The sequence below is a fragment of the Dromiciops gliroides genome, chromosome 4 (assembly GCF_019393635.1).
Source record: "Dromiciops gliroides isolate mDroGli1 chromosome 4, mDroGli1.pri, whole genome shotgun sequence".
In the NCBI taxonomy this organism is placed as follows: domain Eukaryota; kingdom Metazoa; phylum Chordata; class Mammalia; order Microbiotheria; family Microbiotheriidae; genus Dromiciops; species Dromiciops gliroides.
The window spans coordinates 62,856,449-62,928,537 of record NC_057864.1 but is presented as its reverse complement, the minus strand read 5'-3'; the positions used below and the strand labels follow the sequence as shown (position 1 = coordinate 62,928,537).

Genomic DNA, 72,089 nt, shown 5'->3' with positions numbered 1-72,089 from the left:
CAAAAAAAAAAACCCACCCAAATGAAATATTTGTAGAAGTGCTTAGCATAGTACCTAGCATGGTAGTACTTAGAAAATGCTTATTCTTGTCTTCACTTTGCTGCCTTATCTTAATGCGTCAGGATGTAGACGACATTTTATTCATTCAACAATTAGAAATAGATTAAGTATGTACTATGTGATAAGTGCTGGGAATATAAAGAGAAACCAGGAAAAACAGAGAGGGGTATTATAGGTAGCCAATACAGAGATAGAACAGGCTGGAAGTAGAGAGGGAATTGTGTGGCTGGGTCTTTCAACAGTATGTTGTTTTCAGGCAAGGGCCCACCAATCATTCTTTTTGTTTTTTGGGGGCAGGGCAATGAGGGCTATGTGACTTGCCCAGGGTCACACAGCTAATAAGGATCAAGTGTCTGAGGCCAAATTTGAACTCAGGTCCTCCTGAATCCAGGACCAGTTCTTTATCTACTGTGCCACCTAGCTGGCCCTCATTCTTTTTGGTTTTGTTACAATATTCAGTAATTTCTGGATATACATCCCTTCTCTCTCCATTAAAACTCTCTCTTTAACAAATATTTATTGAACATCTTATGTGTAGAGCAATGTGTGATACTTTGGGGGATACAGAAAAGGATAAAACAGTTTCTAACTTTCTTTGAGCTTATATCTGGGTGAGAAAGAAAAGAACGTGAAATGAAAACTAGTAAGGGAAGGTAGTTAAAGGGACTCAAAACGGGAGGGCTCTATATAACCTCATGTGGGGTGTCTGTACCTTTCAACTCCTGGGCAATATGTATTGGGATTGTGGGTTGCTCTCCTTTAGGCATAGTGAAGGGTGGAGTAGGAGAGATAAGGTTAGTTGCCTAATCATCCTGGGTTAACATGGAAGTAAGTAGGCAGTGACCTAGATAATGGTTCAGTGGAAATATGTGGTTGGAGCACCCAAGGTCTACCATTAATGAGTAAGTTTAATATTGTCAAATAGATAAATCAATTTTGTTTAGAAGACTTGGCTCAGATCACCAGCAAGTGTCTTGTGTAGTATTATCTATGAGTGGGATCATTCGTGTACGTTGGACAGTACACCATGCTTGTTGACCATCTACTCACTGCTGGCTAAAATATTTTTAGATGCACTTTTGATGACCTGTACATTCTGCAATTCCTCTTTCCTCTTGTAAATAAATGCCCCGGGGAAAACCAGACACCATCTAGAGTATGTGATAAAGGCTAAAGGAAGTAATGAGGTGTTGAATTCCAAAGCCAGAGCATCCAGGTATAGTAATGGTGGGGGAGGACTTTTTACCCATGTTGATAAATCACAGTTCTAGACCAAAACCAAAACAACCTGGTGAAACAGACTTTGAAAATCAGGAGAAATGCCTGCTTTTATGGTGTAGGCATCAGTTTCCTCATTTGTAAAATGAATGGATTAGACATGAGAATCATGAGGGTCCTGTCCAGATTTAAATTTATGATTCTGAGTAGCAAAGAGGCAGATTTCTGCTTCATGTAATGAAAAAATCTTTCTAACAATTAGAGCTAACCCAAACTGGAATATTTTCTGCTTTGGAAAGGTTGTGAGTTTCCCCTGACTAGGGGATTTCAATCAAAGACTGGATGACTAATTATCAGGAATGTTGTAAAGGGGGTTTCATTATCAGGTCCAAGTTGAACCACAAGGTACCTTCCATTTCTGAGAGTCTGTGGTTCTATGATGTGGGGGCCAGATGGGAAATCGTGCCCTGTATCTGATTTCTTTAGGTCTTTCAGTCAGGGCAATGGCCTCTGTTTGTGTCACACAATAGCATTAAGGTACATTCTCAAACCCATTTTCATTGCAGTCTACTTTGTCTAGTTATTGAATTTCTGTTCATCTCCTTTGACTAGCACTTCTGTATTGTGTTTGTCTTGGCAGTCTTCTGGATTCCTTGACAAAGGATTGTGCTGGAGCCAACTCTAACTGAATTTTGAGAGTTTTTTGCTAAATGTTCTGTGGCAGCATTTACATGTCAGAAATCAGCCATTGCTACTAATCAGAGTTTAACTTATTGTTTTATTGATTGTGTGGACTTACGAAAGTATTAATAATACAGATTTAAATTTAAAAGTGCACATGGATTTTTCCTGGAGATGATGGCTATTAAACAATTTATCAGCATACCCATGTATTGCTCTATAAACATGGCTTTAGCTCAGTATGAATAAAGCAAGTTTGCTTGTTGTTCTTGTTCAGTTGTTTTCAGTCATTCTTCATGACCCAATTCCAGGCTTTCTTGGAAAAGATACTGGTTTGCCATTACCTTTTCCAGATCATTTGATAGATGAAGAAATGAAGGCAAACAGGGTTAAGTGACTTGCCCAGGGCCACACAACTGATAGGTGTCCAAGGCCAGATTTGAACTCAAGAAGATGAGTCTTCCTGACTTTCAGGCCAGGCACTCTATGACACCACCTAGCTGCTGCTGCTGCTTTATATAACTCTTTATATAACTCTTCATGGTATGCAGTATGTTGTATATTCATTATCTCATTTGAGCCTCACAGCATCCATGCTTTGACCTATCCAGGGCATTCCTCAGGGCATGTCAAATACCAGTCATTAGATGGATTTAATTAGTTTAGTTCCAAAGCTTAAAGGTTTGAGGAGCTGACCAAAGAGGGTGCAACAACACCATTGTTTGTGAACTTGAGGCTAGGAAAATCTGACTCCAAATTCTGACTTAGATTCTTACTAGTTGCATGATCCTGGGCAGGTAACAATGGTTTTTAGCCTCAATTTCCTGAGATGTAAAATGGATATAATAATATCACTTACTGCATGGGATTGTTGTGAGGATCAAATGAGATAATATCTGTAAAATGCTTTGCAAAACCTTAAAGCACTTTATAAATGCTAGGAATTCTTCTTCTTTCTTCTTTCTTCTTCTTCTTTCTTCCTTCTTCTTTTTCTTCTTCTTCTTCTTCTTCTTCTTCTTCTTCTTCTTTGCTGGACAATGAGGGTTAAGTGACTTGCCCAGGGTCACACATCTAGTAAGTGTCAAGTGTCTGAGGCCAGATTTGAACTCAGGTCCCCCTGAATCCAGGACTGGTGCTTTATCCACTTCACCACCTAGCTGCCACTTGAATATATCTGTTAATCAATAAACACTAAGCATCTACTCTATGCCATGCTGTGGATACAAAGAAAGGTAAAAGACAGTCTTTGCTCTTGAGAAACTCATTCTAATGGAGGAGATAACATGCAAATAATTATGTACAAATAAGAAAAATATGGGATAAATTGGAGAAAATCAGTGGAGGGAAGGGAGTAGAATTAAGGGGAATCTGGAAAGGCTTCCTGTAGAAGGTAGGATTTTAGCTAGGACAGAAGGAAGGAAGGCATGTAGCTGGTGTATGGGTGATGTCCCATTTAAGAACTAAGGAGAAGGGACAGCTAGATGACGCAGTGGATAAAGCACCGGCCCTGGATTCAGGAGTACCTGAGTTCAAATCCGGCTTCAGACACTTAACACTTAACTAGCTGTGTGATGCTGGGCAAGTCACTTAACCCCAATTGCCTCACCAATAAAATAAAAAAAAAGAACTAAGGAGCTAAGGGATTAAAAGTCACAATGAGGATGAAGAAGGAAGTTCAGGTTGTAAGGCAGAGAGAGAGAAACAGAATGATGATAGTGATCTGAGTTCATAAAGATGGAAATGGGGACGTTTATGAGTTATGAACAAATCAAGAGTGTGAACATCTCTATGTGTGGCTGAAATGGGGTGAAGGATAGGTCATGGCAAATGAGCAAGTTTAGATAAGGGTGGGAAGGCAGGTAAAGGTGCTTGTGTGTTCTCATCACCCCCTATAAGGGAAGGAGAAAACAAGGCACTAAATTCATTGAAGAAAGTAGAATTTCCCAGAGTTTGGTAGACTATAGCCACCAGGATTTTGACTGAGTAGTAGATAGAGAATGAATGAATCTCCCCCACCTTGACCAGTGAGTCAGAAAATATGTGAAAGTACAGCCTTTACTAGAAAAGGTTGTGCCGGGGAGGTTGTGTCATCAGGAAGGAACTGGATCTCAGCGAGAGCCAGAAGATGAAAGAAGTGGGAAAGGAGAATATTTAATATGAAAGCAACCTTTGTTACCTATGGAGCAAGCATTTCAGAGAGCACAGTGGAGAGGTGGGTAGCTTTGAGCATGACACTGGCTTGTCTGTGGAGATTGGTTGAGAGAGATAGGAATAAGGGAAGGAGCAGTGGGGGATGTAGAACAGATTTGAATGACAGCCTAAGAGATGGGAAGAATTTGGCAGGATGGGAGTTTTTGCTAATCATTGATGAATGAATTCAAGTTGTTTATCAGCATCACTAGGAGCTTGGTGTCTTCTCTGGGTATTAGGCAGCTTAGCCATGGGGACCACAGGGAGTAGCTGATGGATTGATGCTCCCATCATTCTTTTTTTTTTTTTTTTTTTTGGCCAGGGCAATAAGGGTTAAGTGACTTGCCCAACGTCACACAGCTAGTAAGTGTCAAGTGTCTGAGGCTGGATTTGAACTCAGGTCCTCCTGAATCCAGGGCCAGTGCTTTATCTACTGTGTCACCTAGTTGCCCCCTCCCTTTATTCTTAACCTTACATTTTGCTGTCCTGATACCTCTGGCCTGTAGTTCTACAATTCCTTAGCTATTTACTCATCTTTGGTGTATTTTTGCCTCCCATTTTGCCCAGTCCTGCCATGCTTTTTATGCTTGGTTAGCACATTACAAGTAGCTTTCTCTGTCAAGGCAGGGTGCAATCAACTCCTCAAAAGCTATGATTCTCTTCTGGGATAACACAATGAAAATTTGTTATGTAACTTTCGGGAGTCAGTCAGCCATAAAGAGAGAATAAGTAATATGAAGTCCTGGGCTAACAAACCAGCATAGATAAGTAGAAAAGTAGTGAAAATTACTTACAGTTGAGCCTGGACTTGATCATCAAGTATTATGTAAAGAGCACTTGACCTTATGTCAAAGATTCCTGGACTTTAAAGTGCTGGGTCATAGTTCTGGCTTTGCCTCTTATGATACACATGTCTTTTGGCACCTCTTTTAACCTCAGTTAAGTGGGCAAGTTCCTCTGAGACTTTCAATCATCAGCCACAAAATGGGGAGGCCAATCTTGTAAGAGAAATATTTTGTCAACTGTGAAGTTTTGGATAAATGTGAACTGCTGTAAATAGGCAGGGCCATGGATTATTTTCATCTGAGGTTCACTGAGCACAGGAGCTCATTCTATTCTCTCACGGCTGAACTATTCCTCTTTTGAACTCAGTTTTGTAACTAAAACTTTGATTTGGCTTGGAAGTTTATCCCTTAAGAATTTGAGTAGATGGAAACTGACATATATGCACTGTGTGACTGCTGGGCAAGTGACAACTTCTCAGTGCCCCTGGCAACTCCCCAAGACTACAGGGGAGCTCTGAGCTGCATTTTGGGGGGGGTTCCTCCCATACTGGGAGTTCTCTATAAGAACAAAATCAGGTTTAGAATAACCTCTCATACAAAAAAAAATCAAGTTTGACTTTTCTGAATGATAGGTTTAGAGTTGGACCTTAGAAAGCTAGCTTTCTTGTATTTGTAATCTTTCTTGCCTGGTACATAATACGTGAATAAAAAACCATTCATTCTATTATTATCTTTCATAACTCTATAATTCATTTGTTCATTCATTCATTCATTCATTCTAGTTATTCAGAAGTTCTTAAACCTGTGTGTGTGTGTGTGTGTGTGTGTGTGTGTGTGAAATGGACTCCATTATCAGTCTGAAGACAATGAACCCCTTTTCAGAATAATTTTTTAAATGCTTAAAATAGGGAAAGAGAAGGGAATAAGCACTGAAATGCTTCCTATATGCCAGGAACTGTACTAAGCACTTTGTAAGTATTATCTCATTTGATCCTCAGTATAACCCTGGAAGGTTAAGTAATATTATAATTGCCATGTTATAGTTGAGGACACTGAAGCAGGTAGAGGTTAAGTGACATGCCCAGGGTCACACAGCTAGTAAGTGTCTGAGGTCAAATTTGAATTCAGCTCTTCTTGATTTCAGGCCCAGCACACTACCCTGTAGTATACTTAGCAGGATACTTACAGGAGTATACTCAGCTGCTGCCAATACATAGGATTTCATATAAAACCAATTAGATAGCTGCTAAATTATTGTTTAAAAAAGTTCACAGATCCCAGGCTAAGCACTACTGAGTCCAATGTCCTTATTTTACACATGAGGAAACTGAATAAATTATACAAGGAGTAAATGGGAGCAACATTTGAACCCCCTTGCTCTGAAAATAAAGTTGATATTTTTTCCACTGTACCTGAATGGTTCTCCATAAGTCTTTCATTAATAAATTCATCTTTTATTAACTAATTCATTTTTTTTCCAACATGATTACAATACCACTCCATGATGATCAATCCTAAGTAAACAGTTGAGTTTTTGTTGAAAATGTACTGTTTACTATACAGGGTGCAAAAGTGTGCTCTCCATGTGAGGAAAATGGTGAGTCTGGGATTCATGAACCCTGAAAAAGGTCCACCAAGCTCTCAGTCTGTCTTCTTGTTTGTCCTTCATTCTCAAGGAGGATCATTGACTTGCTCATGAATTGGATTTAAGTGAGACAGTTTTCAGCCTCACTCTCTTCTGCAGTGTGAGAATCAGGGTGACACCCCCTGCTGAGAAAGACATTGTGAGAACCAGGGCTATGCCCCCCTGAAAAGAAAGCATGTGACTAGTGCCTGTAAGTCATATCAATCAATGCTACCAGCCTATTAGCTTGGAGCCCTGCTTCCTGTTCCACAGGTGGCTTCTGGGAGAAGCCCCTGAGGATTATTTTTTTCATTCCAGGACTTCAGGTTGGTGGCAGAGAGAGAGGAAAGGAGATGGGCTTTTCTTGCTTTACTGTACTTCATGTGTTGTCTTTACTCTTTAATAAATGCTTAAAAGCCTAAACTCTTGCTGAATTTATCAGTAAATCTTAGTTTCCCCCAAAAAAACGGGGTGGGGGGGCAGGTAAGGACACACATTAGATTTTAAACATCATACCAGAATCATCAAGTCCAGTGGCAAGACAAAAGTTAAGATGACTGGGGATGGCCCGAATTGCAATGGATGATCTTGGCCTTTCTAAATGAAAGTCTTTCCCAGGCCCCAGTTTCCCTGGCAAAGGAAGAAACCAATTAAAAGACTCATTAGACTGTGATATCGTGATGAAGCCAGGCCTTTCCTATCAGTATTTTAAAAGCCTTAGGTTAGGGGCTGTGTATGTGCTATAAATGTCAGTCAGTCCTTGGACCATCTACATAGAGCTGGAAGAGAGCTCAGAGGTATATGATCTCACACACACACACACACACACACACACACACACACACACACACACACACACACACATACACAGAAACCCATGCACACGTACTGACTTTGCAGTAAAAAGAAAGAATTCCAACTATTTTTCCACAGTAGAGAAAAAATAACAAGCAAATTCATGAAGCAAAGGTCTGTTGGTATGTTTTTAGTGAAAGATATTAGTACAACAACGTGTTAACACTACTCCTTATAAGCACAGTATCTTCCTTTGAAGACTTAAGATATATTGAACTTGGACACATTAAAGGCTGCCAAATATCCTGCCTTAAAATTCATTTTGTTTACATGTGTTATAAAATACATGGGTGTGTCTCTCGAATCAGGAGATAATCGCAAAGAGGTGCCCCTGGATTGTATTTCTTTCCTTGTTTTTAGTTTAGGAGAATATGCTTCTGGAGGAATACAGGTAGCATCCATGAGACCTGGGGGCTATCGGTGTGCCTTACTGTATATACTGGGCTTATAGGTGGCTTGTTCCACTTAGATACCCTCTTCCCACTTCTCTAATTCCCAGACGCTTGTGGGGTGTTATAATTAGTTCTTTATTTTTAAGGAAGTTCTTAACCTGGGGCTCATGGACCTGCAAGGGGTCCATGGATAGATTTCAACATACCTGTGAACTTGGATGGAAGAAAAAACAACTTTATTTGAACAGATTTGGCTTCCTTTTTAAGCCCATGTATTTTATTTTATGTATTTAGAAACATTAGCCTGAGAAAGGGGCCAGAGGTGTCACCAGAGTTCCCAAGGGCTTCATGCCATAAAAAAGGTTAAGATCCCCTCCCCCAGAGGGATGACAGGTTTACCAATAATTGTAAAGGCACAGGCAGATATAGCTCACTAAGTACATTTTCTTTCCTTATCCTATAAACACCAACAACTCTCCAATTCATCATTTCCCTTCTTCCTCAACAAAATTAATTTAGTAAGGCAGTTAGCAATGAATTTGGCTCCTTTTAATGTCGGTGAGTATTTAGCTTTCTGAATGGTTCTTCCCAAATCATTCATTTACTCACAAAACAACACAATGGATTGTTGTCCTTCATTCTTGAGGAGAACCGAAATGACATCACTAAGTTGGGGTCAAGGTACGGTGTGTCCAGTTGTGGCTGATCAGACCAATATGAGCTCAGAAGGCTCCATCCTAGATCAGGCGCAAATAATCTGTGTTAACATGTGGAGTAAGGATGTCTAAATTTGCACGTCTCACATTTCCTTTGGGCTACTACAATTCTGCTTTGTTCATAGATCTCAGCGTCTTCTTTGATGTGGGCATGCCATGCTGGGCAGCTCTGTGCTAGTGTCTCCCACGTCTCACAATCGATTCCAAAATTCTTCAGAGAGACCTTGAAAGTGTCCTTTTATTGCTTCTTCTGACCTCTGTGTGAGTGCTTCCCTTGTGTGAATTCTCTTTTAGGCAAACCTAAAATTGGCATTCGTACAACCGCAACTTAAAAAGACTGAACACCTAGTATATGCAAAGCACTATGCTATGAATGGTTGGGGACAGAAAATGAGTACAATCTAGTCTACAACCTCACAGATCCCAGAGTTTAGCATTGGAGCATGTGGTGATAAGCATCATAAGGGATGTAGGTACACAGAGTGTTAGGGGGAGTTCAGAGAAAGGCAAGATTAATTCTAGCTTCTAAGACTCTTTGTGAAGGAGGTTGAATTCCAGATGAATTTTGAAGACTGAGTAGGCTTTCAACAGGTGGAGAAGAGAAAAGGCATTCTAAGAAATGGAAACAGCATGTGTGCAGATGCCTTGGCAGGAAGGCTTTTGGTGTGTGATTGTGGACAGTCGTCTTTGAATGGAGTTCCAGTCGTGCATGATGAGCAATAGTGGGAGATAAGGTTCAAGAGGTAGACTGAGGTCAGATTGTTGATTCCAGTCAATGCTTCAATGCCATCTGAGCCTTTAGTGTCGTTTGGTGCCAAATGTCTGAGTATTCAAGAATCTAGATTTCATCTCTGGGCAATGAAGTTTTAAAGAGAGAGGAGTGACATGAGCAGAACAAGAACTTTAGGGAAATAACTGAGGCAACAGGGTGCTCCTTTGGGTTCTCATAGCATGTTATTGACATTTCTCTTAGGCAATTTTACAATTTACTTTGTGTGACCTTTTTTACTTGACATATTATTACTAGCCCATAAGCTCGTTGAGAGCAAGGGTTATATCCTATTTTACCTTTTTGAAAAAAAAAATCCTTCAATTTTCACTAAGCAGACACTTGATGTTTTGAATTGAGGAAAAAAAAGAGCGAGTTATGTTTCTTATGGGTTTTATAGTTCCAAAAAATTTAGAGAAACATTATATACTTTAGCTTTTTCAATTGTATATTAAAATAAACTGATATTCTCCACATCCATCATTTCAGGCATGACTCTTATGTAATGTTGTTCTCCTTAATGATGTTGCTTTATGACATTTTGATAAATTATAACTAACCTCCACCCTACTGCCACAGGACCCAGTTTTATTATCATTGAGCAGATTGCCAAAGAAATAAGTTAAATGGTTGGTGACAATGTTTGGATAACTCTATATAACCAACCCTCCACCTTTCTCCTAACTCTATTCCTACACCACTAAATATCTACTGGAGGGCCCTATCTACATTGTCCATTGGCATCTCAAATGAATCTTGTCCAAAGTGGAGCTCATCATATTCCCCCTAAATCTTCCTTTCTTCCAATTCTGTTTGATTGAATCAATGTTTATTCAGTGCCTACTTTGTGCAAAGCTGTGCTAGTCACTATATGAAGATAAAAAATGAACAGGTAATGTCTTCAGGGAGTGTGCTAGAGGGGTATCAAATAAATACACCAATGAATACAGTATAAAGAAAAGTGAGATGAGAGAGAGCACCATTTCTTTGGAGGGTCTCACCATTTCCTGAGTCAGGTGTATACCCTAGGAGACACCTTAGTCTCTTCCTCACACAATTCCTCATTCTCCACATCCAGTCAGTTACCAAGTCTTGTTCGTTTATTTTTTCAATATATTTCACATCCACACCTTTCTCTCCACCTATATGACATCAGCCTCTCATGTATTATTATAATAATTAATCTCTAATTGGTCTAATTAGTCTCCCCATTTTCAGTTCCTTCTATCATCAATCCATCCTCCATACAGCTGCCAAAATAATCTTCATATGGAATAGATCTGAGCATGTCATTCCCCTGCCTCAAAAAACAACAACAACAAACAACAAACTATAATGGCTTTCTATTGCTTCAAGCATAAACTTCTCATTATGGTATTTGAAACCTTCCACTAACTGGCTCCCACCTACCTTTCCAGTCTTAGTTTATATTCCTCCTTTCCACATATTCTCTGTTCCTGGTATAAATTGGACTACTAGCTACTCTTTGAACTGGGTGTTGTATCTCCTACCTCCATAGAATCTGTCCATCCCACTTGGAATGTATTCCTTCCTGTGCTCCTCAGTTGAGACTCTTTAATCCTTATTCACCATCAAGGCTTCATTTAGGTACTTCCTCTTTGGTAGCACCTGAACTAATACTCTGTCCCTTCTCAAAGTAGTTTGTGTTCTTATACTTACTTTACTGAGGACACTTTGTAGGCCCCATCACCACCACTTCCACAAGAATAAAAGGCCCTTTGAGAGTTAGGGTCTATTTTCTTTCATTTTTGTCTTTACATCCCTAATTCCAGGGCAGTACACACTGTCATAGAAGTGTACAGATACTTGTTGAATTGAATTGACCTTCCATTTTCTAACACTCTTTTACAAGCAGTAACATTACTTGGGGTATATCTATACTCCTGGAGGCTTGTGAAGAGATTAGTTGCTCTCCAAACAGCTAAATTCAGAGCAAGCCCAGCCAGAAATCCAACACTATTTTTTCTAATCTGCTGGGTTGATTTGTGGGTTATATTCATGGGGATTCACTTTTTATTTATTCAGAAAATGGGGCTTATTGAAAATCAATTCAGTAAGAATGCTTAGGGGGTAGCTAGATGGCGCAGTGGATAGAGCACCGGCCCTGGAGTCAGGAGTACCTGAGTTCAAATCCGGCCTCAGACACTTGACACTTACTAGCTGTGTGACCCTGGGCAAGTCACATAACCCCAATTGCCTCACTACTAAAAAAAAAAAAAAGAATGCTTAGGAGAAGGTATGCTGAATAGCATAATTCCACGGTCCATCAAAACACTCCCAAGCAGCTGTTAGAAAGCTGAAGACCTCAGCTCTGTGTTTCCCATCATTTAACACTTCCCCTCTTTTCCCCTGAGAAAATGTGCTGGATTTGGAATTGGTAGATTTGGGTTTGATTGTGGACCGTGATTTCTTCTGTAAAATGAGAAGGTTGGATTAGATGGCCTCAAAGTTCCTTAATGATAAACCCATGATTCTGTGATCCTGACCACACTGGACTACTCATGCCATTGGTCTAGTTGACAGTACTACAGAGAAGGCTATTTCCTGGGGCACATATATTCATTACTCTTGCCAAACATAGGCTCCCATCAAACTAAATAAAAAGGAAAGAGAGACAAGAGATAGGGTTCATTACATTTCTTATGAATCTACTTTTTGCTAGTCTCTGCTTGATCTCTTTTAGGCCATTGGCATATCTGCTAAATCTATCAGAAAGGAATCAAAGGAAAAGAAGGCTGGGAAGCTGAGTGTGAGCTCTTGGTCCTAGGTACTTAATATACGTTCATTGATTAATTGACTAATTGAAGTAGGGGTGAGTGATACTTGTGACTGCTACCTCATCAGTATCTTCTCAGCCTGAATGAGTGCTGGTGTACTGCAAAATGTTTTGATTATTCTTTTCAGGGGTGGGGGTATTGACCTTTGAGTATTCTCCCAGCCCTGGAAGTGATTGGCTATTAATGATATGCTAGCAGAACAGATAGAAGGAGTACAAAGGAGAGTATTTTAAGCAAATGAAAAAAGGGCTGTGGTCTCTGGGCACCGCTGACTATCCTTGTTCTGGTTGGCTTCACCGTCCGGTCCCACTGGGTCAAGATGGCATTTCTGGCCCCATCCCACTTCCCGGGCCCAGTCAGACGAAACTGGTAAGGGCTGCAGGGGCCAAAGTAAACTTCCACTGCCAATTTGGGGTCTGTTAGAAAAAGCCACAATACATTGGGCTTTGTTCCTATAAACGAGGCGAGTTCATCCATATATGTAATGTAATCAGTCTGTAAAGTCTGACTCTGGCCAAACCTTGAAAGAGAAAAGAACATTGGAATAGACTTTGAGATAGTATTCAGAAGTACAACCTACCATCTATTAACTAGGTGAGACTGCTAGGTGGGGCATTGGACAGAGCACTGAGCCTGGAGTTAAGAAGATCTGAGTTCAAATCCAGCCTTAGATGCTATCTGTGTGACCCTGAGTGTCTTTTTTTTTTTTTCTGGGCAATGGGGGTTAAGTGACTTGCCCAGGGTCACACAGCTAGTAAGTGTCAAGTGTCTGAGGTCAGTTTGAACTCAGGTCCTTCTGAATCCAGGGCTGGTGCTTTATCCACTGTGCCACCTAGTGCCCCCCTCTGGGTAAGGCTTTTGACCACAGTCTGCCTCAGTTTCCTAGGCTATAAATAGAGGTCAAAATAGCATTGTTCTCACAGGGTTGTTATGAGGATCAAATGAGATAATATTTGTAAAGTACTTACTGCAGTGCCTGGTACCATAGTAAATACCTAATAAATGTTTATTCCCTTCTCTTCCCCTACCATCACTGTTCTTGGGGTTGAGAAACTAAGAAAAGGTTTATGCTCAGGACAGTGATTGATTAAGACACCGAATCAAAGAGATAACATAGATAATTAAAATCCACAAATAATCTCAACACCCCCAACCTCTTCTCCAGAGGAGTTAATACATAATTCTTTCTCTCCATCTCCTAAAGCATGGTCTAGTGAATAGAGTGTTGGCTTTGGACTCAGGAGGACCTAGGTTCAAATCTCATTTCTGATATTCACGTGTAAGTCATCACATCTTTCTAAGCCCTGGTTTTCTTATCTATGAACTATGGGTAATAATTTGCTGTTCAGACATTTCAGTCATGTTTGACTCTTGGTGACCCCATTTGGGGTTCTCTTGGCAGAGATACTGGAGTGATTTTCCATTTCCTTCTCCAGATAATTTTATAGATAAGGAAACTGAAACACAGAGTTGAGTGACACTCAAGGTTACCCAGCTAGCAAGTGTCTGAGGCCAGATTTGAACTCAGGAGGATGAGTGTTCCTGACTTTCAGGCCTGGTATTCTAGCCACTCTAGCCACCTACCTGGCTAACCCAAGGATAATAGTAGCTGTCCTATTTACCTTAAGGGGTTGTTGTGAGACTTAAATGATACAATTAGTGTAAAGGCACTTTAATTAAGCAATCAATTTCGAATCTATCATGTGCCAGGCTTACACAAATACCATATACATATATTATTGCTATTGCCTGAATTCACAGAATCTGAGTTGGAAGGGTCTTCACAGGTCACTTTGTACTCTGTCTTTACATTTATATCCTAGACTGCATTCTTCCCCCCCCACCCCACCCCGCACACCTTTGTTTAAGAGCCTTCCCTGGCTCCTCATTATCTCCTGAGTTAGATCCCAGCTCCACCCGTGGGCATTACAGGCTCTCAGCTATCTGGTTCTGAGCTTCCTTTCTGGTTTATTCCATTTGCGCTACTTTTCTACAAGGACCTGATGCTCCAGTCAAACCAGACCACTTGTGTTCCTCACCTCATAGCCTTGGGAGGAAAACTGTTTGTAAACATAGGGAATTATATCAAGGCATGTTGTTTGTTGTTGTTGTTGTTAGTGCTCTTATTCTCCAGTTAAGTCCCATCCTTTCCTGCCTCCCGCATCTCTGCTCATGCCATCGCTCACACTTGGCATGCATTACCCTTGCCCTCTTTGTAGATATCCCGTCCTCCCTCTAAAAGCAAGCTCAGGTGTCACTTCCTCCGTGAAGCCTTTTCTGCTTCCCTCTTTTCCGCTTCCCTCTTTTCCCTCCTCTCAAGCGCTCTTCTCCTCACCAGATCTCCCAATGCACTCGCTTTGCATCTCACCTATGGCCTGATCCCATCCCCAGTGTCACCCTAGCATAGAATCACTCATAAAAATGACTTGGGACTTAGAAGACAAGTTTGAATCCTGGCTTAGGTATTTCCCCCTGTATTAATCATGGCTAAGTGACTTCTTCACCTCTCAAGCCTCAGTTTGGACATCTGTAATACTTGAACCTCACAGGGGCTGTTGTAAGTGCTTTTTGGGGAAAAAGTATATTAATAAAAGCATTTTGATACTTAGAAATTGCCTCAACATTTCCCTTCGTGTAGAAAGCATACTTATAAATAATTTATGCTAGAAACTTGTGTGTGAACAGCCTTTGCCCAAGGAACCCTGAATTCATGGTTACACTATGAAATAGTCACTTTAGGACCTGGAATTGATGTCAGCAGCCTGATATGTTGTGTATGTCAAAATTGGACTTGGCTTGGCTCAGCCTCTGAAACTGGGGGACTTTGGTTACTTCATTTCTCTGGGATCTATTTCCCACATTTGAGAAGCAATTTCTTCACTGATTGGCCTCAGTTTCTTTCTCTGTAAAAATGGTTATAATAATAGCACCTACCTCACAGGGTTATTATGAGGCTCAAGTGAGATAATGAGCTTTGTAAAGGGGCAGCTAGATGGTGCATAGTGCATACTGTGCTGGGCCTGGGGTTAGGAAGACTTGAGTTCAAATCTGGCCTCAGACACTTACTAGCTGTTTCATCCTAGGCAAGTCACTCAGCTTCCTCATAGGTAAAATGGGGATGATAATAACAGCCCCCTACCTTCTAGGGTTTTTGTGAGGATCAAATGAAAATTTGTCAGGTGTTTGGCACAGTGCCTAGCATACAGTAGGCACTAATATTAGCTTTTATTTTTATTAATAGATCTTTAAAAAGCACCATAATTGGAGCTGGAAGGCCAATGTTCTAATTCCAGCTACATTAATTACTAACAGTGGGAATATGGGTAAGCTATGTTACTATCTGAACCCAATTTTCCTCACCTTTAAAATAGAACCAACAATACTGGTACTTCCTCAGAAAATTAATCATAGGATCATAGATTGGAACCTAGAAGGGACCTCAAGAGGAGATCTAAACCAGCCCCTCATTTTGCAGATGAGGAAACTGGAACCCTGAGAGAGTGTGACTTGCCCAAGGTCACTCAGCTAGTACACAGAGCTCAGCTGGGATCTGAACCTATTTGCTAGGACTTGAAGCCCAGTGTTCTGTTCTCTGTTCTATCTCTCTCCCTCATGAGGGAGGGAGGTGTTTTGTAAACTGCAAAGAGTATTTATAAAATGAGTGATTTGCATCAGCTGATCTTTAATATCATTCCCAACTCTACAATTTGGTGATTTTTTTACTTCCTCCAGGAAAAAGTCCTGGTATTAAAATTCCTTCAAAATCTAAACCCAATTTATTTTTTAAAGTTTATTTCTCCTTTTTATTGACTCAGGATTCCTTTGGTGGAAGGGTTAGTCAGTAGAATGAACTGTGCCAAAGGAGAGCACCAGAAAGATCAAAGAAGAGAATAAAATCAGCAGCATCTGACTCCAGTTTAGATGGGCTCTAGAATCTAGAATCTAGCCTCTTGCATTTGAGTAATTAGGTGGCACTGTGGAGTCGGGAGTTCAAATCATAGCTTACTAGCTATGTGACCCTTACCAAGTCACTTAACTGCTATCAGCCTTAGTTTCTTCATCTGTAAAATACGGATAATGATAGTTCCTATTTTATTGGTGATTATAAGGCTCAAATGAGATGCCATATAAAATGCTTTGCAGACCTTATAGCACTGTATAAATGCTAGCAATTAAGGTCATTGCCCCGAATAATCTGCAGCTGATTTTTTCGGGTTATCAATTATTTGTTGTTGCTTGCTTTTTAAACTTAACCAGGCATGTCCTAACCCAAGATACCAGCTCCCAAATTTTATTTTCTTCACTTTCCTACTAACTCAGCTTGGCTTTTGCTGTTGACAAATTCAGGAAGTGCATCTTGATGATCAGTAGGTGACACCTGGTAATGTGATGGTAAAACGAGTGATCCTAGTTTGTCCCAACCTTTGGTGAGTGGCTGGTATGGAAGAGTACTAGCTTTGGAGTCAGAAAATCTGGATTCAAGTGCCAACTCCTCAATTTGCCAGCTGTGTGACTATGGGCAAGGCCTTTCCTTCACCTCTGAGTCAGGCCCTCTCTTCTTCAGGGCACTCATTTCCTGTCCCACTAAAGGTCTGAAAGAGTCCAGGTACTTCCTAAGGTGCTTAAGACCCACCTCTAGCCTTGCTTACTCATTCAGGTATGATCTATTACTTAATTATTTTTTCAAAACCTTTTTAAAAACATCACTTTGGAAGGTCACTCCCTTTTCAGGAGCATCGACATGAAAAAAAATCATTTAAATGTGGAGCATCATGTCACAAAACCAGTTCCTAGTGATCCCTATGTAAATATGAGTTATTCCTATCAATATGTAGATCTGCAGGGCTATATGGTGCAAGGTAGCAAGATGGAAAATATTCTTGGTTTGGACTCAGATGACCTATTTTGAATCTTGGCTCTGCTATTTACTAGCCAAGTAATAGCAGACAAGTCACTCAACATCTCTAGCTCTGTTTTCTCATCTGTGAAATGAGGGCATTAGGCTAGGTAGCCTCGAAGGGCCCTTCCAATTCTATATCTCTTATTCTATGATCAAGGACAGAGAATCTTCCCGTAGAGAATACCCTATGGAAATGAATCAGCTGTCACTCCCCATAATGCCCGGGTGTATATTACTGTGTTCTTGTGCATAGACAAAGGATAAGTTCAGGAATTATTTCCTAAATCTATGCATTTACCTACCGTTTGAGCTTTTTTCCCATTTTCTCATCAATGTCATCCATCATGGCACTGAAAGGAGGCAGAGTGCAAGAACCTAGATGGAAACAGAGAAAGAAATGTCCATAAATGGTATCCCCCCAAATGAGAACTAGATAAGGTTAAACCTGTGGTCTTTCTTCCCCAGCACTTAGACTGTGGCCTATTAAATCTATGGATAAGGCCTGCCCTACCCTGTCCTACCCTGGTGGTGAAAGCAAGTGTCAGTCAACAGAAATATGTTTGTTTTTGAAACAATATCTGAAAATCATTATTATAATTGTCTGTGTACATTCACCCTTGCTAGCTGCAACCCCTGGATGTACCACAGTCAGACTTGCCATAACAACTGTGTTTCACAAGCTATTTGTGGTCAAAAACTGTATGCCATCTCCCCCCTTCCATCAATACTGTGTGTCCCCAAAAACTTAGGACTGCTTTGGCTCTACTTTGAGAAAATCTATAATCTCAAATCAGCAACTCACAGAACAGATGAATTATAGGCAATCAAACACATGACAAAGGATCCTTCATGTTCCCAAACTGTTCATTGCAGAATTTTTTCAAATAGTGATTCCTTTGGTGCATTGAGAAATTATCTGATTTTCACACAGCTTTTCAGGAACATATCAATTATAATTCTATGATTATATATGTATATTTAATGCATACATATATTTTACAACTTTGGTCTGGAAGTATGATTTCTCCCTCGTAAAGGACCCTCTCTGTAGAAATTTCTTTTGCTAATGCAGCTCAGAAACTTGGCTGTAACTTATCTGCAATTGTAAAGACTGAAGCACCAAGAGGGTGACTTGCCCACGGTCACATAGCATATACAAAAATATGTATTATGGATGTGTGTATATGTGTATATGTATATATGCATATGCACATGTGTACTCCATCCTACTATATCTGTCTATATATTAATACACACATATGTATATAGACACATAATATCAAGATATTTATGGATATGTATGTATTTATATATAAATAAACTTTTTGAGAAAAAGAATAAACCCATGACACACTAAATTAAATCATTATTAACATTATCTCCATCAATATCTTGTCTAGAAATCATCTCTCTCTTTACCTATTTATCATCTATCTATCATCTATCTATCTATATATTTATCTATCTATCTATAATCTATCCATCATCTATCTATCTATCTATCTATCTATCTATCTATCTATCTATCTATCCATCCATCATCTATCTATCTAATCTATCTATCATCTGTCTGTCTCAGAAGCAGGATCTGAACCTTGCCATTTCTGAGTCATTTCAGTTACCATATCACACTCTAGACATCTTCCTTATCTTTCTCATCCTTCTTCCATTGGAACTTGGCCCCTCTCCCTGAGATCCTGGGCTCTGATAGGTGAGACTTTGCCTAATCTTGCCTAGAACCAGATCTCCACCTCACTCCAGGGCCATTTCTGAACCCTGCTGTAAAACATGTGTACTTCACACTACTTTTTAGTTTCCCCTTATGTGCTATCTTTCCCCTTGAGAATATAAGTTACTTGGAAACAGGACTGATTTGCTTGCTTGTTTTTGTATACCCGGCTCTTCTCAAAGTGCCTGGAACACAGTAAACAATAAATGCGTTAGCATTCATTCATTATTTACCCCTCTCTCTCTTTACTTATGTTAAATTATTATGGACTCTACAGAGATAAGAAACTGAAGGGTTAAATAAAGAAATGAACAGAAGGCAAGTCACTCTGTGGCCTCAGTTTCTTCATGTCTAAGACTAAGGAGATGACTACATATGATATCTGAGAGCAAGGGCATGGTGGAGAGGTTTGTACAGGCTCTTGGCAGCCAATTCAACATTTTCAGTGTGGGCATTTACACCTCAGAAATTGGCAAACATTACAAATCAGGGTTTGGTTATTGATTTGTTGATTGTCTAGACTTAAGAAAATAATAAAGAAGATGTTAATAATGAAGATTTAACTTAAAAGTGTTGCATGGGGGCAGCTAGGTGGCACAGTGGATCGAATACTGGCCCTGAATTCAGGAGGACCTGAGTTCAAATCCGGCCTCAGACACTTAACACTTACTAGCTGTGTGACCCTGGGCAAGTCACTTAACCCCAATTGCCCAGCAAAAAAAAAAAAGTATAACATAGGTTTATTTTTTGGGGGTGGGAAGCTTGTTAAACATTTACCAGGGGGGCAGCTAGGTGGCACAGTGGGTAAAGCACCAGCCCTGGATTTAGGAGGACCCGAGTTCAAATCTGACCTCAGACACTTGACACTTACTAGCCGTGTGACCCTGGGCAAGTCACTTAACCCTCATTGCTCCACAAAAAAACAACAAAAACAAAACAAAACAAAACAAAAAAACATTTACCAGCACACTCCTGGCTTTAGGTCTTTTCAGCTCAAACATTTCATGATTCTGTTGTAGAAGGTGAGGTAGACTGAGATTATCCAAGACCTTTGAGTTCTTGAATAAAATGATACTTTAGACTTGATCACTGATATTATTAATCACAGAATATTATAAAACTTAGAATTATATTAATTATATAATATTATTAATATTCTTGGAGAGACAGAAGTCCATTTATTTAAGACATTGCCTTCCTTCATCTATTTCTTATTTTCCTTCTTTACTCACATAGGGACAGCTATGTAGCCCTTGAGGACCCCAAATCAAGGGAAGAAGGAAGAAACAGGTTACTGACAGAGGTAGGGATGAGGCTGAAAACTAGATTATGTTTTTGTTTTTGCTTTTTGCGGGGCAATGGGGGTTAAGTGACTTGCCCATGGTCACACTGCTAGTAAGTGTCAAGTATCTGAGGCCGGATTTGAACTCAGGTCCTCCTGAAGCCAGGGCCAGTGGTTTATCCATTGTGCCACCTAGCTGCCCTTTTCTTCTCCACGTCTTGACTATTCCTTCAGGATTCTCCCATATATCTCTATCTCTATCTCTATCTCTATCTCTATCTCTATCTCTATCTCTATCTCTATCTCTATCTCTATCTCTATCTCTATCTCTATCTCTATCTCTATCTCTATCTCTATCTCTATCTCTATCTCTATCTCTATCTCTATCTCTATCTCTATCTCTCTATCTCTATCTCTCTATACATACACACATATACATATATTATAACTATAATATGTGTGTGTACTGCTTTGGTCCACCTCCAACGTTTTGGGGGTTATTGCATTGCCTACCTGTAAGGACTTTGGCAGCCCAGCGGGCTTGTAGGTCAGTTGTGGGGATGGCAGCACCGAGGGACTGGACAAGGCCAATCACAGCCAGGGTTGGCTTCTCAAGAGGAGGAGGGAAGATGCCTTTATACAGTGTCACTTCATTGTCTCTGCTCTTGATGATTGAGTCATCAAGGAAAGGGTAGGCGTAACCATACCCAGTTGCAAAGATAACAGAGTCAATGGGCCCAAACTCTGTTCCATCCTGAAACACTGCGGATGTCTCTGTAAATTCCTTAACATCGGGCTTGATGGACACTGCCCCACAGATGATGCGGGCTGGAAGCTCATCGTTGAACACAGGCTCTTTTCTCAAGGTTCTGCATAGAAAGCATAAACAAATGTCCCAAGAATGATAGTCCTCCTTTACCTAGGGGCCTTATAAAAGTCTACAGAGGGCAGCTAGGTGGCACAGTGGATAGAGCATCGGCCCTGGAGTCAAGAGTACCTGAGTTCAAATCCGGCCTCAGACACTTAACACTTACTAGCTGTGTGACCCTGGGCAAGTCACTTAACCCCAATTGCCTCACTAAAAAAAAAAAGTCTATAGATGGGGCAGCTAGGTGGTGCAGCGGATAAAGCACCAGCCCTGGAGTCAGGAGGACCTGAGTTCAAATCCGGCCTCATATGCTTAGCACTTGCTAGCTGTGTGACCCTGGGCAAGTCACTTAACTCCAATTTCCTCACCAAAAAAAAAGTCTATAGATTATAGAGCTGAATTTTACAAGGCAAAAATGGAGTTTTTGGGGGTAATAACAACAACAAACATTTATATGACACATAGCAGTGCTAAGCACTTCAGTTTTTATCTCATTTGATCCTCTCAAAATTATATTACTTTGTGATGATTTGGCTTATATTATCCATAAAAAAACACAATTCTACTCTCTATGCGGCTTATATAGGCTATTTATTTGGCTATTCACCAAATGGAGGGGAAGCCAGGTGGTGCAGTGCCCCTGGAGTCAGGAGGATGTGTTCAGATTCAGCTTCAGACACTTGACATTTACTAGCTGTGTGACCCTGGGCAAGTCCCTTAACCCCCAATTCCCTTAAACATTCAGGGCCATCTCTAGTCATTCTGTTGTCTATTTTGCCACTGGAGCCAGATGGGTCTGGAGGAGAGAGTGAGACTGGTCACTTTGCACAACCCTCCATCACTTAAATCCAATTCGGTGCAAGTCATGACAACACCCCGATGTCATGGTCCTCTTTGAGAATGAAAGACAAACACTACCACTACCAAATGGATGAGTATAAAAAGGGATCGCAGCCATGAAAGTGCCTTGAAACCTAAAATCATGCTGCGATTATAAGGTATCTTCATCAGCATCTTCATCAATCTCCCTTTACCTTCACTCTCATCCTTATTGGTTCAATGAATGAGTTAGCATATGGTGACTTTTGGTTTATTTTCTCTAATTTAATCACAAAATTAGCTGTCATTTTAAAAATTGTATTATATTTCCCCCCAATTACATGTAAAAACAATTTTCAACATTCATTTTTTTTTTTTTAATTTTTAGTGAGGCAATTGGGGTTAAGTGACTTGCCCAGGGTCACACAGCTAGTAAGTGTTAAGTGTCTGAGGCCGGATTTGAACTCAGGCACTCCTGACTCCAGGGCCCATGCTCTATCCACTGCGCCACCTAGCTGCCCCCATTCATTTTTTAAAATATTGAGTTCTAAATTCTCTCCCTCCCTCCCTTCACCCCTCTCCGAGACAGTAAGCAATCTGATATAGGTTATACATGTGCAGTCAGCTATCACAGTTTTTGATGTTGCAATTTCATATGCTAACATCTGCATGACTAACAAGAATAAGAATAATATCTAGCATTTATATGGTGAATTAATGCTTGCAAAGCATGTTACAAATATTATCTCATTTAATCCTTATAACAACCCTATCTCAGGCAGACAGTGGTTAAGTGACTTGTCCATGGACAATAACAATAAAAACAATAAAATTTATATAATGCTTATTTTGTGTCAGATACTGCATTAAGTGCTTTACAATTAAAACCCCTGAGAGGTACGTGCTTTTATTATTTCCATTTTATAAATGAGGAGACTGAAGCAGACAGAGATAGTGACTTGCCCAAGGTCTCATAGCTAGCCAGTAAGTGTCTGAGACTGGATTTGAACTTAGGTCTTCCTGATTCCAGGTCCAGAACTGCAATCATTAAACCATTTAGCTCCCTCAATACTTTAATTTGTTTGTTTTCTTAGGGGATTCAACCTAAATCAAGTGAAGCTTTACAAATCATGAGATTTCTCTTTGTACCTCAGTAGCTAGGAGGCACAGCAGATAGAGTTCTGGATCAGAACTCAGGAAGATGTGAGATCAAATCCAACCTCAGACACTTCTCACTTATGTAGGACCCTGGGTAAATCACTCAACCTCTGTTTGCCTCAGTTTCCTTGACTGTAAAATAGAGGTAATAACAGAATCTGCCTTCCATAGTGGTAATGAGGATCAAATGAAATAATACTTGTAAATCACTTACAACAGTTCCTGACATATAGTAGGTGCTTAATAAGTGCTTGTTCCCTTTTCCTTCCTCCCACTTCCATAATTTGGAAATATAAATTTCTTTTACCTCTACAAACCATGTAATCCCACTTCTCTTACCTCAGAAGTTAGCAAACATATTTTTTTATGGTGGAGGTAAGAAGTATGAGAAAATATTAAAAAGTAATTTGTGAAAACTGTGATAGTATGGTATAATGAATGGTGAGCTAGCTGCTGTGGACAATCCTGCTCTGTCACATACTGGCTAGGTGACGCTGGGTAGGTCACCTGAACACTCAATGCGCTTCACCACTCTCCACCATTCTAACATGCAGAGAATGCACTGATCCACTTTGCTATGGGGTGTTCTCTATACCAATGAAATCAATTGGTTCAGTTCCTACTTCCAAGAGAAGGGAGAGGTAGGACTTTTTAGTGCTGAATTTCCAAAACCAGAGCTTATTGCCCACAAGTCTGTGCAAAGAGGCAGTTTACTTGTTATAATTAAACTTGAATACAAAAACTGCACAAGATCTCCAGAGTTTAACCACCTAAGCAAATCCCAGACTGTATAAGCTCTATTTAGAGAAAAATAAAATAAACCGAAATGGTAAATGATCTGTGATTTTGTTAGCTTGAGAAACTCCTTTGGCAGAATGCCCTCCCTGAGGTTGATTGCTATCTATATGACTTAAGAAGATAAGTCAAGTTAATAAGCATTTAAAAAATGTTTTCTACATGCCAGGTACTGTGTTGATAAGATAAGACCTGAGGAGCTGCCTAAATCAGTGAGAGGTTAAAGGACTTTCTTAGGATCACATAGTAAATGTCAGAAGCAGTATTTTTGAACCTAGGTCAACAAATTTCAAAAAGCATTTGTATGTTACAGGCATTGTGCTAAGTGCTGAGACTACAAAGAAAGGCAGAAACCAAGTTCCTTCTCAAGCAGTTCACATTTTAAGTGGGGAGAAAAAAAGACAAACAACTGTGTGCAAATAATATGTATCTATAACTCTAAATCTATCTATCTGTCTATCTATCTCTATCTCTATCTGGCAAATTGGAGATAATCTCAGACAGAAGGTGCTAAAATAAGCAGAATGAGGAAAGGTTTCTTGCAGAAAATAGGGCTTTAGCTGAGAGTTGAAAAGAGGCAGGGAAGTTAGAGGGAAGAGATGAGGAGAGAGAAAATTCCAGGCATGGGGGACAGCCAGTGAAACTGCTCAGAGCCCCTCCTTTTTCAAGCTTAATACTCTATGCCACTACTATCTCATGACATTAAAAAAAAGATAAACTATTTATTGGCTCTGAGAATAGAGTAACTCACAAAGTTGGAAAAAGGCATTGTGTACAGGTGTCACACTTCCTTATTTTAAAGAAAGAATGTAATGGTTTTTTCTCTGAAAAATTAAATATTTTCTTCTCCAATAGATATGTGCTCAAAGAATGTGATCAAATTTCAAAATAACTACAAAATGTAAATGATCATCTAAAAACATGGTCCAAGTCACTAATAATAAGAGGATACAAATTAAAACATTATTGAGTTTTTACCTTATTTTCTGCAAATTGGCTAAGTTGACTTTCTCCTTCTCTCCCCAAAAATAGGAACAGTAATGTTTGAAGAAAAACCAAAATATTCCTGGTGAAACTATGAAGTGATCTCAAGAAAAATCAAAGGTAGAAACAAAGGTCTGATGTAAACCAAAATATGGAGTGCAACATTCTTTGTGGTAGCAAAGAACTGAAAACAAACTTGGTGCCCCTAGATTGGGGAATGATTCTTAGGGGTTACATGTGATCCTGAGTCTGTACCGTATTACCCAATCTAATCCTCAAACGCAACTCATTAGCTTGAATCAGGCACACAAGGAAATGGAAGGTTGTTGTCACCAACCTTCTCCTCACTTTTTTTTTTTTTTGTGGGGCAATGGGGGTTAAGTGACTTGCCCAGGGTCACACAGCTAGCAAGTGTCAAGTATCTGAGGCTGGATTTGAACTCAGGTCCTCCTGAATCCAGGGCCCGTGCTTTATCCAGTGCTCCACCTAGCTGCCCCCCTCACTTTTTAAACTATAAAATTCGCTCAAATTTTATATCATACCCATTGGAAGGCATCAGGCCGTAGTTCTCATGTTTAAATCGTGAGTTCATTCTCTTAACATATAACCAGTCTGAGACAAAGTTAGGGAGGAGATTCCAGAGAAAGTTTGTGAAACGAGTTATATACACCATGTCCCAAGGATAACCATCATCCCAAACACGACTCATGATCCAAGAACCACTTCTGGTGCTAATCAAGACCTAGAAAGAGAGAGAAAATAAAAGGGGGGAGGCATTGTAAATGTAAATGTCAGCAATTAACTTGTGAAGAATAGAAAGGGAACCTTGCAAGTACATCCTGGGCAATCTACATTTATCCCACTCAAGACTTTGTATAGAAACCTCTTGAAAGAAATTCTCTGGGTTAGCAGGAGAAATCCATGGCTAAAACCAGGTACTTAGCTTCTTCTGATTCTAAAAGTCTACCAGCTGGTATTAGGGACTCAATAAATAGTGAATTGGATTCATTCATGGATTTTTTTTATATCATCAGAATTTATTTATTATTTTAAAAGTTTATTTATTTATTTTTTGAGTTCTTTTTTTTTTTTTTTTTTCTGGTGAGGCAATTGGGGTTAAGTGACCTGCCCAGGGTCACACAGCTAGAAAGTGTCAAGTGTCTGAGGCTGTATTTGAACTCAGGTCCTCCTGACTCCAGGGCCGGTGCTCTATCCACTGCACCACCTAGCTGCCCCCATGGTGGGCTGATTTTAGAAGGATGCCCCTAGCTTCCCCTCCAGAGAATTATACCGGCTTGAAACAGAGCAGTAGTGTGTAATGGAATGATTACTAGACTGATGGGAGAGGGGAGGGAGTGAGGCAGAAGATGGAGACAATGGTTGAAGAGACCTGGGTTCCAATCCAGGATCCACTGGAACAACTTGAGTGATTGTAGGCAACTCAATTTGCAGAATGAAAGGATTGAACAATAGCATGCAAGGGACTTTGGAGACTATTAATTTTGATCCTCACAACCATTCTAAGCAGTTCGTATATTATGATTTAAATTTTTTACAAGTAGACCCGTGATTTAATTGTTAAGGAGAACTCTCAGTAAGGAATGCCCTTTACTAATGCAAACACCCACTTTGCCACTCATAGGCTTAGAAAGTTGCCTGGACCATTGAGAGATTAAGGGATACATAGTTGGTATATATCAGAGGCAGGTTTTTAAACCCATCTTCCTGTCTCTCTATCTACTGCACCATAATTGCCTCTCATTCTCATTTTATATATGAAGAAACAAATATGGAGAGTTGGTGTGACCTATCTAAGGACAAAAGGTTAGGAAGTGGCAGAACTGGGGCAGTTAACAGCAATAATATATATATTACACATTTGGATATTGCTTTAATGTTTACAAAGTGTTTTTATACATAATCTCATTCAAATCTCCACAACAACTCCACAAGGTATACATGAAGTAATGAACATACCCATTTTACAAATAAGACAGTACAAATGGGTAAATGATTCAGATATAAAGGGTGACATCATAAAGAAATGAGAGAAACATGGAAAAAATTCCCTATCAGGTAGGAAAGGAATTCATGACCAAACAAGCGATAGAAAGGTCTACAGGAGGTAAGACGAACAATTTCAATTACACAATCATTTTTTGCATAAACAGAACCAATCTGGCTTCAAATTAGATGATTTTCCAGCTTATTTGTTGTTGTTGCTGAGTTGCTTCAGGCATGTCTGACTCTCTATATGCCCATTTGGGACTTTCTTGGCAAAGATAATGAAATGATTTACCATTTTCTTCTCTGGTTCATTTGACAAATGAGGAAACCGAAGCAAAGGGTTAAGCAATTTGCCCAAGATCACATAGCTGGTAAATGTCTGAGGCTGGATTTGAACTCAGGTCAGCACTTTATCCACTGTGCCACCTAGCTGCCCTCCAAGTTCTTTATTTTCACCTACTTAAGCTAATCTTGTTTTTATGACAAACCTTCTCTTCTCCCACCCATTCTTTTTATCTCACTGGAAATTCCATGAGGGAAGAAACCATAGGTTATGTGTCTTTCTTTATATTTTGTACAGGACCTAGTTGTTGCCCTACATATAAGCATTTTTTTTTTTTTTGCAGGGCAGTGGGGGTTAAGTGACTTGCCCAAGGTCACACAGCTAGTAAGTGTCAAGTGTCTGAGGCTGGATTTGAACTCAGGTACTCCTGAATCCAGGGCCGGTGCTTTATCCACTGTGCCACCTAGCCGCCCCATATAAGCATTTTTAAATGTAAATATGTATTAAATGACAGAGGGATTGCAAATCCCCACAAAGGATTGTGGGATAGTAGAGTGTGTTGGACACTAAGCCAGGAGAAAACTGGATTTGGGTCCTTCCTCTCGCATTTACTCCCCTGTAAAACGGAGGTAAAAACCCTTGTTCTGTTTCCTTATCTCAAAATTGTTGGGAGGATCAAATGAGGAAGTTTAGGTGCAATGCTTTGCAAATTTGAAGGCACTGTATCAATGTTGTACACTTAGGGTTTAGCATGGTGCCTGGCCCATAGCACTAGATGCTTAATAAGCACAAGTTGACCATCCAGTTCTTATTGCTAAGTGTTCTAAGTTTCTCCTAAGAAAAAGATGGTCAGTCTGCTCTATTTACATATGAATCCATTCAGGCCTTCTTTGATTATGTGTTTTTAGGGGAGGCACAAAGATAAATGGGCTGCGGTCCACTATTAGGGAATTTACAACTGAATCAGAGTGATATGTTGTACAGAAATAATACAACATAGAATATTTAGAATAAGTGGTCATGATCATTTGTAAAAAGTTGAGATCTGGGGGGAAATTAAAGGAGTAGAGAAGAGGGGCAGTTAGGTGGTGCAGTTGATAGAGCACTGGGCTTGGAATCAGGAAGACTCATCTTTATGAGTTCAAACCTGGCCTCAGACAATCACTAGCTGTGTGACCCTGGGCAAGTCACTTAACCCTGTTTGCCTCAGTTTCTCATCTATAAAACTAGAGAGAGAGTGGGGGCGGCTAGGTGGCGCAGTGAATAAAGCACCGGCCCTGGATTCAGGAGTACCTGAGTTCAAATCTGGCCTCAGACACTTGACACTTACTAGCTGTGTGACCCTGGGCAAGTTACTTAACCCCCATTGCCCTGAAAAAACAAAAAACAAAAACAAAACAAAACAAAACAAAAAAACTAGAGAGAGAGAAACAGTAAACCACTCTGGTACCTCTGCCAAACAAACCCCAAATGAGGTCATGGAAAGTTGGACATGAGTGAAAACTGACAACAATAAGAGAAGGGAAGACTCCATGGAAGACTTAGACTTAACCTTTGACTTAGACCTTCAATTTCAACAGCATGTGAGCCTTTCAGTGTGAAACCTCATGAAAATACCTACAGAATCCACTTGCTTATTGGTGTGTATCACCTGATCTAACTTTCTCATGGAAAACTGATTAGGCTGTAAAAGATCAGAAGAGTGGAAGGAGTTGTTTCTGGGTAACAGGGTTTTCCCCATCACCAGAAAAAAGTTATTTTCTGAAAGGTTATTGTTGCCATACCTGTGATGCTGTGTGACTGAGTTCAACAGCAATATCTGATCCAGAATTCCCTAGGCCAATCACAAGCACTTTCTTCCCCATGAAGGCTTCTGGACCCTTATAGTCCCGGCTGTGGAAATAACTGCCTTGAAATTTTGCTAGTCCTGTGAGGGGAATGGGAAGCAAATTGAATTTCTAGAGATTTCCAGAACAGGTTCCTAGCTGTCTCCTCAAACTCCTGCTACTAGATTCAGGTCTCACTTCCTATTTCTAAATTATGCACATACCCTTTCCCTTCTCCCTTCCCTGCCTACTTTCCCCTATTATAATGTAAGATTTTTAAGGATAGGACCTGGCTTCCTTCCTTCTATTTGAATCTCCAATGCTTAGCACAATATCTGGCTCATAGTAAGCCCTTAATAAATACTCATTAATTCATTCATTCATCTAGTGAAGACATTATGGGGAAATCAAACTATTTGGGGTTGTACATTTGCCTTTAAATTCCAATTGCCCTGGGGCGGCTAGGTGGCACAGTGGATAAAGCACTGGAGTCAGGAGTACCTGAGTTCAAATCCGGCCTCAGACACTTAACACTAGCTGTGTGACCCTGGGCAAGTCACTTAACCCCAATTGCCTCACTAAAAACAAAGAAACAAACAAACAAAAATTCCAATTGCCCTAATAATTATTAAAAAATGAAACCAAGATGCCTTTGTATCTTGTGGTTTTTGAAAGAGATGTTAAAGGGATATTTGATAAGCAGTCACTAGAAGTTGAGTAAATTCCATTCAGGTGCTTTCATGGTTTCAAATTCTAGATAGAATTTGCAAATAATATTTTAATCTTTTTCTTGTCATGTGACTCATTTAACAGGCACAAGGGAAAGAGTCCTGGATTTGGAGTTAGAAGACATGGGTTTGAATCCCTACTTACTATTTGTATTCTTTAAACAGTCAGCCAATTAATCAATCAATAAACATTTCTTTGATGAGCAGGCAGATTTCAGAAAAACCCGGAAAGACTTACATGAACTGATGCTGACTGAAATGAACAGAACCAAGAAAACATTGTACACAGTAACAACAACATTGTGCCAAAAGATTCATGATGGAAAATGCTCTCCACACCCAGAAAAAGGACTATGGAATCTGAATGCAGATGAAAGTATACTATTTTCACTTTTGTTGTTTGTTTCTTCTTTCTTGTGTTTTTTCCTTTTGTTCTGATTCTTCTCTCACATGACTAATGTAGAAATATGTTTAACATGATTGTAATGTATAACCTATATCAGATTGCTTGCTGGCTTTGGGATGGGGAGGAAAGGGAGGGAGGGAGAAAAATTTGGAACTCAAAATCTTACAAAAGTGAATGTTGAAAACTATCTTTACACATAATTGGAAAAAAATAAAATACTATTGCCCCCCCCCCCCCGAGCATTTCTTGTTGCACATTACTACTGGGTTCTAGGCACTGTATTAAGAGATACAAAGATAAAACTGAAACATTCCCTTCCATAAAGGAGTTTACATTCTATCAGAGGGGACAGGAGGTACGTTATGTGAATATAACAGTGTAATCAGACAGTCTGAGAATCCTCCATGGATACCAACATTCTGAAGCCTAAAAGGATCTCGGTACTTCTAGTATAAAGGGACAGAGTTCCCTCCTTTCCCTGAGAGAGACTGACTATGATTTGCATTTGGGGAGAGGAGATCTACCCAACTGGCAGTTTTAAACTAGTCTGGACAAAACTGAGAGGGCAATAGAGATAGCCGCAGCAGAAATGACAATTAGGTCTTCCTGTAGAAGTCTTGCAATGTCTGTTTTGGGACTTGGGACTGAGCATAGTAGTTGTTGAACTCAGAGCCAACCTTGGCCTTATGGAACAAATAACTCCAACTCTGGTGATGTCCCTTTATGAACTAAGGTAACTACCAAAAGAAAGTTTTACTCCTTAATTCTCCCTCTCCCCACCTCATGTCTGTTGCTCATATGATTTTCTTACCATTCCTTACCACTGATCCAGAATTTTTGATTCATATAAAACTATGGTCAATTACCAAGTGTTGAAACCCTGCTCTGGATCACCATTTCTTGAGAAATTGCAGCCATGACCCTTACTTTATTCTGGGCTCAACCTACTCTCCAGAATACCATCCCATTTCCCTCTGCTTTCCAACTCTCCCATGTGTTTTGTTATGTCCTGTTAGAATATAAGCCTCCTTTTGAGAATAAGGACCATCTTTTTTTGGTATTTATATTTCCAGCATTTAGTACAGTGCTTGCCACATAGTAACCATAGCAAAAATGGTATCACCCATCGACCTTCCATCCACCCACCCATCTATATCTATGTCTATGTCTATGTCTATAACCATGTCTATGCTATGTTTATGCTGGGTGTTGGGGATTCAAAGATAAAAATTAAGCAGTCTCTACCTTTGGGTGGCTTATAGTCCATCAGGGAAGACACTATGCAAACATCTATTTATATACAAAAAAGAAAGTCATTCTTTTCCACACAATCACTGGCAGTGTCGGTGGGCACTAGCAGCTGGAATGATTAGAATAGATAAGATGATCTATGGGGAGGTACAGGGCCCAGGGTCAAACTCAAAACCTTTGTCAAACCAATATTGGATACAAGATGTGTACCCACACACTGTGTGCTCTGGATTCTTCTACCTCTTCTATGCCTATTTTTTTTTATATTGGCTGATCCTACATAATCACCATCTACTTGTCATTTTTCAGTAACATTAATGTATTATAGCCAATTACACCATAATATTGTGAAGACCTGCTATAATGTGGTTTACTTGGGACTTGGCTCTTCCTTTAGCTATGGACTACAAAAGAAATTGGCTAGGAAGTTATTCTATATGACTTAGCAAGCAGGGACAAGAAATACCAGCGAGAAGGGCACTGAGAACTTAGCACGCCTTCCCCCGGGAAGGCTCCAAAGTGTTTGTGGGCTCTTCGTTGCCCTGTAATGTAAAAGAAGAATAGCTCTTGGAATACCTGCTATACTTGTTTGTGTTCTTGAGCTAATGCATGGTTCTACGGTGATATTTCTGACCCACTGTAAAGACCCCTTTTGAGTTATTTTTCCTGAAGAATCTTGGCTGACCCATCTATCCTTATTTTTTTATCTGCATCCCCAGTGACTCCAACACATGCATTTGCACGAGGTCTGGATGAGGTTAGGGGCACAGTCTAGGGCCAAGCTCACTGCTTAGGGTGGACATTAAACTTGTAACTGTGATCTTATTGTTTTCTAACCCATATATACTCCCTCTTCTTTCCTCTTCCTTATCCGACATTACTAAGATGTTTTCTCGCATTATCTTTTCCTTCACCCCTTTCTTACATGGCGAGGTGGCCCTTTTTGCCAAGGCAAATTCCTCTAAATCCCCAAATGATCCCATTCCATCCCATCTTCTCCAACAGATTGCAACCTCTAACATACTCACTTTCATTAATACTCCATCATTTCCTGTCTACCGGCTGCTTCCCTACTGCCTATAAACATGCTCATGTCTCTTTTATCCTCAAAAAAACCCCACTTAATCTATCCATCCCCACTAGCTATCATCCTATACCTCTCCTCACTTTTATGGATATTGTGGTGGTGGTTGTTTGTCCTTCATTCTCAAAGAGGATCATAACATCACCCTGACTTGCACTGAATTGGGTTTAAGTGAGGGAGGGCTGTGCAAGGTCACCAACCTCACTCTCTCCTCTGGAACTGTCTGGGTCCAGTGGCAAGATATAGATCAGGATAACTGGAGATGGCCTTGTTTTTTTTTTTGTTTTTTTTTTAAGGCATTTGGGGTTGTGACTTGCCCAGGGTCACACAGCTAAACTATTTGAGAAGGATCTACAGTAGTTGCCTCCATTTCATTTCCTCTCGCTCTTGTCTTAAACTATCTAAAGTCTGTCTTCTAACCTCATCATTTAACTGAGACTTCGATTTTCAAAGTTACCAGGGATCTCTTAATTGCCAAATCTGATGGCCTTTTCATATTCTTTGCGCATCTCTTGACCACCATAGATTTTGACATTGTCAATCAACTTCTCCTTGACACTCCCTTTTAGGACACTTCTCTCTCTTGGCTTTTTGATCCTCTCTTTGTTGATTTGACTTTTCAAATCCTCTGCAGCACAAACACAGAGCCATTAGTAATGGGGGATTAGGAGGATTTACGTTAAGGGAATCAACAAAAGGGCCCAGTCAATTAATTTCCTCCCTTCAACCCCTCCCACTGTAAAATGCATTGTCTTCTACCACATCTCACTTCCCAAGATCTGTGGTGTCTCTATCCCAGGGTCCTCCACTCCCTCCCACCTACACAGAGGGGAAGAAAGGTGTGTCTGCAGTGGCCTCCACCTGAACTGTTTTCATTCCAGATGAGAAAAAAAAATGTCTATTTCCATATCTGGGAAACTACAAAGGTTTCATTTTGTTTTGTTTTTGGTAATGATTACACATTAAAAGGTGGTTTGGAGCCCTGTAGTAGACAGAGAGCTGATTTTGGACTCAGGGAGAACTGAGTTCAAATTCTACCTTTGTCACACACTGGCTTTGTGACCCTGGGCAAGTCACTTAATGTTTTAGTGACTCAGAGACTTTCTAAGACTATAAGTTGCAGATACTTGTTGATCTTGCACTGCTAACGGGAATTCCTTCACTTAGAGTTCTTACTATCAATGAAATTGTATATCTGGTAAAAAAAAAAAATCTAAAGTGTACCATCTTCTGTGATCCTCTGTATTCCATGCTTAGTCATATACTTTTCTCCTCTCCATAGAACTCCCAGGTAAATTTTCCAATGTTTCTCTAATTTGTTTACGATGTGTCCTTTTATATTTAGGTCAGGTATATATTTGTAGCTTATTTTTTAATAAGGTATTGATCTAAATGTATCTTCTTCTTTACTGCTGTCCAATTTTCCCAGAAGTTTTTGTCAAATAATGAGACCTTATTCCAGTAGCCGGGGACTATGATATTAGAAATATTTGCTTCTGTATGTTGTATACCTAATTTTTTTAAATTGATTGAGCTTTTATTTTATTTTTTAATTGATACCCTATTGTTTACCATTAGTGCTTTGTAATATAGTTTTAGGTCTGGGGCTACTAGACCCCCTTCATTTCCCTGTCTTTTCATTGTTTCTTTTTTGATTCTTGCCCCCTTTTCCCCCTCCATATGAATTGTAGTGTTTTTTCTAGTTCTGTCAAGTGATAATCCTTTGGTTGGTTGATTGGTCTGACATTAAATAAGTAAATTAATTTAAGCAACTTTTTCATTTTTACTACATGGGTTCATCTTACCCATGAGTAATTAATATTTTTCTGGTAACTTAGGTCTGTTTTTATTTCTGTAAACAGTTGTTTTTAGTTGTATTCAATACAGTTCTTATGTGAATCTCAGAAGGTAGAGTCCCAAGTAGTATACATTCTATAGTCATTTTAAATGGGATGTCTCTTTCTACCTTTTCCTACTGTGTTTCACTGGTGTTATATAGAAATGAGGATGATGTTTGTAAATTAATTTTACTGTCCTCTAAGTTTGTGTATATACATATGTATGTGCCTATATATGTGTGCATATATGTCTCTCCTCTCTCTCTGTCTCTCTGTCTCTCTCTGCTACATGGACCATTGGATAGAGAGTCAGATCTGACTTCAAATCTGCCTTCAGATGCTTATTACCTGTTTGAATCTGGGCAAGTCTCTTAACCCTGTTTGCCTCTCAGTTTCTCATCTGTAAAATGAGGTGGAAAAAGGAAGTGGCAAACCACTCCAATATTTTTGCCTAGAAAACCCCAAATGGGGTCACAAAGAATGGGACATTACTGAAATGACTGAGCAACAACTGATGCCAACATAGTGATGTCATTTTGGTCCTGTTTGAGAATGAAGGACAACAATCAAACCAAGATACACACACATACACACATGAACACACACATATATATATATATATATACACATCTACACATCTATACATAGACATACATAATGCATATCTACACATACATATGCATATACATATATACCTATATACACTATCACTTCAAAAAAGGTCCATTTATTCCTGCATTTTCTAGTATTTTTAACAGAAATATAAATGCATGAATCTTAAATTATAGAAAATATCACTAAAGCTTAATGTTTTTAAAAGTATACTATCTTTGTCCCTTTTTAACGTATTTGTTACTTGTGCAGAAATCGTTGGGTTTTATGGAAATTGCATAGAAAACTGTGTATCTTCCATACTTACCAGGAAAGGAATCAACTGGCAGATTAGGGTACACATGGTGTCCTGAGCAAATCAGCACAGCATCAAATACAGATGATTCCTGATTTCCATCCTTTTCAGTAACAACATCCCATTGGCCAGTGACTGAGAAATTGGCATGTTTCTTTATGCTAGTGACCAGTGTCTTAAAGGAACCCAGAGGAAGAAAAAAAAATCTCATATAAATACATACACATACATGTGTGGGTGCACATGTGTACATGTGTACACATGTGTACACAGAAATATGTATTTCTATGATCTTTGGAGTGTTTCTGAAGGTAAATGGCGTCATTTTTGTGCTTTGTGCTAAACATTGGGAGATGGATTACATGATCAGGTAATCATTGAACAATCTATATTTTTAAGATAGAAATCGTTGTGGCTAAAATTCCTTAAAACCTTCTGAAAATAAATCCCTTATTGAAAGATATTCTCACTTCTTTTTGCTGACCTCAACCTCCTTCTGCTTCTCCCCTTTCCTTTGCCTTCATCATGACCTCCTATCTTTTCACCTCCCCGTATTTCATCGAACCATCACATCTGCTCCGACTTCACTTTTCTCCTTTCCTAATCTGGATTTTATAGTCAACCCATTCCCATTTCTATGTCTTCTCTCCTTAAATCCTTCAGCCCTTTGTCCTATAGCTGCTCATCTCTTACTTGGATTACTCCCACCATCTACCTCCTCTACCTTTCTCATGTGGTGCTAGATGAACCTGGAGGAAATCATGCCCCAGCATGCTCTCTGGCTATGCTGTAAATTTGTTACCCTACTCCAACAGGGTCCTTGGGACACCAAGGTGACCCTTTTATTCCTTCCTAATTGACTTCTTATCTCATTCCACAACAAAGCTATTCCAAAACTTTGCTTCTCTCCTCCAGCCTCCCACATCTCCTTTTCCCCATTCTCTCAGTTGAGGATTTCCCCTCTTACTCTACTGAGAATATTAAAACCATTTTTCCTGAGCTCTCCTCAAATTCTCTCCATTTTAAAACCTCTTGGCAGCATCCTCTCTCAATCTCTCCGGTTGTTCTGTTAATATGAATGTACAGATCACCTGGATTTTATGGAGGTGCCTTATTATCCAAAAGTATTTTTTATGAAACCATGGGTTAATAGGGGCAAAATGTCCTTCAACTGAACCCCACACTGAACCCAGATAGCTAGCAGATAAAAGATCCTACCTGGTAACTTCTTTTCCCTAAGGATAGAAAGTCCCTATCTTATGGGGATATCACGGAGTCTTCATCCTTGCCAAACCCTTTTTTGGAATCCTTTAAACTTATCATGATGCCTCTGTTACATCCATTCTTGTTACAGTATTTGCTTTTGGGTTGATCTGTAACTGACAATGCCCTATCAAAAAAACCTTATATACCTTCAGAAAGAGGGAGTCCCGTACTAGCTATGTGACCCTGGGCAAGTCACTTAACCCCAATTGCCTCACCAAAAAAAAAAAAAAGGGAGTCCCCTAGCCCTTTTGGTTAGGGTCTTCACATGATCACTGTTCTTTCTTCTTGGGACAAAATAAATTGTTATTGTGTTTTTCCTATCCATTCTCTGATCTGGTTTTTCTGTGAGGTACCCATGTCTGGTGGGAGAGGCCTTTTCCGACCTGTCTATGTGAACAAATTGTAGGAGATATTTTTGATTTTCTCTGATCTGTTCATTTTGTAGGACAATGGGTATGAAAACTATATTTAATTTTCAACACTTCTCACCTCTCTGATAATGAGGAAGACCTTCTCTTTATCAAGATCTACCTTTCTACACATGCCCTTGATCTCATGCCTTCTGTCTGCTCCAGCAGATTGTCCCCTAAATCTTCTCTTCTCTCTGTAATCTCCAACTTCTCCCAATCTACTGGTTCCTTCCCCCTGTATTCAAATATTTCCAAGTCTCTTCCTTGAAACAAATAAACAAAAGCCTTTTAAATCCTTCCTTCCAGGACCCTACAATCTATCCAAACTGGCCTTCATGACATTCTTCCCACAAGACTCTGTATCCCCCCTTTGTGCTTTTGTACTGATTATGCCTCATCATTATAGCACATGCCGTTCTCTCATCTACCTTAGAGAATACATGTCTTCCATTAGCTCAGACATGACTCTCTACATACTCTTACAGGAGTTAACCAATCAATAAACATCTGCTAAGTGTCTATGATGTGTCAGGTATTGTGCTAGGCCCTGGGGGTAAAAAGGAAAAAGTCAAACAAAGCTTGTTCACATATAGCTTCCATTCTATTGGGAAAGATAACATGTAACTGTAGATAGATAACTTTGGCATGAGCCTTGGAGGCAAGGTTTACAAGACTTGACTTCTGAGTGGATGTGATGAATGAGGGAGAAGGAAGAGTAGATGATGGCTCTGAGGCTGTGAATGTAGGTGACTAGAAAGGTGGTGGTGCCTCAATTGAAATAAGGATCTCTGGAAGAGTTGTGGGTTTGGATCAGAGAGGAAATAATATGGGGAAGAGGCAAGAGAATGAGTTTTGCTTTGGACATATTGATTTTGAGACACACTACCAGTTGGTGATATGTAATTGGAATTTAGATTTAGAGGTTGGGCCTTGGCACGTGGATATGGGAGTGGTCAGCATTGTGGCGATAGTTGAAATTACAAGAGCTGATATGATTACTTAAAGAGAATTTAGGGAGAAGAGGGCCCAGGACAGAGCTCTAAGGGACACCCATGCTTGGGAAATGGGGTCAAGAATGATAATTCTACAAAAGACGGTGATAATAAATGGCCAAACAGGTAGGAAGAGAGTCCAGAGAGAGTAGGGTATAAAATCCAGAAGAGGAGTAACCAACAGAATTGAATGCTTTATAGATATCCAGAAGAATTAGTACTAAGAAAAGAATACCAGATATGGCAATTAATAATCTGAAGAAGGGGGCTACAATCTAGATTATAAAAGACACAGAAATGAATGTTCAGGGAGAGTATGGAGGTGAGTAAAGAGAGTTTTTTCTATGAATTTGACTATGAAAGGAAGGAAATAGGATAGTTTGAGTGGTTGGTAGGGTCTAGTGAAGGCTTGTTTAAGGTCAGAGAAGATCAAGGCATGTATATAAGCAATAGGGGAGTCATTGTGTAAAGAAAAATTTTAAAAATTAGGGAAAGACAGGATAAGCCAAGGGATAAGCTTGCAGAAGGTAGAGGAGAGGGAGGATCACAGGTACAAGTAGAGAGGTTGGTGTCTGCCAGAAGAAGCACCTCTTCCTCTGAGACTGGATTAAAGGAGAAGAGAGTGGTTAGTCGAGTCATCTGAGATGACTTTAATAAACATTATCTCAGATGATTTTAATATCATATCACAAGTGGACCAATATAGCTCAAGCTGTATAACAAACTCAGAAACAAGTCAGTAACAAGAGCCAAGTCCTCCCTGTCCCCCATGCCTAGAAAGTTCTCCCTCCTCACCTCTATCTCCACCTTCATCAGGGGGACTTTTCCAATTCCTTCAACTACTAAGATGAGCCACTCTCAGATGATGTTCCATCTACTCTTTATATATTTTGTATGTGCTGAATGAATTACATGTTCTGTTCTCCATTAGAATATAAACTCCTGGGAGGCAAAGACTATGTTTATCTTTCTCTTTGTCCCTAGAGCTTAACTCAATGCCTGCCATGGTAATTGCTCAATAAATGGTTTTTTTGGTTGATTGATAAACTTCCCAGAGACTATGGCATTCATAGCTGTTATGCTTGGCATAAGAGTGTGTTGTTGGTTGTGAGCAAATAACTTTTATCTTCTACTCAGTGATTACCTACATGGGGCAAAGCTCCTGTATAATCTGTAAAGTCAATTTAATCCATCGTAATTACTAGCACACTTGGCTTCAGCTCTATTTTAGTTAATAAACCAAGTAGAAGGATTATCCTTCATGGAAAAAGTATAAGCAGAAACCCAATACATGGCTGAAAGTTTCCCCACCCCATGCCAAACTGTTTTTTAAATATAAAATTGGGGGGGGGGCGGGGCAGCTAGGTGGTACAGTGGATAAAGCACAGTCCTGGATTCAGGAGGACCTGAGTTCAAATCTGGTCTCAGACATTTGACACATATTAGCTGTGTGACCCTGGGCGAGTCACTTAACCCTCATTGCCTTGCAAAATAAATACATATACAAACAAATGAATAAATGAATAAATAAATGAAAAATTGGTAAAGAGTTCCAAGAACATAGCAAAAGTTATTATTATTTCTTGAAATAATGCATGGATTTTTACTCCTCTGGCTCTGTGTGGAGGAAAAATCCGCTAATTTAGTGGAAGATAAAGGAAACAAATAGATTCATCATTTGTTTAAATTTCTCTGCATTTAGTGACACAGTCCCCATTAAGTGCCATGTTTCTTTGTAACACCTACTAGAGGGGAGCCCAGAGCTAGTCTTTTTCTACAGCAATCTAAACCACTCTTCAAGAGTTCTTGGGTTATTCTTGGAATATCAGGACTACACAGGTATGAAGCTAACTTGTGTCTGTAGGTCACTTAATGACATTTTTCTATTGGTTTTCAGTATACTTTGAGTCTAGGGTAGAGGGGGAATGTTCCCTTAAAGAATTATCACATGAATAATTATTCACCTATGGAATTCCATAGGTGATAGTCCAAATTCACATTAGATGTGTGAAGGGTAGAAATAGAGGAATAGAAATAGAGGCTAAATGTTCATACAAGTATGCTCTCCTCATCTCATACATTTCAATATTTTTTCTATACATTTCAATATATATGTATATAGTTTTTGGTGAGGCAATTGGGGTTAAGTGACTTGCCCAGGATCACACAGCCAGTAAATGTTAAGTGTCTGAGGCTGAATTTAAACTCAGGTCCTCCTGACTCCAGGGCCAGTGCTGTACATTTCAATATTAAGAAAAAAGCTGACAATAGAAGCCTTACCTCAAATTGTATATATTTTATAAGATTCTTCTTTTGAGCAAACATCTTTATGTATTTCTGGAGTTCAGTGTTATGCATGTAATTAGGATAGTCATCGGGATAAGGGAAGTCTGGGAAACACATCATTTCTTTACAAGAGTTGGTGAATACAGATCGGTAAATGCTGGCCCTTCCTTCTTCAGCAAGATCCTAGGAAGAAAAACAAAGTTTAAAGAATAAACTAGCAGAAAACTTTATGGAGTTGTACATTAAAGCTGGAAAGAATTTTATGTATTATCTAGTCTAATCCCTCTGTTTATCAGAGTAAGGAACCAAAGTGCAAAGGAAATAAATAAATTGCTTAAGGTTACATAGAAGTTCAGACCCGGCTCTTCTCACTTCAACTCCAGTGATTGTTCATTGGTTATATCCAATGTGGAACTCTGAAGAAAAGCCAACTCACATTCATCATCTATCTTTCCATTGCCTTCTCTGTTTTGTTGTTATTCAGTTATTTTTAGTCGTGTTGGATTTCTTTTTGGCCCCATTTGAGATTTTCTTGGCAAAGATACTTGGGTGGTTGCCATTTTCTTCTCCAGCTCATTTTTATAGATGAGGAGACTGAGACAAACAGGGTTAAGTGATTTGCCCAGGGTCATACACTAGTAAGTGTATGAGGATAGATTTGAACTCAGGAAGACGAGTCTTTCTGTTTCCAGGCCCAGGACTATATTCACTGTGCCATTTAGCTGCCTATCTCTGTAACACTCACTTTTAGGTCTTCCTAGGCAGTAACAGTCAATTGCTGCCAGATTAGCAACATATGTAAAATATTTGTTTCTAAAAGATGACTTTTGTTTTCATGGAAAATTTGAGGCTGGCAAAAGAGCTTTGTAATTTCTAGAAATTAATCTGGCCTTTCATCCTCTTCCTATCCAGCTCTGAATGCTTAGCTAGGTAGAGAAATAGATGAAGCACTGGGCCCAGAATCAGGAAGATCCATCTTCCTAAATTCAAATCCAGCCTCAGACATTAACTAGCAACTCATCTCTGGACAAGTCACTTAACCCTATTTGCCTCATTTTCCTCATCTGTAAAATGAGCTAGAAATGGAAATGGCAAACCACTCCAATATCTTTGCCCAGAAAACCCCAAATGGGGTAACAAAGTCAGACACAAAAGATATGACTGAATAACATTTAACTCTGAACCTAGGTTCTTGTTCACCTAGATTATTTGTCCCAGATATACATACTTTGTATTGGTTATATTATAACCAATGCGGAATGATAAAGAACAGAAGTATAAGATGACATCAAGGAGTTACATAATGGGGAGATGTCTTGGAGAAGTGGCAAGAGTGAAATATGAAGAGTATACAGTCAGAGTGCTCCAATGGCACCCTTTAGAAGTTGGTAAAAAGTGAGGAATGACTCCGCGTGGGGAGGATGTTTGTATCTGGGTGCAGGGAAACAGAAAATAAACATTGTCTCTCATTTGGAAGGAAAGAATTAAAACCTATGGGATGTCTCACTAATTCATTTATTGACAAATTAACATAGCTGGTGGATTTCCCCCACCAAATGCCTGACAGACCATTACATCATGGAGGAAATTGATGTGAATTCAGATTGGACCCTACTATTTGTTTTTTCTACTTATCTGCAAATGCTTAGAAACAAAGCTACTTGAGGACTAATACACACACACACACATATATATACATATGTATATGTTGTTTAATAGATGTTTGATGACTGAATTTATAAGTAATATCAGGTATCTTTGGTGATAATGTCTTCCCCAGAATTGAATCTCTTCAGTTCTTACTCTGTGTCATGGAAGAAACCCAACTCTAAGCATGGTTGTTTTTTTGGTTTGTTTGCTTTTGTTTTTGTTGTTGTTGTTTTTTTCAGGGCAATGAAGTTTAAGTGACTTGTCCAGGGTCAAACAGCTAGTAAATGTCAAGTATCTGAGGCTGGATTTGAACTCAGGTCCTCCTGAATCCAGGGCTGGTGCTTTATCCACTGTGCCACCTAGCTGCCCCTTCTTACCTACCTTGGATTGCTGCAGAGATCACAAAGGGGGTGAAGATTTGCCCCCAGGGGGGTCTTATTTGCCCCCCTTTTCCCCTGCTCCTTTTATCTAGTGCCTTGTGGGGCTGGGAGTGTGTAAAAAAGGGTCAAGAGTAAATGCTTTCCACTGGCTGATGGAGAAGGTAGCAGCTCTTCTGGATTGCTCATGATTCCTTAATTTTCATTGTGCTCTGCTTTGCCATAGGGTTGGTAGGCAACCTCTAACCTTTCTGCTATGACTGCTGTGGACACCTTCATTGCTGTGGGGGTTCGGCTTGGAATTCCCAGCATAGGCCTGATATTCTGGCCATTTTGATGTTTTCCAAACTCCCTTTATCCCTGTGACCCTTGGGTTTCATTTTCCCTCAGTAAAGTAGGGAGATGTGAGGTTGGCAGTGATTAATGATGAAAGGACCAATCCCCCTCCTGACTTGGAGGTCTAAGTCCATCTTGCCAACATTTGTCAGCCTCAAAGGGGCTTCACCACTAAGCTTATTTTGTTGGCATTAGTCCAAATATGCTTCAATCCCCCAAAGCCACTGAGAATTGAGGATTCCCCCACATAGATACCTCTGATATTGAGCTGCCTGCTAAAAGTAAGTTGGTTCTTTCCCTAGGCAAGGATACAAATCTGCCTCTCAAAGTTCCATTGCAGGAAATCAATTTCATCTTCCTCCAAGTTGGTACCTAAAGGCTCTAGCTCTCAATTTAATCTACTATAGGTCAGCCCTTCAACCTTTCAAGAACCTTGCTTTGGGGACCTAAATCCATCTTGTCAGCAAAGTGCAAACCCCAACAAGTTTGAAAAGCCTCACTTACAGGCCCAGTGACAGTGTATCTCTGATCCAAGGATGAACATTGCTAAAAGGTTGGCTGAGGCAATGATTTTTTTTTTTTTAACAGCGAGTCACAAAAACGATTTACAAAAGAGTTGAAGTTTTCACTCAGTGTCCATGGTGAAATTATAGAGGCAGTTCTATAGTGGAAGAAAGCACTGTCTCTGTAGTCAGAAGACCGGGGTTCAAATCCTGCCTTTGTTGATTATCTTCCCTGAACCTCCAAAAAGCAGTTGAGCTTGATGGTCTTTGAAGTCTATTCTAGCTGTAGACCCACGATCCTCTGCTATGTTGATGAAATACAGAGAACTCCATAACATTAGTGGCTATAATAATATCTAGCTTTTATATAGTGCTTTATGGTTTCCAAAACACATTACATATGTCATCTCATTTAATCCTCACAACAACCCTATAAATCAGGTGCTTTTATAACCCCCATCTTATAGGTGAGGAGACTGAAAATGAGAGAAGCAAAGTCATTTGTTTAGGGTCACATGGCTGGTAAGTGTTTAAGGCAGCATATGATCTCAGGTCTTGCACTCTAAAAAATCTGCCACCTAGATGCTTAAACCATCAGCCACTTCTCATGGTCTTCTATCCTATACTTTGAGTTCTCATCATCATGATGAGTATATCTTAGGTGCCATGGAAAATGGGATATCACTGACTTGGATCGGTATAGTTGAAGCCCAGGGAGAGAGAAAAGGTTTTCCTTTCCTTTTCTGATGCATTTGCCATTCCTCAAACACAAAGTTCACACTTAGTTCATTTTGCTGTCGAAACCCTCCTCCAGGACCCCAGTGCAGTGACATGAAATGCAACTCACCGAGAATTTCCACAGGCCCCCGACATCATCACTCCTCTCAAAGCACGTTGGCTCAAGCCCTTCTTCCAAGCAGGCCCTGATGGAGGCCAAGCCGCTCACCCCAGCTCCAATGATTGCTACTTTCTTCCTCATGATCTCCTGTGGGAACAGAGGTCCAAGCACAGCTTCTTCAGCAGCATTATCACTGAGCTCAGAATCAAAAGTCTAAGGGCTAGACAGGAGCTCAGAAATAATTTTGTCAAGCTTTCTCATGTTACAGATAATGAAACTTGCCCAAGGGCAAATACACAGTAAATAGCTGAGCCAGGATTTTTAACGCTTTCCTCTTATTCTGAATACAGGTTCCCCCCCTTCCTTCATCACATGTCTAGTTCTGGTACTATCTAGGAACTTCGTTTAGGACCTAATTAGCTATATAACTTTGGTCAAAGCACTACTCTCTGGGTCTAGGTATTCTACTCTGAAAAATGAAAAAGTTTGACTAATTGCTTCCTCTATAAAGCAAAGATAATGCCTTCTTTCTTTTTTTTTGGTGAGGCAATTGGGGTTAAGTGACTTGCCCAAGGTCACACAGCTAGTGTCAAGTATCTGAGGCTGGATTTGAACTCAGGTCCTCCTGACTCCAGGGCAGGTTCTCTATTCACTGCACCACTTAGCTGCCCCAATGCCTTGTTTCTTTAAGGAAGAAGTATGGACCAGATAATGGCCAGAAGTCCTTAAATCTATAATTCTCCGATTTCTTATGATACTACATGATTTGAGAAGAACTTTTTGGCTCAAATATGCCAAGATTCTAGACACTGACCAGAATTGTATAGGTTGAATTCAGTTGACTTCCTTGGATGCTATTCTGCCTAAGATAGGTATGTCCCTAGCTTTTCCAAGAGACACATTCTCTTTTCTCTTTGGCCTTTGGTATTCTTACCTTGGGATCAGTCACCCTTCTTTCTGAAGGTATTGAGCAGGTCTAGAAAGGCAGGAAGAAAAAAAAAGTGATTTTAATGGGTTTCCATGTAAAAGTTGAGGAGTGGGGAGGAGTTACTCTTAAAGCGAACTTTCCCTTTCACCTTGTGTTTTATATAAAGCAAGTCCTAGCAAAATCCATGGGGGAGGAATAGGACTCTGGGTGAGAAGTGGGTTTAATAAGTACTGGTTGGTTATAATTAGAGAGAATAAAAGTAGTCTTTTCCCAGCAGCACCAGAAATGTAAATTGATATATGTGGGAGATTAAGGGAACAGCCATTCTTTTGTTAGTCAATCCTTTGGAACAATGAAGTATAAAAACACAGGTGCTGCACCTGGATTCTAAGGACAGATGTCATTGTACTCTGGAAGGAAAATAAGTTTTGTTTTCTTTGTATCTGGGAAGGCTTGACTTGAATAGGCAAAAGTCATCTGTGGCAGTGATAGCTTGGTAAAAGCAATAAGCAAGGAGGCATGACCAGGGCAAAATTACAAAGTAAGCCAAGTTTACCTTGGGGCAGCCTTCCACTAGTTTTTCACTCCCTAAAATTAGGACCTCTCTTCCATTCCCTTTGCCCATCACTTGCCTCTCTGTCTCATTCTTGCAGGACATTGTCCTTGTTGTCACTGTTGATTGTTAATCTCTGATCCAATGTCATCTGGTTTTCACTGCTGCCCTTGCCTTACTGCCAATCTCCAGTAAGTTCTGTGTTTTACTGAACCATCTTTAATAATCTAGGAAGTAAATCTCTAATGGTGGACTTTTAGACAAGCCAGAGAAGGCAATGTGTTGCCCAGGGTCCTGCTGCCTGGAGCTCTTCACATCATACCACCCACTTTGCTTACTTATAAGGCCAACGTTGGGTATTAGCCACTGATATGTTGAAGTTCCTCAGGAAGAATATTCCTGAAGTCAATGATACTTCATTTGTTAGTTCCATAATGAATTCTGGCAGGAATCAGTGAGCAAAAGGAATAAGGGCTCAATATAACAAAGAATTTTCTTGGGGGCTTCATGAGGCAGAGGTGGAGAATGATGCGTCTTGGAACAATTCTGCTATGATAACTAGTTAAACTTATTTTATAATTATTTTGTGGTTCCAAGAATAATTCTACATAGTTGTGTGGGGACCAATTTTTAATTGGGGAGTGCTAGCTAAGTGGCTCACCGCAATATTGGGGCAAGGAAGGAGACTGGCAGCCTCCCTCAAAACAGAACAAGATTTATTTTAACAAGAACGAACTTAAAAAACAAAACACAGACAGGATCAGTAGGATCAAGGGAAAGGAAATAAAATGGGGAAAGGGAAATTATAATACCTGAAAAAATACCACTGCCCAGGAATCAGCTGAGAATATTCAGCAGAAGCTTCCACCTAGAATGCCCAATTCTCCTCCCCCAAACCTAGAAACACACCACACAGCCCCAGCCAATGGGATGGCCGCTCTGACAGTCACATGACTGCCCTCACTAGGCTTCCAATCATTATAATTTTGCCAGGCCCATGTAGGTGTCGGTGAGTGGTGATGACCTGAGGTGCCAGAGCCCTGGCAACGCTACAACCAGTGGGTGGAGCACCGTGTGGTTTGCGGAGCCCCAGCCCAGTGCACACCGAGGCATAAAAACCTCAAATAACAATTAATTCTTTACAGTTGGAAAACAGAAGAGATTGAGGATCTGCCAAAGAAAATGTTTTCTAAATTAAACTGATAGTTTTTCTTGACAGACTTTATCTAACTTTGTCTTCTGACCCTGAACAAAATCCTGATTTAATTTGAATTCCTATGCATACTTGTATGTCAGTGAATGAGTCAGTGTATGTGTGTGTGTGTGTGTGTGTGTGTGTGTGTGAGTGAAAGAGAAGGAAAGATGGACTCTAAGTGATTTTCCTTTTCTGTGCCATACCAGTCATAGTTTTCTTTGACCTTCCATTTCATTAACAATCAGTAAAACACAATTCTTTTTTTTTTCTCGCTTTACTTTCTACTTTTATCAATGACTTGGAGAAGGCATAGATGGAGGTTACAACTAATACATTGGATGATTGGATTTGAATTAAAAAAAAAAGATCTTGACAGACTAGCATACCAAGCTGGATCTAAAATGATGGAACTTAAATATGTGTATGTATGTTGGTACAATGGATAGAGTGTTGAGACTAGAGTCAAGAAGACTCCTCTTCTTAAGTTCAAATCTGGCCTTAGATATTAGGTTTATGTACTTGTGCATGTGTGTGCATGCATGTGTGTGTGTATGACCTTGGGTTTGTAAGAATTAAAACATCTCCTTATTTTTACATTTCTATGCCTGACATTTACTTCTGAGCCTAATGGGATCAGATTAACCTCATATAATTTTGAAATCTAACCGAAACAGCTGTCTAAATTGAATCATCTAAGAATTCACTTTGATGAGTTTCCTCCTTCATAGGGTTTATGTCCATAGATATGTAATGCTTTGATACTTTAAGAGATCTAGGATTTCATTAAGGCAGCCAGGTGGCACAGCGGGTAGAGTGTTAGGCCTGGAGTCAAGAAGATTCATCCTCACGGGTTCAAACCTGTCCTCAGATACTTACTAGCTATGTGACCCTGGGCAAGTCACTTAGCCCTGTTTGCCTCACTTTACTCACCTATAAAATGATCTGGAGGAGGAAATGGCAAACCATTTCAGGATCTTTAGCAAGAAAACCCTAAATAGCGTCATAAAGTATTTGACACACCAGAACAACAACAATGATTTCATTAATATCGGCCTTTTTGATGGTCTTCATGAATTGTTAGGGCCCCCAAAGTTCATTAGTTAGTGCTTATCTTTCTGTAGATCAATGTCTCTGAACTTAGAATTTCATAGACTACAGATATATAATCTATAGCTAGGCCTGTGCTCAAAGTGTTTCTCACGTGGGTGATTTTTCTTTTTTTGCTGCCACTTCTCTTAATATTAGTTTTAATATCTTATTTTGCCTTTTTCCTTTCTAAAGAGAATTAACTTTGATTTGGAAGATATCTCATGTGAAGTTGAAACCTAGGGTAAAATGTTAGTAAGAGAGGACCTAATTGCCTAAGTTCAAGTCAGTGGACCCAGATCTCAGGGAATCTAAATTCTGTTAATGATCTTGGAAACATTATAGAGAATGGGAGAAATGCCATAAAATAAAAAAGGGGCAAACATCTTCATTCTTTAAAAAAATGAGAGAGAATGGAGTCTGCAAATTCTAGGCCAGTAAAATTTATTTCAATTTCAGGCAAAATTCTAAAATGTATTATTTAGAGGGATGTTTAGTGAGCATTTAGAATATGAAATAGTGATCACAAAGAGGGAACAAGCCTTTATTAAGTACACGTTATGTACTAGGCTCTATGCAAAGCATTTTACAAGTATTAATTATCTCAAAGACCAACATCATTTAATCAAGAACAGATCACTTTGGATTCACTTCATTTTTCAAATGAAATAATAATGTATAGTATGAAATACTAAAGAATTTCTCCTCCTCCTCCTCCTCCTCCTCCTCCTCCTCCTCTTCCTCCTCCTTCTTGTCCTTCTCCTTCTCGTCCTTGTCCTTGGCTTTCTTCTCCCTCTCCCTCTTCTCCTTTTCCTTTTTCTTCTCCTTCTCCTCATTCCTTCTCCTTCTTCTTCCTTCCTTCCTTCCTACCTTCCTTCCTTCCTTCCTTCCTTCCTTCCTTCCTTCCTTCCTTCCTTCCTTCCTTCCTTCCTTTTCTTCTTTTTCTTCTTCTTCTTCTTCTTCTTCTTCTTCTTCTTCTTCTTCTTCTTCTTCTTCTTCTTCTTCTTCTTCTGAACAGGGTAACTAGAATTGTAGACTAGGAAAAAGCTGTACTTATAGTTTACTCAGATTTCAGCAAAACATATGACAATGTTGTTTATTTTCTCTCTTCAAGAGATAATAGGGAGACAGTTTAAGTGATCTGTTAGTATCCTGGTAATGTCAGCAGAAAGTGAAGAAGGTTCCCACCATGTCTGCTGGACTCCTTGAGACAAACTATGGGAGCAATGGACAAGAGTTGCACAAGATGGGCAACTATGGATGAGATGCTGTGTCACAGAAGAGGACATTCAAATTGGTGAGACCACAAATCCATTTGAGTATTTGAGTGTCTAATACTAGGGAAGTGATAATCTCTGTTTTTGACAAGACCACATTTTCCATATTTTGCTTGTCTCTGGGCACCACATTTTAAAAAGGATATAGATAAATGAATGAGCATCCAGAGAAAAAAGACCAGGATGATGTATGATCCTGAAGTTATGCCATAGGAAGAATGGGTGGGGTAGTTGTACCAAGAAGAACAAATTTAATTCATCTTCCACATGACTGTCCTTTAAATACTTAGATAGATAACATATTCTAGCCTACTCCCCACACTCATACCTCAGTTTTCTCTTCTTCAGGTTTACCACTTTTTAGTTCATTTGACCAATCAAACAGAAATCTTTCTCACTGCAATTTCCATCCATGGCTTCTATTTCTGCTTGATTTAAGGGAAAAAAAATGAAATTTCTACTTTACAGGATCACCCCAAAAGTGTACCTTGTAGATGTTACCTGTTAGAGTCTTTCAAGCAAAGCCTCCTCAGGCTCTTTTGGAATAAATTGTAGAGGGGATTTTTAGTCAGGTACAGCTTGTTAAGAGATTGCCTTTAAGGTCCCTGACAGCTCAGATTTTGTGAGAACCCAGTATCACCTTCATGCCAAGTTGAGACATCAAGGAGGCCTTTAGTGGAGGGGAAAAAAAATCTCATATTTTTCTAGTTTATTAGCCATTGCTCACCAGCTGCATTATTGCTGCACATGACTTTTTATCTCTTCTATGGAAGTTATAACATTTTGTCTTACCCTGTAATTATTACTTGTGTCCTTGTCTTATCCTCTTTACCAGACCGTGCAAGCTTATGAAGAGCAGGGCCAAGGCCTTTTTCATCTTTGTACTGCTTTGCACAACCCAGCTATTGCTGAAATGAATTGGTGGAAGAGAATATGCCTCACGATTTCAGACAAAGCTTTTCCAGATTTATCAAATGGGAATTTATCTGAGCTTAATTATTCCCATGGATCTTTCCTTCAAGCCACAATATAGTAGGCCCTCTATCAACACAGCTGACAGCTGAGAAGTAAATGTGGGACAACTCCAAGGGCTAATTTAAGGTGAACTTGTTTGGGCTTCCTGAATCCATAACTATCCTTACAGTAGATAAAAGAGGATTACAAGAAGAAAGAGGATCTTGGCTTCTTCAGGTTCCAAAGGATGCCCACTCAAAATATTTTGATTTTAGTACAGTTTCAAAGCACTTGAAATTTATTTATTAAATTTTACTTTTTTCCAATCCATGAAAATTTGGGTTTTTTTTCCAGTTCTCACTGAGAAACAAAACAAAACAAAACAAAACCCCTTGGTATAAATATGTATAGTCAAACAAAACAAATTCCCACATTGGCTGTGGTCCAAAATAAATATTTCAGTTGGTACTTTGTGTCCATATTGCCACAGGTCTGTTTAATGAAAAAGGTTTAAACATTCCTGTTTTAAGACTACCAAGGAGGGTAACTCTTTTAGTATTCATTTAAAAAAAAATTGAGTTCCAAATTTTCTCTCTCCCTCCTTTACCTCTCCTCTCTCTGAGATAGTAAGTATTTTGATATAGGTTATCCATGCGCAATCATGCAAACCTTATTTTCATATTATTCATGTTGTGAAAGAAAACAAAGCTTTAAGCTTTCCATAGTCAGGTTATCTGATCTCAAAGCTGTCAGAAAGTAAGTCTGCATGGTCCTCAGAAACTCACCATCCAACTGGGCAATAAAAGTGAGATAGTATACATTTTCACCTGGGGTATCATGTGAGAATTTAATCTTCTCAGTAATGTGAGATATACAATTACATTGTCCATCTTAGGAGTTCACCATAAGTTAAACCCTTCTTTGTCAAGGTATCAGGCACCATTAAATCTGGTGAATGATCCCTTGAAAGGCTTATACATGCAATAGAGGCAAAGACTAGGAGAGTAAGAATATAGGGTGTAGAGAGAGTATCTTAGAACCTCTGCAATTTGAATATCACTACTGTATTATAGGAACTGCCAACACCTCTTTTGTCAAATGAGTATACTTGAACTGAGGAATAATTTTCAACTAGGAAACTAATTGGATTATTTGATAAGATGAGAGGTAACTTACTATAGTAGGTAAAGACAATTGGCTCTTGAGTCAGCTGACAGGTTCAAATACTGCCTTTTAATGCATTCTACTCATGACCTTGCAAAGTGCCTACCTGGTGCAGTGGATAGAGTGCTGTGCTCAGAGTCAGGAAGATCCGAGTTCAAGTCTAGTCTCAGGTACTTAAAGCTTGTGTGACACTGGGCAAATCATTTAACCTTGTTTGTCTCAGTTTTATTTATCTGTAAAATGAGCTGGAGAAGGAAATGGTAAACCACTCCAGCAAGTTCTTAAGCTCCTTTAAGCCTCAGTTTCCTCATCTGTAAAATGGGGGGAATTTGGGCTGGGTATCTGAGATCCTTTCCAACTCTATCGTTTCATGAGCTATGTATCACAACAGTATCAATTCTAATCTGTCTTATGACCAGTTATAAGACTAGGAAGAACACTTGTCTGGAATTGTAGAGCCTTGGCTTTAGACTTGGTCTAGCCATAAACTTGATTGCGTAATTTTGGGAAAGTTATTTAACCTCTTGTGGACCCTGTAAAATGGGGGAATAGACTTCCTTATAAAATTTACGTGGATTTTTCTGAGGATAAAAATGGGACCATAAAGAGACTCACCTTGAAGGAACAAAGTCAATAATGACTCTTCAGTAAAGTCTTCTGGGTAGTAAAGGGGTGACTGGATTCTCTAAGAAGGTTTTGAGTATGGACTCAGGGGTTTGGTGTGTGTTGAGTTCTAACTACCATAGTATAAAGTGAAATTTTGTTTCAATACACTAATAGAAAGGTGCTTTCTCCCCAAGGGGGCAGCTTCTTCCTAAAGCAACTACCCATTTCAAGGTTCAATGCCAACCTGAATATGAAAAAAATGAATGAACAAAATAAATGAAACCAAATACCTTTCACAATTTGAGCTAGGGAGAGAATTCTTTAGTAAACCAGGGATAGAAATCGCTAAAGATAATGTTTGTCAGGAACAAAATTAATGTAAGAAAAATAAGACACATTGTGGATTTGGAAAATAAAAAGAAATCTGCATCAAATGTCTCTCAAAATCTGATATCCAACATATCTATATGTGTGTGTGTGTGTGTGTGTGTGTGTGTGTGTATAGTCTATGTGTGTATGTATGTAGCCTGTGACCTGTGGTCACATAGCTTATCTGTGTCCATGACAGTACTTTAACACAGATCTTTCTAAGCCCTTTATCTACTACCCCAAGGTATAGCTTGATGCAGATGCTGATTCCATGTCATTTCTTAAATAACCTTTGCCTAGTAGTTTAAATTCCATTACAGGAATGAGGTCACATGTTTAGGAATAGTGTCATTTCATAGGATGGGTGATAATGTCCTTTCTAACCTATAACTAAGAAGTGGCTAGGTTAGTATGGTAGATATAACTCTGGATTTGGAGTTAGATTTGAGCTCCAATTTTGCCTTGGACGCTTAATAGCCTTGTGACCCTGGGCACTTGCCATAAACCTTTTCTAAGCCTAAATCCCCTCATTTGTAAAGTGGGGATAATAATAGTTCTTACCTCAAAGGATTGTTGTAAGGATCAAGTGAGATAAAAAGCAGGCTCTCTGAAGACTTTAAAGTGCTATATGATATCTATATATATATTTTTTAGTTTCTGTGATTTTTGTGTGTGATTTATCTACTTGAAAGGGAGGGCAGACATCTCTTTTTTTCAAGGCTTAAAGAAAGAGATTGGACCAAACACTTAAAATACTTTCATGGGAAATTATTATAGTTATTAAGGAATTAGGAGAAGAGCAGAAGATGTATTTAGAGGAGACCCAATTCTTCTTTCAAAGGTCACAATTATTGGGATAGATTAAGTAAAGGACTACTCCATTCTCATTTCTGATGCGGAGGCTTCTGGAAAAGATAACCTCATGCTACAACTGCTTTAATGGTTCAGGACTACCTTGGGATGAGGTGAGGGGAGATCTGGGCTCCTTGAAATCTTTCAGATCTGTGAGATGATCTAGAAAAAACAGACAAACCCCCAATTGACTTGAGCCTTCCAACCCCTGTTTGTATTCTGGATCTTAAAGTCTTTGAAGTTTGGGGCACTTCACCCAAAGTTTGAGATCAAGCTTGTCCGAAGTTGGTGTCATATAAATAACAAACTGTCAGTAGATCACCAGTTTAGTTAGTTAGTTAGTTAGTTATACTCTGACTTTGGTATTTTGATTCCTTAGGAACTAGATCCCTGCTTTGTACCTTTACTTCTGTGTGATTAAGTCTATACTTTGTATCATAGTTGTCAAACAATTTGAATCCTGTCTTGTTTCCTGGTTCCCACAACAGTCCCTACCTCTTGCCTAGTATCCCAATTCTCTTTTTTTTATCTGTCTCTGAACTTGTCTTCCCGAGATTTGGTTCCCAATATCAATACCTGGACCTTTCTGATATTACCTTTCTTGGACCTTTCTTTCCTCTGCTATTAGGACTCTTTCTCTTTGTCTGCTCTGCCCATGCTTACATAATTAGTTGGATCTTTGATTCACTTTTGATCTTTTGCTGATAGGTCCCACCTTTATTAATAATCTCTCCCTCCACCTACCCTTTATTACTATTTTTGTGTGTGTGAGGCAATTGGGGTTAGGTGATTTACCCAAGGTCACACAGCTAGTAAGTGTCAAGTGTCTGAGGCCACATTTGAACTCAGGTCCTCCTGACTCCAGAGCCAGTGCTCTATCCACTGCATGACCTAGCTGCCCCAGCCCCTGCTCTTTATTACTCTTACAGCCCATTGGGACTGCATGTCAATAATAGGTATGGCAGCACCAAGGGACTGAATGAGGCCAATCACAGGGTGAGAGGGAAGACGCCTTTAAAAAGAGTCACTTCATTTTTTCTGCTTTTGATGATCGAGTTGTTAAGGGAAGGGTAGGCATAACCATAACCAGTTGCCAAAATGACAGTGTCAGTGGCCTCAAACACTGTGCCATCCTGACACAATGGATGTCTCTGGAAATTCTTTTACATTTGGCTTGACGGTTATTGTGTCACAGATGATGCAGCCTGGAAGCTCATCGTTGAACACAGGTTCTTTTTTCAGTGTTCTGCATAGAAAAAAGAGCCAATAGCCCAGAATATAACATTTTTCATTTGTTTTTATCAGACTTTCCATAAAACAGAAGAAAAGAGTATAATACTGACAGTGTTCATTTTGTGCCCAAAGTATGGTAAATTCATTGGAAATGCAACTATATTTTTCTTGGTTTACATTGCACGGCAATCCTGGGCAAGTTATATAGTAGGTGATGTGTATGTTTGCCCCAATACCCTCACAAGCCCTGCATTTTTGTATTCTTTTTCTTCCTCTATAGCAATTACCACATCTTCCCCAATTTAGGCAACTCAATGACCTAACCAGTTCCTTACCTGCCTCCCTCCCCTCAACCCTAATACATACATTAAAACCTTCCTTCAGGAAATGATCCATTACTGACTCTTTATACTTAGGAGTGAATTTTGAGTACCAGCCCCTTCTCCACCTGCTGTATTCTTTTTCTTTTTTTTAGGCAATGGGGGTTAAGTGACTTGCCCAGGGTCACACAGCTAGTAAGTGTCAGGTGTCTGAGGTCAGATTTGAACTCAGGTCCTCCTGAATCCAGAGCCATTGCTTTTATCCACTGAGCCACCTATCTGCCCCCCTCTCACTATTTTCTAATAACAAATATTTTGGCCTAATCAAACTAGTCAATTTCCCAAATATACAAAGCCCACTCCTGCTGCCATGCCTTAACTTCCCACCTGGATATTTTTCCTTCCTTACTAAAGGCTTTTTACCTAATTTCTTTCCATTTTTCAAGGGTTATCTCCAGACCATCCTCTTCCATGCGAGTTTGCTCTACTCTTCCAGCTTTCACCCATCTATCTCTTCCTTTAAACTCCCAACACTAAATTCTTCCTTCTGGATGCTTAATAATTTACTGTCTTCTGACATCTTTGTATAGTTATTTTGACTTGCAAATATCTGTGTGCTGTCTCCTCAGCTAGATTTCAAGTTTCTTGACAGGGAGAATTCTTTTTTGTATGTCTTTGGCCCCTCCACAGTGCCTTGGATCTAATAAGTCTTTCATAAAGATTCATTTATTATTGTTAACTGGTCTATTATGGGCATCTGCTTTCTCACATTGTCAACTGATGGAAGAGTTATGACTTGATCAGTGTGGCTCACACCACATCTGTGCTTTGATAAATGTCCTTTGTGAGTTGCTGTGGTTAAATATAATGAAAACATTTCCTAACAAGTAGACCTTTTCAAAAGTGTAATGGGCTGCCTTGCAGGCACCAAGTCTCCCATGATTCTCATGCTTTAGATGGAAGGGTAAAATGGAAAGACCACTGGCTCTTGAGATGGAAGACCTGGGGTCAATTCCAACTTCTGACTTTGCCTATATGACTTTGGGCAAGTCACTTGACTTTCCTGAACCTTGTTTTTCTTGTATGTAAAATGAGGGGGTTTGAGTTAGATGGCTTCTGGCTCTCTTCCAGCTCTAGTCCTATGATTCCTTATGGAGTTTATTTTTAGGGCATAGATTAGATTAGTAACTGAGATTTCATCCACCTCTGAAATTCTTTGATTCTATGACTCAAACTCTTTTATTTTCATTACCTGACAGTATATTTAGACTATGAATTTTTAATAGTGTTAGGTTAACCTCACCTCCGATTCACTGAGGATTTTGGAGAGAGGATTGTTTTTCAGATATGAGATTGACCCAGATGAACTCAATGATGCTTGCCCGCTATGAAGTTTGGTGACTCTGTGATTAGAAGCATGCTGGGAGGCTCCCAGTCTTATAGCATTAAACCCCACTTCTAGAGATAACTTCCCTATTGTTTGCACCATTGGTAGTGGTGCATACTTAAAAATTTTTGTTGTTGTTGTTTTGTTTTTGTTGCCGGGCAATGGGGGTTAAGTGACTTGCCCAGGGTCACACAGCTAGTAAGTGTCAAGTGTCTGAGGCCAGATTTGAACTCAGGTACTCCTGAATCCAGGGCCAGTGCTTTATCCACTGCACCACCTAGCCGCCCCATACTTAAGGATTTTTTAAAATGGTTTTTGCCTAAAATCCAGAACATTCTAAAACCAAAGCAACGTGAGAATGTTTAGAAAGGAAGATGGATTTTTTTCCTATGCTGATACTTCCTTAGACATATTCTGACCACCAATCAATGGAGTCCACTCTTAGAGGGAGGCTGACTTGGCCCTCACTACTTGAGTTCCAAGTCAGCCATGCCATCATAGGCTCCTTATTGTTAGGAATGCTACTTAGGGCAAGAATAAATCACAAGGCATGCTGGAAAACCATACCTATGCTGCCATATGATTCAGCTCTGTAGCAATATCACAGCCTGAATTCCCCCAAATGAATTACAAGCACTCTCTTCCCCTTCAATCTTTCTGGTCCCTTGTGCTCCCCACTGTAGTAGGACTTGCCTTTAAACTCTTTCAGTCTTGAGGGGGAAAGCAGAGAATAGATGAGCTTGCTAAAGACAATCAAGAATGAACTTTCAATTTTGCTTTGTCTTTTAGCTCTGTTTGTTATGCCAAAATGCAGAAATTATTTTGTAGGACCCATGCTCTCAAAGCAGCACCATATATATATATATATATATATTTTTTTTTTTTTGGTGAGGCAATTGGGGTTAAGTGACTTGCCCAGGGTCACACAGCTAGTAAGTATTAAGTGTCTGAGGCCGGATTTGAACTCAGGTCCTCTTGAATCCAGGGCCAGTGCTTTATCCACTGCTCCACCTAGCTGCCCTAGCACCATATATTTTATTGTCAAGTCCCTAGACCATTTCAAAACCATTTCTTCAGAAAGAGAGGCACTAAAGAACAATGGATGGAAGGACTTCAGAATCAGAAGGGCCAGGGTTCAAGTCCTGTCCTTGACATATATTGGCTGTGTGTCCATGGGTAAATTTACTCAGTTTCTCAGCACCTCCCTGGTGACTTTCTTTCTTTTCTTTTCTTTTCTTTCTTTCTTTTTTTTTGCAGGGCAATGAGGGTTAAGTGACTTGCACAGAGTCACACAGCTAGTAAGTGTCAAGTTTCTGAGGCCGGATTTAAACTCAGGTACTCCTGAATCCAGGGCCAGTGCTTTATCCACTATGCCACCTAGCTGTCCCCGCTGGTGACTTTTTAAGAGTAAAGCCAAGTTATCAGTCTGCATTAGTGGAGGGAGTTTCCACAGAAGGAGTTTCCCATACTGATGAACTAATAGGTTTGGTTCATAGTAGGATAGGGGAATGTATAGATTTGTTTTAACCTTCCTGTTATTTAGAAAAAAATAACAAAATGACAACCACAAAAGCATTAAGCAATCAAAAGTTTTGCCTCTGCTAGCTTTGTTGTCTTTCCCTGCACGTCATATTTAGACTCACCTGGAAAGTCATTTTTTGGCAGATTGGGGTACACATGATGCCCTGAACATATCAGAACACCATCAAACACAGCTGATTCCTGCTTCCCATCCTTTTCAGTCACAACATCCCACTGACCAGTAACAGAGAAATCAGGGCACTTCTTTATCTTGGAGACCAAAGTCTTAGGGAAAACAAACAAAAAAGCCCCATTCTTCTCAGTCATAGCATGCATGAATGGATAGGGAAGACAAGTAAAGACATGGAATAAGGACTGAACTTGGAGGCAGAGAGGATATAATATGCTTAACAGGTAGAAGGGAGAGTTACCACCTTACTTTTCGGGGCGGGGGGGAGGTTTGTTTGTTTGTTTTTGCGGGGCAATGGGGGTTAAGTGACTTGTCCAGGGTCACACAGCCAGTGTCAAGTGTCTAAGGCCGGATTTGAACTCAGGAACTCCTGAATCCAGGGCCGGTGCTTTATCCACCTAGCCGCCCCACCACCTTACTTTTCACCTGAGGCCCACAAAGGTTTTCTGATTGCTCCTGTTCCCGTGGTACATTCTGAATCATATAAGTTTTAAGATTATAAAATCATAGATTTTACTTAGACCCAAAAGGGACCTTAGAGGTCATCTGGTCTAACCTCCCCTTTTTATAGATCAGGAAACTGACTCCCAGAGGGGGCAATGTGATTTGCTAATGGTCACACAGGTAATAAATAGCAGAACTGGGATCTGAACCCAGGACCTCTTAGGGCTCCCTTTTCCCCATCCCATCACTGCACCATACTGTATGAAACATTAGTAATTTTCCAGGTGCTGTTTCTAAAGTCTCGATCAGAATGTTTTGTTTTCCACACAGTTAAACTTCAGAAAATGGCATTATTTTACTGATTAAAAATTACATTAAAGAAGATGCATTTTCATCTCCCTCACTTCTGTACCTTAAGAACTACTGGTCTTTGCCATTTGACTTCCATCTGAAATCTTCTATATGTATCATCTCCTGTTATTAGAATGGGATCTCCATGAGAGCAGGAACTGTCATGTTTTTCTAGATTTTCTATATTTCTGTATTTTCTCAGCTCTTAGCACAGGACTTTACACAGAGTAAACAACATATTTTCATTCTTCCACTAATTAATTTTTCCCTTCCAGCTCTGAGTCTATGATCTATTAATTTGTCCTCTTATGTGGCCACAGTTAAATATGCACTCTATTCTTTTGGTTCTGCTTATCTTATTTCAGTCTTTTCTTATTTGTATTCCTCATACTTATCAGTCTTAATGGCTTTGGGTATTCCATTTCAATAATGAAGCACATTTTATTTAATCATTCCCCTATTCTTGGACATAGGTTATAGCCAGTTCCCCCCCACCCCCTACCCCACGCCAAACATATAATACTATTGTGAAATTCTTTCACAATTTGTGATGTGGTAATTTGTTCTTTGACTGAATTATTTTCAGAATCATAAAGACCTCTCTTAGAAAACTAAAATCTGGTCTTAGAGAGTGACCTTATGGATACAATTTAACTCGTTTATACACAGGACTGATCTTATGCTTAGATATGACTTGATGAACATGAGGAAGACTCCTTTCCCCCCTCTTTTTCTCCCCTATCTAATCCTCTTATATCCTACTGTGGTAATTGGAATTTCACAAATGGAAGTTCAGTTTTTAGATTCAAGAAAGTTTTTAAGTGCCTTGGGGAGCTATAATACATTGATTTATCAATCAAATCAACAAACAAAAACACTTATTAAGCACCTGCTACTAATGGTCAGGTGTCATGTTTGTGCTCTGGGGATACAAGTCAAAAATGGGGTAGTTCCTGCTTTTTAGGAGCTTGCATTCTATTGGAGGATTACAACATGCCCCCAAATAAGTAAAAACAGGAAATAAATCTAGGGCTATACCTGCAGAAATCCATATAGATGTGATATATGCAACATCTATATACATGCCAATATATAGGTATATAGATACAAGTATAGGTGTACACATATAAATGTGCACACATACATACAAATATATATACACACACACACATGCAAAACGTGTAGATATAAATTGAGATAGAGATAGAGGTACAAATGGACTTGAACAATTGGGGAAAATAAGACAGACCTCTTGAATGAGTTGGCACCTTAAGGCAACGACTAGCTAGTTATTTGTCAGTGTTTTACAATTGAACTAAAAGGTCAGATGGGACCTAGGTAGACATTGTAGTATAGTGGAAAGGTGTAGAAGTATCCTTGGAGAAGAAGAATGTTACAATGGGAAGAATTCTGGATATGGAGTCAAAGGACATGTTTTTCAATCTTGGCTCTGCCCCTTACCATCTATATGACTTTGGATAAATCACTTCACCTTATCTTTAAAATGAGGAGGAGGAGCAGACTATATTATAACTCCTAAGGTCTCTCCCAACTTGAAATCTGTAATATAAAGAGTGTTGGCTTTTGAGTCATAATCGTGTCCTCCTGTCCAGGGGTTTGCTGGTAAATATCTAACAACTGTCTCTCTAAAGAAAAACCATATGAGGGGCAGCTAGATGGCACAGTGGATAGAGCACTGGCCCTGGAGTCAGGAGTACCTGAGTTCAAATCCGGCCTCAGACACTTAACACTTACTAGCTGTGTGACCCTGGGCAAGTCACTTAACCCCAATTTCCTCACTAAAAAAAAAAAGAAAAGAAAAAACATATGTATAACACACATTTAACTTTAATCTGCATTACTAACATTTTCTCTGTCACTTTATTAAGTCTAGACAATCAACAAAATAATAAATCAAGCACTGATTTGTAGTATTGGCTGATTTTCAGGGTGTAAATGTTTACGCTGAAAAGTTAACAATTGGCTGAGAGCCAGGAGAAACCTGTTCCCGCATACTACTGCTCTTATCTACTAACTTGTTCTATAACCTCTCTGAGACTCAGTTTCCTCAAAAGCAAAATAAAAGTGTTCACTTGCTAAGATCCCTTTCAGTGCTAATATTCTTAGGGTATAGATAAGAGATAAGAGAAGCATAGAGAGTTAGATCATTGAACTCCTCAGGGAAGGCAGGTGTTATTGGGACATTCTACAGTGTGGGGGTCCTAGTATTAGGAGTTGTCATTAAGTGAGTGAATAAGTGCTGAAAGTGAAGGTAAAGGAGGGGGTTGGAGGGAATAGGCTTCAAAGAAACTGTGTAGGCTTCATAATTTTACCAAGGACCAGTTCTGTTTATAACAGCTTACCTTAAACCTTATATATCTTAAGAGATTCTTCTCTTTGGCATATATGGTGATATACTCCTGGAGCTTGCTCCTATGCATGAAAATGGGGTAGTGGGGCAGCTAGGTGGTGCAGTGGATAGAGTACTGGTCCTGGATTCAGGAGGACCTGAGTTCAGGTCTGGCCTCAGACACTTAACACTTGGCTGTGTGGCCCTGGTCAAGTCCCTTAACCCCAATTGCCTCACCAAAAAAAAGGGGGGGGTAGTTATCTGGGTAAGGGAAATCTGGGAAACACATCATTTCTTTTAAGGAGTTTGTGAACACAGACTTGTAAATGCTTGCTCTGCCTTCTGCATGGTCCTGAAAAAACCAACAACACTATAGATATTAAAAAGCAAAGCGGGGTGTCTATAATTGAGCAAGACTATGAAGCTCAAGGTACATTGCTAATTTAATTCACCAGTAGGCACTTTTGCTCTCAAGTCAATTCAGAAGACCCTGGGAAAGAATGTATAGGATAGGAGAGATTGGAAGAAGGGTGACCAGTTAAGAGTGTATTGAAATAATCCAGGCAAATAAAGGGTATAAGACCAACATCATAGCTCTCTTCAAATATATGAAAGGTTACCATGAAGAAATGGGAACAGACTTTACTTTTATTTTAGAAGGTGGAACTAGGAGCAGCGGGTAGAAATTTAAGGGAGGCAGAATTCTTCATAAAGGAAAATTTTCTAATAATTAGAACATTTCAGCAATGGAATGATTTTTCACTTTTTAATTCCATTTAATTGAACAAACATTGCTAGGAACTCCGTGGATGCAGAACACTGTTCTAGAGACTGGGGGAAAATACAAACTTTAGATAGCACATACCTCCATTACTTCCCCCTACCTCATAGAGCTGTGCTATAAGACACATACACAGATAACCAAAACATACTTAATATATATTGAATTATATATTATCCATGACCCAAGACAAGTCATTAAGCTCTTATTCCTTTAGGCAAATCTCAAGACAACAAGTTGTAGAGAAGGTGCCAATCTGTATTGGTAGGGAAAGTTTGCTCTTCTGGGAATGAATCACAGGTTCTCTCTCTCTCTCTCTCTCTCTCTCTCTCTCTCTCTCTCTCTCTCTCTTTCAAATACAATAGAGAGTTATAAATCAGTACAACTATTGGTCTCAGAGGATTGCCAGAGAACATTGAGAGATTAAGTGGGGGGGGGAGGGAAGGGAATACATAAGCATTTATAGAGCACCTATTAAATGCTGGGAACTGTGTTAAGTGCTTTACAAATATTACTTCTTTCTAGTGGTGACCAGGACCACCAAGTGGGATTTGAATTCAGACCATCACAATAGCTGTCACTCTACCTTTCAGGAGCAGCTAGGTGGTGCCCTGGATAGAACACTAGCCCTGGAGTCAGGAAGATATGAATTTAGATTCAGCCGCAGGCACTTGACAACATTCTCCAGACCCTTCAGAGTTTCCCTAGTCCTCTAACAGTCAAAAGGTAAATGGGATGAGTAGATCTAGGTTGGAGGCTGAAGCAAGCCCAGGACCCCTTTCCATTGTTCCCTCTCCCAGATGTTTTTTTTCAGGAGTTTAGCTAGCATGTCTTGCTAATTTGTAGACAAACCCTGGAGCATAGCCAAATTTCTTTGGCTCATCTGAACACAATTCCTGTACATCACTCCAGGGCAAAGAACTTTTCGGTCTAGAACTTATGATGGATTGGTTGGGATATATTCTCCCTTAGTTAAGATATCAACCATAAAATAGGATTGTGTGGTTTTAACACCACCATACAAATAGACTATTTACATAATGTGTGCATACATACTTATCAAATGAGAAAAGAATTGTAAAGCTCAGTGCAATGTCTGACACATAAACACTTGTTTCTTTTTCTCATTATTTGTGAAACAGTGACACCTAATGTTGCATAGAAGTAAGTAAAAATAAGGTAATTTGAAGATAAGGAAAGCAACTCAGGAAGTAAGAAGATAGACACAGATGTACTAACATTAAGAAACACTGATTGCTAGTAGGCTTTTGGGTATCTCACCTGCATTCCTGTCTAGTCACTGGTTAATTAAATCTCCTCTCCCTAAGCAGGAAATTAGGAAGAAAAAAAAAGTATTTTACAGCAAGTTTCTCTTTTGATAAAGGCTCATTTCTTAAATATATAGGGAACTGAGCCATATTTTTAAACTCCTCACAATCTGGCTCTAACCTATTTCTCCAGGCTGATCACTCATGTTCTAGTACTCTGTATTTTAGCCAATTGTACAGGAGGTTCCTCATGCCTGGAATGTTCTTTTTTCACCTTAACTTCTTCTCTCTTTGAGGCTCAACTCAAGTGACATCTCCTATAAGAAACCTTTCCAAATTTCCCCAGTTAATGATTCAACCAACTGCTCCATGTTTATTTATTAATATTTCATGTTTATCTAAGTATGTGCTATTTCTCCCACTAGACCCCAAGTTCCCTGAGAACAAGATCAGTTCCATTCTCATCTTGCATACTTAGTGCCTAGAACTATGCTTGGCATAGAGCAGGTGCTTAATAAATACATGTTGAATTATAATAAACTGAATAATTGGACACCAATTATTTTTAGTGAGGCTTTCTATTTTGGGTCAAATATTTGGACAAAAGAAGTAGCCATTAATAGTTTGATGGCAACTTGGAAGGAAGTCTCTGGTGTTGTCAAATAAGATGATGAATTTCCAAATGAGATAATATTTGTAAAAAGAAACTGCTTGGTATAGTTCCTGGCACATAATAAGCACTATATAAATGCTTAATCTCTTCTCCCTTCTTTCCAAATATGCTCCAGGGATTTTTAACGTTATCCTGTTTAACATTGTTTTTTGTCAATAAACTAAAGATTTAGAGAGTATCTTTAATAGATATGCAGATAACATATGTCGAGAAGGATAAATAAGCCAATGGATATCAGAGTTAGGATCTAAAACAAGCTTGAAAAGGTAAAACATTGTTGTTGTTCAGTAGTGTCTGACTCTTGGCGACCCCATTTGGAGTTTTCTTGGCAAAGATACTGGAGTGGTTGACCATTTCCTTCTCTGGCTCATTTTATAGATGAAGAAACTGAGGCAAACAGGATTAAGTGACTTGCCCAGGGTCACATGGCTAGTAAGTGTCTGAGACTAGATTTGAACTCAGGAAGATGAGTCTTCCTCACTCCAGGCCCAGCAATCTATCCACTTAACTACCTAGCTGTTATAACTGTTCACAATGTTTTCCAAATCCCAAATGAGAAGCATAGTCTAACAAAGAATATATCTTCTGAAAGTTTGTTCTTTTGTTGAAATTCAGACTGTCCAAGAAGATTTTTAACTTATGTAGATATGTATTATATATTATATATGTAATTATATATACTGGGGGGAAAATTCTAATCCTCCCCCCACCAAAAAAAACAACAACATAAAAGCAAAGGAGAGTGTGGGCTGTATTTTTTTAAAGATTTTTTTCTTTTTTTTTGTTGTTGAGGCAATTGGGGTTAAGTGATTTGCCCAGGGTTACACAGCTAGTAAGTGTCAAGTGTCTGAGGTCAGATTTGAACTCAGGTCCTCCTGAATCCAGGGCCAGTGCTCTATCTACTGCGCCACCTAGCTGCCCCATGGTTAAGAAGTTTTAATATATACCTATATACCTGGTGTCACATAAAATTTTTTTGAATGAAAACTGGTCATGAGTGGGCAAAGTTTAAGAAGCCCTGTGCTATACTAGATTTCGTTTTGGGTACCACAGTTTAAGGAGAACCTTGATGAGAGAATGTCCAGAGGAAGGTAACCAAACTTTCTTATGTCCATGCTGTTACAGGATCAGATGAAGATGCTAGGTAGGTTCAACCTGGAGAATCGAAGACTCTGGGGATGTAGGAGACTTGCCTTCAAGTATCTGAGAGACTATCGGGTGGAAGGATTAGCATTTTCTTCTCCAGGTTAGAGAATAGTGAGAAATGATGGAAGTTGCAAAGATTCTTTACTATTCAGGCTTTTCGCCAGGAAAATTTATTTAATAATTAGAGCTAGTTCAATGTGGAATAGGCTACCTTGAGAAGGAGTTGGTTCCCACTCACTTAAGGCTGGATAACTGCATGTTGGGGATACTGACAAGAGACAGGCTAGAAGGTCACTGTGATTGTTTGCAGCTCTAAAATTCTTTCATTCTTCCATTCAAACTGTTTGGGGACCATAGTTTCACAGTGTACTCAGAGCATGTAGAGCTGCTTACTAGCCTTATGACTTTGGATAAGCCCTTTAACCTGAGTTTCCTCTTCTGTACAATGAAGGGCTTTCACTCAAAGAACCCCAAGGTCTCTTCTGAACCTATGATTCTGTGTTTTTGCCCTTTATCAGTGCAAGAAGTATTCATACCAAGAAATCACAGGGTTTCTCAAACCATTTGTGGTTTGAAAGGGACCCCCAGTCTGGAATATAATAGAATATTTTTTAAAAACCATAATAGGTGGTGGTAACAAGATAATATTTTATCCTCATACTTATCCAAGGAAACATTGAAACCTCAGTGGATTATTAAGGAAGGGGAGGGGAGAAGCAAGGCAGCATAAAGGTAGGGAAAAGGCATTTTGAAGAAATTTGGCCCTTTTAAAGAAAACATGAGCCCAGAAAAAAGATAAGGAGACATGGTGATTAATGAAGACTGTTGAGATTCCAAGGAGTAAGAGAATTGGGGGGGAGGGGTAGCCAGGTGGCAAAGTGGATGAAGCAATGGCCCTGGATTCAGGAGGACCTGAGTTCAAATCTGACCTGAGACACTTGACACTTAATAGCTGTGTGACCCAGGGCAAGTCATTTAACCCTCATTGCCCTGAAAAAACCCACCACAACCTGCCCCCCCCCAAAAAACACACACACACACACACACCAAAAACAAAAACAAGAGAGTTGGCTCAGGTTAATGGACCCAGGGAAAGAAGAGACTATCAAAATGAATTCTGTGAGCAGAATACAGAGAAATCATTGCATCAGGGTTTGGGTGACTGACAACAGCCATGACTTGAGATAATAGAATGTAAACTCCCTCAGGGCAGGGGCAGTTTCATTTTTGTCTTTTTATTGTAGTACTTAGCACATGCTTATCGAATGCAGGACTAAAAAGGTGGACATACAACACAGACAGAAAAAAAAAAAAAGATAAAAAAATGTGTTGCTTCCATGATGAAAAAAAATATAGGTCTTTCTTAGACTAGGGTGGAAAGTAACATTGCTCTAGGAAGAGGAATCAGGAATAACCCTAAAAGAACTGATAGACCTCACAATCTTTGCAGTTCGTGGAAATAATGGAGATAGTCTCTCACTGTTTTAAAACGGTTTGTGTACTCTACTTTTTTTTTTTTTTTTTTTTTTTTTTTTTGCGGGGCAATGGGGATTAAGTGACTTGCCCAGGGTCATACAGCTAGTAAGTGTCAAGTGTCTGAGCCGGATTTGAACTCAGGTCCTCCTGAATCCAGGTTTGTGTACTCTAAATGGCTGCCTGTACATATTGAACTGGAATGAACAGTGTGATAATCTGCTTCTCTCTAGTTCTACTCAAATACCCTTCCCTGATCCCCACTGCCTTATATGTGTTCCTTCTTCCTTTTAGAACCCATTCTCTTTGGCATATCTTTAGCTTTTGTATTTCTATTCTCAGTGCCTAGAAAAGAGCTTGGCATGTAGCAAGCATGTAAATGCTCATTCACTCATTCATTGCTATCCACTCAGAAGAAAAGCTGAGGGATATGATACCACCTCTGAAACATTCTTCCTAGGTGATTGTATTGTCCCTGCAGGCTGAAAAGAAGATATGGCTATGACTTTTTAGAAAAACAAAGAAAAAGAAAGGCACTGATCGATAGGGATGGTCATGCTGATTTTCAGTCACCTCATCAGCCACATCATAGCAGCACAATCTGCATTACCTGTGTCACTCTGGCAAAGGCTACATAGCAGGGATCATTTGAATTAGCTGAGCCCATTTGTACAATAACCTTGGTCTGGTCAAAGTCTGCTTTATCCACTGCACCAACTAGCTGCCCCAATACTACTATGCATATTCAAATGGAACCTTTAGTTACAGGTTAATATAGTATATTTTTTTCTAATTTGTATGTATCATACCATTTTCCTCAATGAAATTTACTAGCTATAGAACTGTTTAAAAATACAATGATATAAATCCCTTTCTATGACAGGACACTGATCCAGGTAAATACAGCCCACAGAAATTATGTAATTAGATCACAGGGTTTATATATATATATATATATATATATATATATATATATATATATATATATATATATATATATATAGAGAGAGAGAGAGAGAGAGAGAGAGAGAGAGAGAGAGAGATTAGGGCTGGGGTTCAAGGTCCTTTTTGGCAGGGCTAGTTCACATTATCCCAACATATATCTATGGAGTGCTAACCCTAGGAAAGTGAGAAGAGTACTGGCCAGCTTAGATAACTTCTCAGATCCAGATTCAGTTCAAGGGGGGGTCACTGACGAGCTAGGGTGAAGGGCATGAGAAAGCTATAAGTGTTGGGCTATAGGTAGAACCCCCATGACAGCTTTTCATTGTTGTTGTTCAGTTATTTCAATCAAGCCCTACTCTTCATGACCCCTTTTGGGGTTTCTTGGAAAAGATACTGGAATGGTTTGCCATTTCCTTCTCTAGTTCATTTTTACAGCTGAGAAAACAGAGGCAAATAGAGCAAATTAACTTGCCCAGGGCCACACAGCCAGCAAGTGTTGGAGGCAAGATTTCAACTCATGAAGATGGATCTTCCTGATTCTAGGCCCAGTGTTCTATCCAATGAGCCACCAAGCTGCCTTTTTCATGACAAGCTTTCCCCTACCTAATGTAAGAAATAAGAAATAATGACATTGGTAGATAAATGTATGTCATCTCTGAGTTTCCTTCGAACTCTGAGCTTCTGTGATCTCATCTTTTAGATTATGTTACATGGTATATGAATATGAATCTTAACCCTGACCTATTTCTTGATCTTTAGCATAGCTTATCCCTATACTACCTCATGTTAGGTATAACCTGAGAACAAAATATAGGTAGACCACAGTCATGCTAGTAGATGCAAAGTCATCCTAGCCCTAAAGCAGAACACCTTACAGGCAACCTGGTAAGGAACTTCTTTATGCAGGACAGTCCTTGGACTCCATGACTCCTTATAGTCTGCCATGGGCCCATGCTCAAAACCTTTCCAGCTTTACATCTGAGAGCCCAGAATCACCTCAGCCGTAATGAGATGTCGGAATAGAACTCTTAAAGTTCCTCAATGATGACTTCAATCAGTAAAGAAGGTTTAATTCAGTTCTTTTGGAATGAAATAAACTCTATTCAACTTTCAAAATTTGTTATCTTTCTCAGTGTCATCTGGAAAACAGAACCCAGATGACTATTGACTTGGTCAGCAAGCCACTTGGGTCCATATGGAACTATTCAAGTATCTTTAGTCCATGAATCTCCCTTACCATTAAAATCATAAGATCGTAGAATGTATGACATTCTATAATCAGAGATTTAGTGTTGGAAGGGACCCTCAAAGTCACTTCATCCAAATCTTTCATTTTAACAAATGAGGGAACCGAAGCCTAGAGAGAGCTTGAGTAATCTGGCCAAACGCCCACATGTAGTAAGTAAGCAAGCTGGGATCTGAACCCGGGATCTGTGGCTGCACTGTTGTCTTCATTGTACTATGCCATCTCCATTAGCTCTAAGCCCCCAATGTCATATCAAATAGCAATGGAACCATAACTCTATTTATATGTGTTACATTGGTTCCAAATTGAAGCATCTGATTCAGAAGACCACTGAAGCTTTTGAAGGCTTTGGGGGTGCTAACCTACTGCTTAAATAAAATATAATTATATAAGTCTTGACATCATCAAACACTTTTTTTTTGCAGGGCAATGAGAGTTAAGTGACTTGCCCAAGGTCACACAGCTAGAAAGTATTAAGTGTTTGAGGCCAGATTTGAACTCAGGTCTTCCTGAATCTAGGCCCAGTGCTTTATCCACTGTGCCACCTACCTGCCCCCATCAAATGCTTTATTTGATCAAACCTGGACATCAAAAACTTGGACTGCTGTCAGAGAAAATTCAAGTCTGAGGAACTTCAACACAGATTGTTTTTTTCCCCAGTCCATCATTTTTGTTACCCAAAATAGACCATTGCGATGTTCTTATGGTTTGGTCAAGACCTTCAGCAGAATCTAATAAGCTAACACTCATTATTTATATTTTGGATGATGCTACAGAAAAGACCACGATAACCTTTGTTCATTAAATGTGGGGAGTCATTCCTCTTGAAATAAATAAATATGTGACTGGCCAAATACAAACAGTTGCACAATATTTGGACACCAACTTTTCTCCTTTTCTAATGATTAATCCCAGGCTAGGTGGCACAGAGGATAGAATGCTGGGGCTGAAGTCAGGGAGACATCTTTGGTATCTCTGCCAAGAAAACTTGAAATGGGGGTTAAGAAGTCAGAAATAATCAAAACAATAAAGAAACAACAATCCCAGGCTAACATCTGAAGACAATCTCAGGGACCTCTGAAATTTCACATTGTCATACTTGTTGCTGGCTTGAAAATAATTTATGGAAGGTGGGAGGAAATAACTAAACAAACAAAAATGTCTTTTGATGTTATTTTTTATATTTCTATAATTTTCCAGTTTCTTTCCCCCATCACAGAATCTCTCCCATGTAACAACAAACTACTGAAATAAAATGAACACTGACCATGTCTGACAATATATGCCTCTTTCAACATATATAGTTCACTATCTCTCTGTATGGGCATTTGTTTTTTTACATTTGCAAAAAATGTGTAATTTAATTCAATTAGTTTTCATTTTCTAGATCCTTGAGGGATACAGCATCACTTGGATCCTGTGTCCAATGGCTTTGGCAAGAAGATTGCTTCTGAACTTAGCCCGAACCATTTCACTGTTACCATGAACCTGAGTAACTCCCCCCCAGATCACTCTTGTTCTGTTGGGTTTCCCAATAAGCACACCCCTTGCCTAAATAGAATTCAGTTTCATCCTGAGCAAAGACTCCTTCAATTTTCAAAAGAGCTGTATGTTCCCTGTGGTTTCGCAGGCCTTACTTGTAGCCAGCAAAAATGGCCTCGTACCACAGTCTTCCAGACATTTTGCTGTTCTAGAAATCCTGTTTCCAGGAGGCCTCCCAGGCTCCACGATGGAGGAAAAAAGTGTCTGGGCATTTTTTAAGTCTAAGCAAAAGCCAGAAAAAAAATCTGTTCTACCAATCAAAGCAATTTTCTCTCTCTTATTTTGAAAGGTCCACTCACTGAGAATTTCCATAGGCCCTCGACATCATCACTCCTCTCCAAACAGGTAGGCTCAAGCCCTTCTTCCAAACAGGCCCTGATGGAGGCCAGGTCACTCACTCCAGCTCCAATGACTGCCACTCTCTTCCCCATGGTGCTCTGTAAAAACAGAGGCTCAAGCAAAGCTTCTTGAGCCAACATTATAGCTAAAGTCAAATTTGACATTATTTGATTGACTTAATGGGTTTTGTCCCCATTACCCCCCACCACCTTTCTGCTTAGGGATCCCTAAGAGTCAACTTGCCATAGTGGATGGAGAGATGGCATTAGAATCAGGACAACCCAGGTTTGACTGCTCAAACTTTTAACTATGTTAAAAGTAGAACAAGTCCTTAGTCTCCAGTGTCCCTTAAATTCTTTGAGGATATAAGTTCCAGAGGAGATGCTGGTCTTTAGCAATGAAGCAACTTTCCACACTGGGACCATCCTAAACCTATGAAATCATAGATCTGCTTTTCAATATGTACTCTAATTCCAAAGACCCCTTTTGGTCATTTCACTATATTTTACGTGCTATCTTTCAGTTCTTATATTGAATATCCTACTTCTAAACTCCATAGAAAACATTTACTTATTTTCCTTACTTTTATATTATAGTTATGTGATAAAATAATGGGATTTGGCGGATGCCCAGGGGCCCCACCTGAAGACTGATTTGGAATTGATTGAATTGGGTGAGACTGAGAGAATGACTGAGAACCTACTTAAGGATGATTAAATTGAGACCACACCTGGCTGGTCCTGAGTGGGGTGTTGCTCTCAGAGTCTGTGGACTATAAAATCAACAGGAGATCACCCTCAATCAATCAGCTTGAAGGACCTCCCCTTTCAGGGAGGGAGACAGGAAGAAGGAAGGTGAGGCTCGCTCACTGGATTGGGCTCTTTTTGTATGGGACTTCGGTTTGGGGGCAGACAGAAAAATGGCAAGGTTTTCTCTCTGGCTATCCCACATAGATCTAAGCTATGGTTTTCCATTCTATAAGAGATGTGTTCTCACCCTCTCTCTCTTCACTAACTTCTAATACACTTTTAAAAATACCTAAAAGCCTAATCTCTTGCTGAATTTATCAGTAAATCATAGCTAGTTCCCCCCCCTCCAAAATTGGGGGGCAGGCAGGTAAAGACCCACATTAGATTTTAAACATCACAGTTTATATATCCAAAATGGAACTCATTATCTTTCCACTTAAATCTTCACCTCCTCCCATCTTTCCTATGAATGTAGAGGACAGCACCATCCTCAGTCTTGCAAACTAGGAGTAATTTTTGAGTCCTCACTGTCTCTTTTTTTTTTTTTTTGCGGGACAATGGGGGTTAAGTGACTTGCTCAGGGTCACACAGCAAGTAAGTGTCAAGTGTCTGAGGCCGGATTTCAGGTACTCCTGAATCCAGGGCTGGTGCTTTATCCACTGCACCACCTAGCTGCCCCCTCCTCACTGTCTCTCTCTTTTTTTAATAATAGAATTTTATTTTTCAAAATATATGTAAAAACAAATTTTAACATCAATTTTTTAAAAAAAATTGTTCCAACTTCTATTCCTCCTCCATTCCCACCCCCTACCCACTAGAACTCAAGAATTTCAAAATAAGTTATACATGAGTAGTCATGGAAAACATTACCACATTAGTTAGGTTGTGAGAGAAAACAGTCTCTTACTCCCCCTAGCTAAGCTGCTGCCAAGACCTTTTGATATCACCTGTGCAACATCTCTCACATATGCTCCCTTGTCTCCTCTGACTCTGCCACTACTCTGTTGGCACCTTATCTCTGGACTATTGCAATAACCAACTGGTTGGTCTGCTTGCCACAAGTCTCTCTCCACTCCACTCCATTCAGCCACCAAAGTGATTTTCCTGAAGCACAGATCTAACCATGCCACTCTCCTCAATAAACTCCAGTGACTCCCTGTCACCTCCAGTATCAAATACGAAATGCTCTGTTTGGCATTCAAAGTCTTGAATAACCTAGAATGGTCCTCCCCCCTTTTCTAGTCTGCCATGGACTCTGATCCATTGACACTGGTTTCCTTGAAGTTTCCCCAAAAAGGCACTCCATCTGTCAGCTTTGGGCATTTTTCTCTGTCTGTCCCCATATCTAGAATACTCTCCTTCCTAATCTTTGCCTCCTGTCTTCCCTAACTTCCTTTAAGCCCCATCTAAAATCTCATCTTCTATGGGAAGCCTTCCCCATTCCCTCTGTTAATTACTCCCTATTTAACCTGTATATAGCTTGTTTGTAACTGAACCCCAAGAACTACTAGCTCTTGTCATATGTCCTGAAACTGA

The 72,089-nt window shown here is 39.6% G+C and overlaps 2 protein-coding genes across 2 annotated transcripts; both read right to left on the bottom strand.

Annotated features, from left to right (window-relative positions):
* Positions 1-12,268: 12,268 nt before the first annotated feature.
* Positions 12,269-43,752, bottom strand: LOC122756229 (putative dimethylaniline monooxygenase [N-oxide-forming] 6). Its single transcript, XM_044005410.1, has 8 exons — positions 43,621-43,752; positions 39,902-40,090; positions 34,966-35,128; positions 28,698-28,840; positions 25,166-25,365; positions 20,513-20,868; positions 17,291-17,363; positions 12,269-12,608 (listed from the first exon to the last, which is right to left on the bottom strand). The coding sequence occupies exons 1-8, from the start codon at positions 43,750-43,752 to the stop codon at positions 12,269-12,271; spliced, it is 1,596 nt and encodes a 531-aa protein (XP_043861345.1).
* A 9,734-nt stretch (positions 43,753-53,486) lies between these two features.
* LOC122754601 (dimethylaniline monooxygenase [N-oxide-forming] 3-like) lies at positions 53,487-69,896 on the bottom strand. Its single transcript, XM_044003120.1, is given in 10 exon segments — positions 53,487-53,596; positions 53,599-53,732; positions 53,734-53,841; positions 55,401-55,417; positions 56,112-56,153; positions 56,155-56,245; positions 57,175-57,341; positions 60,405-60,496; positions 60,650-60,743; positions 69,765-69,896. Coding segments are annotated over 10 exon segments (987 nt in total).
* Between the last annotated feature and the right edge of the window lie 2,193 nt (positions 69,897-72,089).

Bases quoted from the DNA above. Each gene is read 5' to 3' on its own strand.
- LOC122756229 (XM_044005410.1), bottom strand. From the start codon at position 43,752: ATGAGGAAGAAAGTAGCAATCATTGGAGCTGGGGTGAGCGGCTTGGCC. The intron at 28,841-34,965 runs GTAAGTATGGAA...TTCCCCTCACAG, and splicing joins GCCAGTTGATTCCTTTCCTG to GACTAGCAAAATTTCAAGGC. The intron at 20,869-25,165 runs GTATGATATAAA...CTTTCTATGCAG, and splicing joins GGCCTGATGCCTTCCAATGG to AACCTTGAGAAAAGAGCCTG.